This window comes from Mirounga angustirostris, unplaced genomic scaffold, assembly GCF_029215605.1.
Source record: "Mirounga angustirostris isolate CCGP_5_RB_7025 unplaced genomic scaffold, mMirAng1.0.hap1 SCAF_9, whole genome shotgun sequence".
In the NCBI taxonomy this organism is placed as follows: domain Eukaryota; kingdom Metazoa; phylum Chordata; class Mammalia; order Carnivora; family Phocidae; genus Mirounga; species Mirounga angustirostris.
The window spans coordinates 51,516,217-51,588,305 of NW_026991717.1; positions in this window are offsets into that span (position 1 = coordinate 51,516,217).

Sequence of the window (72,089 nt, forward strand, 5' to 3'; positions counted from 1 at the left end):
TTGTTTGTCTTGAAGAGAATGAATATTTGTGACTCGATCCTGTCACTCTTGTCATGCACTGAAGCATGAGTCTTGAGCCCTCTAGCACATGGGCACATTTAGATTCTCTACCCTGACATTCTAATTTCATATTTGGGTATATAGACTTTCCTTTAGTCTTTGCCAATCTTACTATGATTATATTTCTTTTTCGGTAGATTTTTTAAGAAGAAGATGAGAATAGAAAACATGTTCAGGAAATAATGCACCAGACATAAATATCCTCTTCACTAACTTGACCACTAACTCTAACGGTCAGGACCCTCTCTTTTATACCACCTCTCAGGTTGCTTGTTGCTGCCTACACTGTTGAATTTCCAATACATATTGCCAACTTACTAAATGCTTAATCAAGTTTTCCAACTTGAGTTCAATTTAATTTGACCACTATTGTTATGCCCCTACTATGTGCTAAATACTATTGAAAATATATCGATGAATAAAATAGCCCTTTGTTCATGGGCTCACAACACTTGGGGGTGGGGGGTCCTAGACTAGGACTTATCCTGAATGGTCCTAGATTGGCATTTGTCTTGAATAGATACAAAGCTATGGAGAAGCTTATTTGTAAAATGTGAGGGAAAAGGGACCTTCTGAGTCATCACAGTCTCCCCATTCAAGGCATTTCCTTAATCATGGAATTCTCCAATCCACTCCAGAGAATATAAGCATTAACACACAGGAAAAGACACATCGCTCAGTAACTCCGATCTTCTAGTTCTTATCACCTTTAATGAAAAAAGCGATTTTAAAATAAATGCCATGTATATAATTATAAGGTTAGACAAAGTCTTGGAAGTGCCTTAGCTCAATTTTCCTATTTTGCAGATGAGGGGACTAAGGCTCAGAGAGGAAAGTGGCTTGTATTAGGCCACCCACTTAGTGACAAAACTTGGCTCAATGAGTCTTATTCCCACTCAGACTCCCTGTCTCTCTAATTGAATATAAAGAGGCCAAACGTGATCCATATGTAAATTCCATGGGAAAAAATAAGATAAGAAAACCTGGTAAAAGTTACCATCATATTAGAATTCAACTCCATCAGGTGAGAGATGTGGGGGTCTGTGCTGAGTCCCATTCACTGACCTTCCTTCTCTTATTCTGGAAGGCTGCTGACTTGCTCCTCTGCATCTCAGAGACCCAGGTCAGTGTGAATGTGGGAGAGAGGAAAACCTGTGTGAAAACTTCCTTTATCTGAGGAAAAGGTCAAGACCACCAGCACCAGTTTTTCAGCTGCATGACCACCAGCTGACTGTTTTTCAGCTGCATGGAGTCAAAAACCAGCTTTATCATCTACTATCTTCACCTGGGCAAGTTATCTAATCTCTCCATGTTTTAATCCCTCATCTCAAAATGGGATAGGATCATATCTACCTCAGTGTTGTTCAAAGGACCAAGTAATTGATATTTATATAGTGATTAGATTTGCCTACCACATGTCTGTGCATTTTTAAAATTAATACAGCTCAATGATGTAAGTGCTCAATCTATTAGAAACAAGAATACTTGGAGTACCTGGGTGGCTCAGTCAGTTAAGTGTCTGCCTTCAGTTCAGGTCATGATCTCAGGGTCCTGGAATCAAGCCCTGCATTGGGCTCTCTGCTCAATGTCGAGTCTGCTTCTCCCTCTCCCTCTACCTCTGTGATCTCTCTTGCTCTCTCTCTCAAATATATAAATAAAATCTTAAAAAAAAAGAAACAAGAACTCTTAGAGATATGTCTTGTCTAAAAATAGTTTCTTTTGTGTTTTTTATAGAAGGCAAATTTCAGAGAGTTGGAGGATTCTGTTGAGGATTTGTAGTGCAGTTATACTGTTCATTAAGATGTCAACTTCAGCTATAAGTGGTATCATACCATTCACATGGACAGCATCAAACACATCCTTTTTTTTTTTTAAATTAATAATCACTTTAGATTGGTATTTCCCACATTGTGTTTAACAGAACATCCATGTCCTTGGAATATACATACGAGTCAAATGAACCAAAATTTTTCCATAGTCAAAAACTTTGGGAAACACTGGGATACACAGAATTTAATAGATTTTTTTGCTGTAGGACTTTTAAGAGGCTATACTATGTTAATGTGAATTGTTAATTCTATTTATTAAGGTGAGAAGGAAATCATCATTAGATATAAATTTAAATAGCAGCTAAAATGCAACTATGCTTTATAATACTTTAGATTATTAATTGCCTTTCAAAAGATTTTTCCTGCAGGCATGATTCTGATAAAGTTTTCAAAGTATAAATCTATATGAGCATTGCTAGCTGGGCATCTCTGTTAGAGTTTTTATAACTCAGTCTCTAGTCAATGCCCAATGAAAAGTCCACAAAAGTGACAATCGTGTAGCTTTTCCACAAGACAATAAGGAACAAATAGTAATTTTACTTTATTAAAAGGAGAGTTAGAGTGAAGTTTTTGTTGTTGTTGTTGTTTTAAGATTTATTTATTTGGGGCATCTGGGTGGCTCAGTCAGTTAAGCATCTGCCTTCAGCACAGGTCATGATCCCAGGGTCCCGGGGTCAAGCCCCACATCAGGCTCCCTGCTCACCTGGGAGCCTGCTTCTTCCTCTTCCTCTGCCACTCCCCCCTGCTTGTGATCTCTCTGTCAAATAAATAAATAAATAAAATCTTTTTAAAAATGTCTTTATTTATTTGGGAGAGCAAGCAAGTAGGGGAAGGGGCAGAGGGAGAGTCTTCAAGCAGATTCCTCACTGAGCACAGAGCCTAAAGTAGGGCTCTATCCCATGACCTATGAGATCATGATCTGAGCCAGAACTAAGAGTCAGACACTGAACCAACTGAGCCACCCAGGCACCCCAGAACGAAGTTTTGATAGAACATCAGCATATTAATATGCCTGCTGTTAAGAGTAAGTGAAAGACTTCTTTTTTTCCTTATGTAGGTAAAGCACACTTTCAGATCACCCAGGCTGTTTGGTTCCTGAAGAGTTCACTGCTACAACCATTTTTTAAAAGATCAGAACCCAGAGATCAGAATAGGCTTTACCCTGTTAGGAAGAAGCCCTTCCTCTAAAGTACATTCCACCTTGAAAGGCTCATGGAGTTCTGGCCAAAAAGGTTACCAAGTCTGCACCAAAGAGAAGACTACAGTCTGCAAAATATGAGAGAATTATACCAAAGAGAAGTGGGATGTTGGATGCAGGCCTCCTGCAGGCCGGTGGAGCTTCTATATTACTAATTATTATGCCATAAGCAACTAAGTCTGCTCCCCTACCTGCCTCATTGATCGATTCTAATAGCCCAGAGCATCTCACATCCAGGTGGTTAAAACAACAGGAAAGTTGTAATAGGGCTGAAATGTCATAAATTCTTGAGTGTTGTCTTCTATAGTTCATTTATATACTTTCTAGTTGATCTAGCCAGATGTTTTAATAATTTATTTCCTGGTAAATTTTATCAAACCAATACCTAGAAGAACAAAAGCCACAGTCAAGATGCCAGTGCCTAATTTAAGATATGGTATCCACAGAAGGCCTGTTCTCTTAAGTACAATGCATAAACACGAGCATGAACTATGTGTTTATGCCCATCAGCTTCTTGACAACTGATAGCCACCAGTGGTGTTGATTTGAAAAAGAGAGGATTAGAGTTTGAGGAGTGCAGGCAATTGTTCAGTTCAACATTACAAATCTTTAAAAGAAATGCATTTGTGCCTGGTAGGGATAGAATTTCTAAGAAGTGGGTGAAAAAGGCCGAGAGATCCATGTCAGGAAATATGCTGTGTTTTGGTCTGCTCTGGAATTAAGTTTTCATTGGCAGTTGCAAAAACATCCACTTGGTGTAGGAGGTATTTCTCCCCCTTAACTAGACTGAGCCATGGAGATGAATAAATGTTTGCAAACCTTTCCTTCCATGTTACTATCTTCCCAGGAGTATACAACACTGGAGCCACCAAGCATGAATTGATGTATGATTTGGACGAAGATGTTTGCTGAGTGGGAGGAATGTGGAAGACCATGCTGGCTCCAAACTATTAAGACTTCAGTACATATTAGAGGAATCTCCTCTCTCCAAAAACACCCACCTATGCAAGTTACCAGTTTGCTGTCCCTACCCCAACAACCATGACCTCTTCCCTATGCATAAATGTATTAATCCCAGGAGATGTCTTCCATCCCTGATCTCTGGAATTGTGTTAGAAAGAACTGTATCTAGTTACTATAATAATGGTGTTTTTAAAGAGTTAAACATATAGACATTTTTTCCAGGATATTTCTCTTCCATTTATCAAGGGATGTTTGTCCTTATAAGTTTTCAATATTACTTTGTTTTAAGGCATATGAAATTTTATCACTATATCAACTTGAAATAAAATGTGGAATTGGTAGCAGAATTTCAGGCAGTGATAGAATTCTCAAAGGATCCTGATGTCCTTTTAAAAATTAAATACAATAATGGAAGATAAACTGTGTAAAATGCCAGCACTTCTCTTCCCCATCTCCTCTGTTTGTGTACTAAGTCAAGAGGTCCCACTCCCAATCATATCCTAGGAAAGAAATAGTATAGAAAGTGCTTCTGATATCACTCATGCATTCATTAGATTTTGAGCTTGGTGTTAATTCATGGCACATATATATACCTATATAAAACATACACAACTTCTCTGATTATAATACAGATAGATTGTTGGTAATTTGGGATATCCTGAAAATATTTAGAAATATTTATGGCTGGATTTAAAATGTCTGAACAAAGAGCTTTAAAATGAAATCTTCACCAGGAGAAACATCTACTGATACCACAGCATAAATACCATTATTATGATAATGAGGAAAATATTGGATTGCCAACAAAGACCAATATAGTAACTACCATTTCCCCAAAAAGGAAGGAAAGAGAGAAAAAGATGGGGGTAATTCCAAATCTAAACTTCAATTTCAAATCTAAAATTCTCTGTTAATGTAAACAAAATGATTTGTCTTTTCATAACATTACATCAATCAAAACGTGATTTGTTTTATACATCAATCAACCTGGTTCGTGTGGTCATTCCTCATAATATTCTGAGTATTATTAAAGTGCTTCTGGCTATTTTCTTTTAATTTTTTCCCCTTTACTAATGAAGAGCAAACACAATTGTTTAAATGCAGGAGATATTTTCCTCCAGAAATCTGGAAAAGCACAAAGAAAACCTAGAATTTCGTTAGAACATTTTCAAAAAATACCATGAGGGGCCATTCTTTAGAATACTAAGCCCAAAAATTTACCCCTAACAGTTTCTTTGACAGCGGCCTCATAGAGGATAAGGTTCTTTTTCATAATATTAACTTCAAAAATAGGGGCGCCTGGGTGGCTCAGTTGGTTAAGCGACTGCCTTTGGCTCAGGTCATGATCCTGGAGTCCCGGGATCGAGGCCCACATCGGGCTCCCTGCTCAGCAGGGAGTCTGCTTCTCCCTCTGACCCTCCTCCTTCTCATGCTCTCTGTCTCTCATTCTCTCTCTCGCAAATAAATAAAATCTTAAAAATAATAATAAGAAGAAGATTTCTACTGGACGCATCAAAAATTTCCCTAAGAACTAGTTCCATTTCTGACCTTCATAGTTATGTCTGATCATCTTAAAAAATGCTTATTTTTTTATCTATATACCATCTTTAGGTCCATGGGTTTACTATGACTGGAGAGAGTAAAACACTGTTTTATGTGCCCAACATAACTTCTGTAAGTTTCCACAGGGCTGCCACAGTTTCAGTGACACTTAAACTTAAGCACTCTGTTCAAAGGCTCCTTGACTTTGTAATCTTATATTTCTGTACGCACTGGCAGCGTATTGTTGTTTTTATCTTTAGAGTACCTCCTCCCCCAGTCCTGTATTTTCCAAAATTACCTCTCAGTCAGTTTGCCCTCCAGCACACACACCCCTGACACACACGCACACACACTTATATGTGTGCACTGTGGAAGGTCCACTCCTCCAGTGAAACAGAGGTAAGGCCAAGGGAAACAGCTAATATTTATTGACTCTTTTAGGTGCTAAAGCCTAATTCCAGGTGCTGTCACTTTAGTGTCATGATAGTAAGAGTCAGTATCCTTATTCCTATTTTCGAGCCACAAAACGAAGACCTGAGTACTTTGCCTGCATTCCACAGCTATAGATGGTGTCAAAGCTAGGCTTGTTGGTCACCCGATCCCCTCCATAGAACCACTAATTTTGAAGAGCAGGTAATTTCAAGCCTTACCCCTCACCCCCTTTTCCACTCCACCTTCCCTTGCCTCCCTCTTCAGAGATACTGGTTTAGGCAACCACTTTTTTGAAGAGTCTCAATAAGTTGTTATGTAAACTTGCCTTTGTTTAATATTGTTTCAATTGTGTGATATCAATGCCTCCATTCTTTGTTTGATAGTGGTTCCTTTGATGACATCCTAGCCCAAACCACAATTATTCAGACCCCTTCAGTTACTTAAATATAATGCAAGTCTGCTTAAACCTCCTCCCTCAAATCTAGTTTGAAGCTCCAGTCTATACAGACTAGAAGTGTAGCTCCAGGAGGAGGCAGGAGGGAGAGACATTAGTTCTCAAGTCCCATTCTCCTCCCTGAGGCTCCAGCCTGTGTAGGAGCAGGAAAGGGGCTAGGAGAGACAGAAATCTCCGGTGCACCCAGGCCCACAGGGTCAGCACTAGGGTGAGACAAGGGAGGCACTAAGCCTGCACTTGCTCAACCCTGGAGGGAGGACGTCCTTAAACCTGTACCCTGGGAACTTCCCTTGCATCCCTTGCTCAGCCTACTTCCATCTGGCACTGGGGGCCTCTGCTCTATGCTGGTCTCTATTTAGAGGGTGCACATGATTGCCTACAGGCAGGGGCTGGCTTTCCTGGGGCCCTCTCTTTATTGAGGACCTCTGGAGAAGCAGCATGTCCCCTGGTCCCCCTTTTTTCAATTATACTTCCTGGTTGGGTGCCCCCTCTCTTGGTCTGGAGCCCACCTGGGCAACCCTATAATTCCTGCCTCCAACTCCATCTTCCTGCATGTAGAGCCTCAGAAACTAATGGGTTCTCTTATGTCCTCACCAAGGTAACAGAGAACTAAGATGAGGCAAGGGTTACCCTGCTCTTCTTAACAAGCCCCCTTTTATGACCTGCCAACGTGGATTCCTCAAGCAGGCCTCACACCTTCCCAACACTCTGCACTAGGCTCTGGGTGAAAACCAGCAAACTTCAGGGGACTTACACCAGGCTCTCCTAAAATCTCTCTCCCCCATTGTATTCTAGCAGAAGGTTGCTGATCTCAGGGAATGCTTTTGCCTATGCTTAGTAAGTTTCCAGAAATGGATATAGTTTCAGAAGCCAAGAAATCTGCTTTTTTTTATGGTCAAGGTCTGAGCTTTCACAGCACTGCTGTCACTAAAGCCACGACCGAGCACACAAAACCTTCCTGATTCCACAGGCCTCCAGCCCTGCAGTGAGAAATGCTAGATGCCCACATCCTGACCTTGAGCTATTTGCCTCGCTAGGATTTTTTTTCCCACAAACCTTGGAAGCACTAAGCTATTTCCGAACCCTGGTTTCTTTTCTGATTGCTTACCAGGCAATAATTCTCCTGGTTCTCCCTTTGCCCTAGAAACAGAAAGAATCACAGCTCACTAGAAAGTCAAGAGGCACAAGTGGTACCAATGCCAAATAGCTTCCAAGGCTTTCCAGAGTCATCGACAGCATCACCCGCAGAGGCTCGGATCTCAGCCATGCATTTCTACAACCCCCAACGTGACCTGTGTGTATTGTCTTGAACTCTCAAGTGATGAGGACCAGAACCAGAGGCCCTCAGGGTCTCCTGGTTCAGCCTCCTGCCAGATATGATTGATATCTGACCTCAAGGGCTAGGATGAGTGAGGGTGGCAGAGTGGAAGTCTCCCTGCAGAAGGCAAAGGTTTGCAAACTGTGCTCCTCAGAGTCCCGAAGGGGCGGCGGGGCACAGTGATGACAGGATTAGGAAGAGGCAGGGAAATAGCTTCTTCTTGAAATGTTGTATATGTTGGATTTGGGTAACAATTTAATATAAGAAAGGGGTTTCAAGGCTTTAAAATTGAAAAGAGGATAGAGGTTTGGTCTCAGAAAAAAAGGATTCCAAGTCCTACCTATGTCCTTTACCTGTCATTGATTCTGAGAAAGTTATCTAATGCCTCCAGACTCAGTTCCTCATCTAGGAAGTGGAGGAAACAATACCTGTCCGATTGTCTCCAAAATAATAATTAGCATGACATGTGGGAGATTTTTATATTTCTTAGAGCCCAGAAAGGGCCTCTGGTTTACATTCTCTCCATTGATCTTTAGGACAACCCTGTAACGTAGGTGCCATTGAACTTCATTTATCATGTTTTGAAAACAAAAACAAGTTCAGAGAAGTTTAGTAAGTTGCTTGCAGTCACACAGTGATTGATCAGAGATTTGTTCTCAATTCTGACTCTTGCTCTGGGCCAGAACTTGGCCTTGGTACTGGGATTAATGTTGCCATTGTTCTTCTCCCCTGCTCTCCACACTACTGTCTACAGAAATGCTAAGGACAAGAACAGCTGCTGTGCTCACTGCTTAACATATACTATCTCATTTAATCATCTCAATTCGGTGAATCCTTGCAATACTTATATTGGTAGGCACTTTTATTATTTCTGTTTTACCAATGAAGAAAGTTATGAACAAAGAAACTGGATTAAGTTCCCTAAGATCCAGGGCCAATCACATTATGCATGCCTTTGCTGCTGCAGCTAGTCCCCACCATCTCCCTGCGGCCACAGCCAATTTTGCCACCAACACCGTGGCTCCTGCAGTGCCACCATTCTGTCGCTACAAGGCTGTCAGAATCATAGTTCATCTTCTGGCCTCCAAAAGGCAAAATTGCTCTTGTCACTTTTATGGTACCTTCCTTCAAGAAATATGGACCAAGTCCTAGAGGACACTTGAGGAAGATTTCCCCTGACTCTGAGCAGTGCCTTGAGGTTAAATCAAAGTATCCCTATTCTCTCCTCCCATGAATTGCCTGTCCACGTGGGGAATGCTTCACTAGCTAAGAAACCTTTTGTTCCCCTTATTTTTTTTCCTGAGAATTATCATTATAATGAATATTTACCCAGTACTTTTTTTTTTTGTCTTGGGCACTCTACGAGTGTAAAAACATGCATCATTTCATTAATCTTCACAACAACTCTGTGAGACAGTTACAGTGATTATTCCCAATCTATATATGAGGAAGCTAAGGCAGAGAGAGGTTAATAACATACTCCCATTTATACAGTGAGTTAGCAGAAGAGCCAGTCTTCAAAGCCAGGTTATCAGTCACCAAGGTGAACTCTTTTAGCCATTAAATACGCCACAAAGGCTAGTCCATTGGCCCCAAGAGTCCATTCCCTGCTCCTCTCAGGGACATAGGATGACAAAGTCCTACCCTAAAAGCTCATAGTGATCCTCCCTACATAAACATCAAGATGTAAAGATTAACTCATTCCGTGTGTATATGTAGAGATTTTTGTCATCTAAAAATGCTAACAGGATATGGTTCTTTGATCGATCAATCAACATATTCATTGGGCCTTGCATCACATTAAGATATATACAGTGGAAATTACGAATATGATTTAGGAGCAGGCCTTACTCTTAAAGGTATTGAATTCCATGGGAGAGATCAAACCCAGAGGACATGGTCTCTATTGGTCTAGATAGCCAGTTTTCCCTCCCAAAACATTATGAATACCCTTTGTCACTGTCTACCCGAGACATCTTTGTGCATTAACAAATGCACGCTGTATCAGGTAGGACTGGCTACATCATTTTCAGGATCCAGTGCACAATGATACTGTGGGAAACTGTGTTCAAAACTTCCGAAGAATGTTAAGACCACATCTCATTAAACCAAGCAAGGGGCCCTTCTAAGTACAAGGCCTGTGCAATTGCATGGGTTATATGCACATGAGGCCGGCCCTGGTATCATGTCACTTTTTGTGCTCAGTACCAGTGTTGGTTCTGCTTCTATGTCAAATACCTTGACCACCCCCAGGCCAACTCCATTCCTTGGGCCAGCTGCCTACCCAGCATTTCCTACAAGGCCACACCTGCTCCTGCTGTCTCCTAGTGAACCCTTGTCCCAACTTCTCCAATTAACTATTTTCTATATTCCTTTCTTCTCTTCACAATAAGAGGCAGAGACAAGTTAAATCTTGCTAATACTACTCTTGTAGCCACAACTGATTTTGGTAGTTTCTCACCATAATGAAAGTTACTTTGCATGAAATTTCTTGATAATTAGCCAAACTACTATGGGTCCCACAAAGCAGCCCCCCTCAGTTAAAGGCATTCTCAATTTTGTTTGGAAGTTTATTACCACGCCAATTCAAGGAATATGTTAATCTTCCTGATGAGTATGGTTCCGGTGGGCATGCCCACATTCATGCTTCTCCAGATAAAAGTAATGTATCTTGCTCACCTGAAAAGAGCCTCTGTACCATACAAGACAGCGAGTGCTAGAGGTCAAATGAATGTACAAACAGTAGAGGCTTCAAGAGTTGAGAGGAAGCCCGCACTGTAAGGATAAGAACTCTGGAGGTCTTTATGGAGGAGGTGAGGATTAAAAGTATTAGTTTGACAAATTAAAATAGAATAGTTCTGCCATTCAACTCAATAGCAGAGAGTCTGCAAATCTCAAAGAATATTGTTCTATATGAAAATACATAATTTTCCTTATTGACTTCCAAGATTTTATTATGTGATTTCTATTTCTATAGCCTTTTTCCTGATCATTTAAAATTATTCCTGATCATCGAAAATTGTTCTCATTATGCCCAATATTTATGCTTTTATAGTTTTTTTAACCCACCATTTTTTTTTTGCCAAAGTCTTTTAATTGGCTCCCTGGTTTCTTAACAGTTAATTAATGCATTGCAAAACAGTAGGTAGACACTTTGATCACAGGATGGTTTAGCTAAAATATGATCCCCTAGCAAGAAATCTTCTGTCCGGTTTCCAAAACCCTTTGCCACTTTCTCTGTAGTTTTGCTTGACAATTAGTACTTCTCCCCCACCCCCATGTTATGGGGCTATAATATATATCTCCATGTCTTCTTTCCCTTGGTAGTCTGCACATTCTCAAATGACAAGATCCTGATCTGGTTCATAAATGTGCCTGCAAGTAGAGGGTAGTTAATAAGGTAGATGGTTTGGTTAGCTGATTGAAAAAAGAAAGAAAGGAAGGGAGGGAAAAAGCAGGGGAGGAAGAATAGGAGGAAGAAAAATTTTCTCTTTTATCTGCGTCTCCATTCCCCACTCATCTTTGATCCTGTTAGCAGTTCTAAGGTAGAGCTAAGCTCCCTTTAATCAACTTTATGCCTGCTATTTTTCAAGAAAGTCTTTTACTACTAAGGAACTATAGAACCAGCAAAAATAGCTGAAGGAGATAAAGCAATGATGAGTTAAAGAACTGTTAATGGTGCCTAACTCCGTAACTATAGACAAAGTGCAGCACAACTAAGATGTAAGACTTTGTAGTGACTTCCTCCCCAGTAACCCGAGCTTCCGACATCTCTTCCACCTATAAACCTGGAGAATCATGCTACAGTCTTAGAGTCAGAAGAGATCTTACATGTTTCCTAGCAACTGCTTGATTTTTAAATGACCTACATAAAGTCTTTGCTTAGTAACTCTCCTTCAGTTTGATTACATCCAACCATGAGAAACTTACTACTTATCCAATAAACCCTATACCATCTTTCTACCTTTTTAAAAAGATTTTTTACATTAAAATAAAAATAGAGAATAATGGAAGAATCCCACCAGATAGAAGTACGTAAAACAAATGCTAAAATTTTGTCATTTTACTTCAAAAATTATAAATATGTATCTGTATGCATATAAATATATAAAAATTAAAACAGCACAGTTAATATAGCTGTGGAACACACCATTTCCATCTGTTTCCCATCATTTGCTAATGACATATAAATTATTTTCTGAACCTATCTGTTCTAAATGTAAAATTCCTACTCGCAGAAATTTATGATTACTCCATTTTAGTTGTATGCTCACCTCTCATTGAGTTCTGCTAGAAAATTGATTATGCCCCCCGAGATCTTCCCCTCTTCTAATTTCTTTTTTTAAAGATTTTATGTATTTGAGAGAGAGAGAGCAAGAGACCACAAGCAGGGGGAGCAGCAGAGGGAAAAGGAGAAGCAGGCTCCCCGCTGAGCAGGGAGCCTGATATAGGACTCAACCCCAGGACCCTGGGATCATGACTTGTGCCAAAAGCAGACACTTAACCGACTGAGCCACCCAGGCGACTCCCACTTCTAATTTCTTGACAGAAAGAGATTCCCAGAAAATAACACCAAGGAAATCCCACAGCCTTCAATATTCAAATATCCCAAATAAGAGCAATAAAATGTGATTGCCTGTTCACAAGAGTAACTACACTAGCAACCAGCAACATCTTCTACCTAAGCATGCTAAAGTTGCTTTAAAGAAAACAAGTTATATTCAACTTAGTAAAGCCAACATTTTCTTGTTCAAATGGGAAATGACAAATTTGTACCTCTCAAACCAACAAAATTTTAATATAGAACTAACTCTAATCTTTAAACTGAGATACAAATAATTTCAGAAAGCAATTACCGTCTTTGGCTAGGACAAGGTAAAATAAATATAGACCCAAACCTATCTGAGATCTCATTCTTTTATTTGTGCTTACACATTCCCCAAGCAAAGTGTGTCTCCTCTCCTAAGGCTGTGCTTTAAATCACTGATTTATGTTCCAGGGCCTGAAGGCAGTGTTTTACATAGTGCACTGCTAGCCAGCAGCGAGTCCCAGAAGGTGAGTGTATCATTTGAAAGGGTTTTAATGCAGCGAGGGGGGGGGGGGGGGGGAAGAAGCACTACCTCCTGGTAATCACATGATCAGCACACCTAAATGGACAGCCCAGCCTGCATATTTAAACCTGCAGCCAGAGATGCAGCTCTGTTTGCACAATGCTGTCCCATGGCAGAATTACACAGCTCACCATGGCTGCAGCCAGATAATTATTATTGATTCGCTCTCAAACTGTCAATCCAGGGACAGCTCTGAGGCAGTCAGTGATGGACAGAAGGAGGATTGGACAGCCACCATCCAACGAGGAAACTTCATCTTGAAAATGAACTTAGATGAGATGGTGCCGGTGGATAAAGGTAATTGATGATTGTTTCAGAGTGGAGGAAGGGGAAGAAGGAAAGATTAAAAAAAAAAAAATCCTCCTTGGCATTCATTTTCATGTCCTTAGTGGAATGTACTAGGGGCAGTCCACGAACTCTGTGAAATTTTTGTGTGGTTCTTGTGCAAGATATCTATCATTTTTAATATGCTACCATAATCAAGATGGACTCACCACTTTCCAAATAAAGACACCTTAGAATCTGGAAATTTCTGAGGATATAGGCATGCTAATTATTTTTTAATGTGCCTAATATATATTTGTATGGTCATTTTAACTTTTCAAAATATTTTCTATAATTTCCTAATATTTGCAAGACAATTGTACCCTCAGCCATGATACGTAAACCATCAAATACCAGTTGACAATTTGACAGATGGGCAAATTGAAGCACAGAGGAGCTAAACGACTTGTCTAAACTCACAAAACTCATCAGAGATTGAACTAGACATAGATCCCACACTTCCTGTCTCTTAGATACTTACTCTTTCTCTAATAATCAGTCCCATTCTTCAACTGGCTATTCAGAGCCAAGCACTATACAAGACACTCTGCATAGATTGTCTCATTTAAAATTCACAACAGGAAGGTGGTTTGCATGAACCATTTTTTACAGATGAGGAAATGAAACTCATAGTAATTTCGGGACTTGTGTGAAATCACTCAGGAGTCCTAGCCAGGACTTGAATCTCAGACTGCCTAGAGTGGTGCTTCACACAGAGGCAATGTGTCCAAGTTTTAGGGCTACTTCAGCAGCTACTAAAACAACAACAACAGTAACAACAACAACATCAGTGGATTTGAACAATAACACATCAAACCACAGTCCTGTGTAAGTAGTGCCTTTCCTACCAGTGAAGAATAATATGGCTTCAGTGACATCCTGCTCCAACACCCAAGACCCAGAAGCCACTGAAAAATTTTTACTGGAGGGTAATGTCCTAGTTGTGTGACGCTGGGCCCTTTTATTTGTTCCTCTAAGTGTAGTGGGTCAGCAGCCCCAGCCTGTGGAAGCCAGTGATCGAGCTGATCTGGACTGGGTTGAAAAATAGCCATCGTGGCTATGTTCCTCATGATTCACCCTTTGTCTCTCTTCATTTGAAGTGTGACCTGGCATTTGCTGATAGTCAGTGACATTGCTTTACTACAGTCATTTCCAGGCCTGAGGTTGTGTCACTCCGGGGCACCTTCAGTTATCTCAAGGAATCATCTCAAAATGTTTTTTTAAAAACCAAGAAGTGTTAGTTTGTCTTAATTCAAAAAAAGAAAAATATATCCCAGAGGTATTTTAAAAGGAGGAAACTGAGTCTAAAAAAATCAAGCCAAAACAAAGACACACAGAGTTAGGAAGTAATTGGCGAATCTAAGTCACACATTATTTGGAAAGGAAAAGCTTAACGTCATCCATATTCTGAGAAGTTTGAATCAAATACCCTGAGTTCTGGCCTAGAGGGAGAGCAAACTGCCATCTGCCCCCTGCAGTTTTAACTTCTCACATAGATTTCTGGTCATTGACAGCATTCATATATTCCAACATTCCCCCTTCTTAGAGTAGGAAGGAAAATTTGAAGGGCTATGGTATGGTAGATACAGAGAGTTCCCTTTCCAGTATATCCTTAAGCCTTAAAAAAGCTTTTCCTTGCCAGGATAATTTCCATTCATGATCACACACTGCACCCATGCCCAGCATTCATGGTTGCTTTAGTTGTCATTTGATGTCCATTCATGTGTCCAACATTCTTAATCATCCTTCATCTCATTTGATCCACATAAAACTTTGAAAGGTAGGGAGGATACTATTACTGATGTTTTACAGATGAGCAGGTTGAAGACCCATGAAATTAAATGACTTATCCAATGCTGCTCAGCTTGTAGGTGACAAAGCTAGGTCCAGAACACAGATTTTTTGGCTGCTAGTCCTAGGCTGTATGCCTCACTGATCTATGGTTGTATTTTGTTTTTAACATACTAGATCCATTTTGCATGCATGTAAGCTAAACACAGGCCACCAAAGATAGTATGGAAACCATAAATTTGTGTAAGTATTATAATAATCTCCTGCTATATGTCAGTGAAGAGTCTCTCTCGTTCCTCCAAAAACAGGTTATTAGGACAGTATTGTAACCAGCAGAAATATAGTTTCTTAAGAAAAAGTTGTTTTTTTTTTAATAATACCCAAAGGCACCATATAACCTTGACCTTTGGCCCTGAATCCACGGTCTTATGTTTGAGTCCTCGGATGAGATGGCTCAGAGAAAGAAGGGAACAAAAAATTCTAAAAAATTATTTGCTTGAACCTCAAATATTGGAAGCACAGTTCCCTTTCTAGTTTTTCTTGGGCACACAGTATCTATAGGTGGGTACCAGGCACCTTTTCTCTAAGACGTCTCTTCACACTCTCTGGAGTTCCAAGAAGACCTAACATCCCAAACATCTGGGGAGATTAGCCCTGTTTAGACTGGAGAAGATGTCATTTTCAGCAGGTATTGGTGGTACTGATGTACTAGGACAGCGATGGATTTGTGGCACCCTTCCAATATGGCCATGTGTCAATCAGAGGCCTGGGAAGAAGACATTACCACTGGAGCACAAGAATGGAAAATGGTAGATTCTAATGGGATTCAAGAAAACTATGTTTGTGATCCTTCTTAAGAATGCCTAGAAATAATTAGGGGAAAATGAGGGGAAGGAAGACTCTCAACAGAGCCTAGGTCAAGGTTTAGAGTAATAACGTTTCTACTGTGGTTATAGTTACAGTGGTATTACCCATCCCAAGGCTGATATGGTCTGGAGAAGAAGTTGGGGAGTGGGGGTGCCCCATTAACATTTTAGGTTGTTAAAAATACCTGTTCCATTTTTGTTTTCAGGAAAGGTAAATAGATTTTAGGGTCTGACAGAATTGACTTTCAATGTTAACCCCACAATTTACTAGTTCTGGATATCTGAGCAAGTAATAAAACCTGCCTAAATCTGTTTTCTTTGTAAACTTGGAATGATGCTTTCCATGTGAGATTGTTGGGATCTATATGATCTTAAAGAGAACAGACTCTACAAAAGAGGTAACACTCATCTGAGAAGGCAAATCCTAAAAGCCCCATGTCAGTCTTGAGAGTTAGTATGTCCTCCATGGGACAGACTAGGCAGTCTGTCTTGTACCCCATGGCACTGTCACTCACCTCGCTGTTACCTGGGGCCAGGTTCCTTCAGTGGGTGCTGTGATGCAGGCCATGATGATAGTTTAAGCCATACCCTGTGCCTCTGTCCCCAATCTGGCATGGTGATCCAAAGACCTGTATGTGTTGCTCCAGGGGAGGAAGGCTGGAGATCTCTGTGAGGAAGCACTGTCAGCACTTCTAGGGGAGCTAAAGGTGCTTCCCCTGCTCCAGCAGCCAAATGACGGGAATTGAGCCCATATCAAAGGCAGCTGTGGCAGAGGAGAAGGTCTGCTTCAGGGAGGGAAGGGAGCCAACCTGTGAAGAATGCTTAAGTAGAATTGGCAGCAGGAATCTTTGATGGCCCTAGCAACAAACACTTGAGTGGCAGGGCTGTAGTGTTGATTTTTCTTTTAATCTTCTCTCACCTTCATGATAACATAGTTCTCTGCTGGAAAAGTTAGTCTTTACCCATTTATGGCACTAAGGCCAAGAATCACAGAAATACTGCTTCAACTGAAATTCTGAAACAAGACCTCATTCCCTATTATTACAAAAAAAAAAAAAAGAAAAAGAAAATGAGTGTGTCTGTATATGATATCTCTTTTTGTGGTCATGATGTTGCTTTCCACGTTATCTTTGTTAAGTGCTGTTAAAGGTGCCAGAGCCAACCCTACAAGCTGATGTATGAACGCTGCATCAGAGATGACAGACAAGAAAAGACAGAGGGCAAGAGAGCAAAAAGAATTTAGAACAAGAGAGAAGTCCTTAAAGTGTGTCAGTTCCTGGGGATTGGAAGAGCTGTTTGAAGAGCCAAAGGAACTTAGGCAAGTCCAACTCAGTCCTTCCTAAGAGAAAGCATTAGAGAACCTAGAATTTGTATTAGGCAAATTAAACATAAATTTACATCTACTTCTGAATAGGCTGTGCGTAAATGGGATGGGGAGAGCAAGTAGAGGCAGGAAGCAGCATGGAACGTGGATGAAACTAAAGGGATCTAAAATGATCTTCCAGGCTTTGTGCAATTAGAGACAGAAATCGCTGAGCAGTAGTAAACACTGACTTTAGAAAGCTAGATAAAAACTTAAACAAAGGAGATTAATAAGACCAAATTGAAATAAGTTAGTGCAACCCAAAAGTCTATCTTAGATTATTTGTCTGATGAAGCTGCCGTAACACAATACCATAGACTGAGTAGCTTAAACAAGACAATTATTTTCTCCCAGTTCTGTAGGCTAGAAGTATATGATCCCAGTAAATCTGGATTCTAGTGTGAGCTTTCTTCCTGGTTTGTAGTTGGCCACCTTCTCTGTATGTCCTTACAGAGCCACTCCTCAGTATGTGTGCATAAAGGAAGAGAGTAAAAGCAAGCTCTGTGGTATCTCTTCTTTTAAGGACACTAATCCTACCAGAGCAGGGTCCCACTGTTATGACTTCCATTAACCTTAATAACTTCTTCAGAGGCCCCATCTGCAAATACAGCCACATCAAGGGTTAAGGCTTCAGCAGGTGAATTGAGGGGCACCAATGGTCAGATCATAACACCCCTCATGGAAAAGCTCAGTTTGTTGTCTTATTAAAAAGAAACACAAATCGATTAGTCACACAATAAACGTTCTAGTTAAAAAAAAAAAAAAAAGAAAAACACAAATCCAACATCATCCCAAAATAGCAAAAAGGATTTTAAGCCTTCAGCAAAATCTCTCAAAGAGGTACATATGCTTGCCACAAACAGAACAAAATGCTGAGATTTTTTTGCTGATCTCCTTGAAGTTTCACTTAATGTGATAGTTGCTCTGTAGAGTCTCTCCTTGAGTGCATCCTCCCTAGATTCCTGCCAATGTGTTTGGTTCTCCTGCTCCTCACACCCTTTCACTCTCCCATTTGGATTAATCTCCTTCTGTGAGTTGTTCTAGGCCAATGGCTCTCAGACTTCAGTTGGTACCAGAATCACCTGGGGAAATGGGGAAAAATACAAAGGCCTAGGCCCTATTCTACCTCAGCAAGCCTAGGCCTCTTTGGTCTTACTAGCTCTTTTAGATGAATCTGATACTCACCCAATGTATTAGTCTGCTCAGACGGCCATACCTTACAAAAGTATAGGGTGGAAGGCTTAAACAACTGAAAGTTATTTTCTCACAGTGTAGAGTCTAAGATCAAGGGGTTTGGTTTCAGATTAGGATTCTCTTCCCAGTTTACAGATGGCCATCCTATCCCTGGATCCTCACATGACCTCTCCTCAGTCGCTTGCAGAGGAGAGAGAGCATTTCCCTCTCTTCCTTTTCTTAAAGGCCCACCAAGCCTATTGGATTAGGGCCCCACCCTTATGAGCTCATTTAACCTTAATTATCTCCTAAAAAAAATTATCTCCAAATATAGGCACATTGGGGTTAGAGCTTCAACACATGAATTTTGGTGGGACAAAATTTAGTCCATAGCACCCAAATTTGAGAGCCAATGTTTTAGACCATTTGTTCTCAACTAGGGGCAATTTTGTCTTCCAGGGAATATTTAGCAATATCTGGAGACATTTTTGGTTGTTACAACTTGAGGGAGGGTTGCTAATGACATCTAGTGGGTAGAGAGGCCAGAGATAGTGATAAGCATCCTACAATGCACAGGATAGGCCCCCCAAACAAAGAATTATCCAGTCTAAAATGTCAATAGTACTGCTCTAGTTCTTTCTTTGATCCTTCTGCTTCCATAACTCTACCCATTAACCTAATGAGCACAATGAATGCCAGGCACAGATCTGCCTGAACATCAAAGGCAAGAAGGGAGGAGCAAGGAGATAAACTTGAGTACCATAAAAATGCTACCATTGTTATCCCTGTCATATTTGTCTAGATTAGAATAGTGATTCTCAAACATGAGCATGCATCAGAATCACTTGGAAGGCAGGTAAAACACACACATTGTTAGCTTCAATCCCGATGATTTTTATTCAGTAGGCCTGGGGTAGGGCCAAAGACTTAGCTTTTTTTTTTTTTTTGAGAGAGAGAGAGAGACCAAGTGAGTGGAGGAGAGGCAGAGGAAGACGGGGAGAATCTTAAGCAGGCTCCACACACAGTGTGGACTTTGCATTTCTAATAAATTCCCTGGTGATTTCCCCATTTCCCAGGTGATTCTAGTACCAACTGAAGAAGAAAAGAAAAATTAGGAATTGACAGTCGATCCACACAGTGTGGAGCCTGACATAGGGTTCCATATCACAACCCTGAGATCATGACCTGAGCTGAAATCAAGAGTCAGATGCTTAACAGACTGAGCCACCAAGGCGCCCAAGACTTTGCATTTCTAATAAATTCCCTGGTGATGATGATGATCCAGGGACCTTACTTTGAGAACACTAGGCCAAAGAACACTAGGCCTGATATGTATTTGATTAACTTCTCAAGTTTTTAACCTATGGGGAGTTCTTGGACAAAAGCAACAGCAAGATTCAAGATTTTCATAAAAGAGGCATTTCAGGCAGTAAGTCTTAAACCCAGGAGCAGTTTACTAAGGGAAGTTTTGGGACCTCTTTCCCTGGTAACCATGAAGAAAATAAGACTCTTTTGGTTTGATGGTCAGCAGCACTCTGCTTAGCATCGCAAAGGAAAACAGACTGCTCTCAAGAGAGCTATACCAAACACAGCCTGAGTCTGGAAGATAGACTTGTCTAAGTTACCTGCACAATGGAGTTCAGAAATAGAATAGGTCTGCTTCTTTTCCTTCCTGGAAAATATAACACATTAGATGTCCCAGTATTTTTATGTGAAATAGTTTGTTTTGTGCTTTCCTCCTAGGTAAGAGACACACCTTCCAGAGGAACCAGATGAAATTCCATGCTGAGCAGTGTCCTACAGCCCAGAGACTCTCAAACCCGCTGTTGTTGCTGTTGTTATTCCCAAGTTCTACAAATGTGTGGAGTTGCACAGCCAGAGTTGAGACCAGGGTAGGCACTTCCAGCACATCATTTTACATAATGCACAAAATAGCCTGGTGATTTATTCCCAGTTGTAATAATGAGAAAACAGGCCCAGAGGGCTCCAGTCTGTCACTGTGTCAACAGATAGCAAGTGGTAGAACTGAGATTGTTACCCAAGTTACCCACCTATGCTAAAGGATGATGTGGGTTAGGGGGCATGCATATGCATGATCTGTGTTTGTGTGTTAGTGTTGAAAGGAGACAACACTAAGTTAAGATTCCTCCACTTCATTTTTCCTGGCTTTGGAATCCAGCTCTGAGGGTATTTTTTTCTCCCTTTGTCAATTAAATAGCAGAGAGAAAAACAAGGTAAATTTCTCCCTTGCAACCCAATCCAGGTTGAATGAGAATAGGAACAAGACTGATTTTATGAGTCATAGGACCCAGCATATGAGTGTGCTTTTAAATATTTAGGAATAATACTTTTTCCTCTTTTCCATTGACATTTAGGTAAGAATCCATTGGAGGAAGTTGAGAAGAAAAGAAAAATTAGGAATTGACAGTCGATTGGAAGTTCACAACTCAGATTATGTATGAAGTTGACTAACTTAAGATCAACAAATTCAGTTTTATTATCATTCTTTACTACATTAATCCTAGTTAGCTTAATCACTAAAGCAGATAAGTCTTATAAATGGATTCAGAAAATTTTTTTTAATTTCATTAGTGGGTGAAATCATTAATTTATATCAGATAGTATAAGCCTCTTTTAATTTATCTGCAAAGAAATAAATTAAACAAGTAAATTGAGTGTCCGCAAGGACCCATGAGGATCAGAGATGTAAACACCTGATAAACTATAAGTTGCTACATGAAATGCATCACTGTGATCACTATTAATTTTAAATTATAAAATGTATGAAGCATCTGAAGAGCACCATATGCCCCAGTGTTCCACTTATTCTCCCGGTCTCTCTGCTCTTCCCACCTGCTCCTCCAACTTCTGATTCCTCTCACCACACCCTCTGTGTACCCATTACTAGATGGCCTAACCCCAGGAGACATGGTCCCATCTTCTCCATTTAAAAAATCAGGTTAGCAACAAAGAAATAAACATCGATGATGTACAGCTAGCTGAGAAAGCTGAATTCCAAATGATTACAATGCTCCTGGTAGAGTGAATATTATATACACACTAAAAAGAACAGAAAAATGAACATAGTAATGCTTTGTCATCACAGGTATATAGATTCTCCTTTTCTTTCTTAGCTATTGCAATGTTCTTGGAGAAATAAATAAAATACTTTAAATATTATATCTAATTTTTGATGTACTATTTTCCCAGGGTTCTCACAATGTCCCTACAGCACCTCCCTTATCATCAAATACACTTTAAGATCAAATTCAGGTGGTCAGAGTCTAGCTCTTTTGTCACACAAATGAATACCTGAGGCTCTTCCTCTTTAGTCAAGTCAGAAAGTTTGGCTGCTTTCTATCTTGCTTGTTTCTTTTGTTTGTTCCTGCTCCTGGGTGCCCTCTTCTTTCTTTTTAAAGATTTTATTTATTTATTTATTTATTTATTTATTTATTTATTTATTTATTTATTTAAGAGAGAGCGCGCACGAGAGCAGGGTGAGGGGCAGAGTGACAAGTAGATTCCCACTGAGCAGGGAGCCTGATGCAGGACTCGATCCCAGGACCCTGGGATCATGACCTGAGCCGAAGGCAGACTCTTTAAAGACTGAGCCACCCAGGCGCCCTGGGTGCCCACTTCTATCTACACTGGCAAATTCGTCATAAGAGCTATAGACCAAGTAGCTGGTCTTCCAGAAGATTATGACTACCAGCAACTTGCCAGGTGGACCATGGCTTGGCCAGACCCCATGACAGTGTGTCAGGGACTGCTCCTGTCAACTTTCCTCATCTCCAGGGGTCTGCAGAGATCTCCAGAGGAATCTGCCCCTCCCCACCAATAAAGTACCTATGCTGTCAGCAATGACCCCACTGTGCACTATTGATGAAATGCTTATATTTTTTAAACATATATGTACATTTTACGTAGGCACATAAAATCTACATAAAAATAAGTAAAAGAAGAAAGAAAGAAAGAAAAAGAAAGAAAGAAAGAAAGAAAGAAAGAAAGAAAGAAAGAAAGAAAGAAAGAAAGAAAGAGAGAAAGAAAGATCACTAGAGGTTCATGGGGATGTGCTGAGGGTCCTACTGAGGCAGTAAATAAACATTTTTCTGGAGCACTAATTTTACTCAAAAGTAAAACAAATACATCATGGAGTAGAATGAAAATTTTACAAGCCTTTTTAAGATAAAAGTGAAAACTTGAAAGACATTTCCTGGGAAGAATTGGTCAGATGCTAGGGTTCAAATTTACTCTCTTTTGGCTGTGTATCAGTGGGAAATCAGACAAACAGGGCACCTAGAGGCACAGGGAGTTATGATTACATTTGGCCAGGCTTTTATAAAACCCTCTGGTGTGTTATAAATTACTTTCTAGAGAGTGAATGTCCCAATTCACTAATGCTAGTGCAGAACCTTGAGAACTGGTCTTCATTTAGTCCCTGTGGGAAGAGCAAACAGGAGTGGGATTTGCCATCTACTTCTTGGCTATGCCCAGCCCCTATGGAGCTGCTTCTCACAAAGAACTGGGAAGACCACCAGTGCAGAACAAGAAATGTGGTACTGTTCTGTTCTAGTAAATCTGACACATGCAGTCACTTTTCTTTTAACAGCAACCTTGCTTTGCTCTGTTTATGAACCAAAAGCCTGAATTAAGCATGATCAGATAGTGTTTCTTTTTCTGATCTATTAATTTTACTATACGAGGCCTGAGTTTCTCCAGACCTCACAAGCCCATGAATTCAGATAACAGAATCGGGATATGAGTAAAAGCCCAAGTTTCTCCAGCTCCTGTTTCTAGAACTTGCTTGTGTGAGACTTCAGCCACCTGTAAGACCTCACTCTGGTTTGCCTGAAAGTCCCCAGATGTGCTTCAAAGGCACTCAAGAGTTCATCAGAATATCTACCAACATCTCTTTCTGTCCCGATCCATCACCAGTGTCCATGGCGAGAAACACCTTGACTGTGTCTCATTGCTGTGGCTGCCACCTGGGCCAAGGTGTCCCATGTTGAGGATGATGTCTCCTATGCTTTCAGAGGAGGCAACCCTGGAGGTGCCAGGGGTATTCTGTGCAGCAGTGAGGAGGTTAACCCTCTTTCCACTCCGAGTCCCACATTATCATCTGGTATCAAAGCAACACTCCTGATGCTCCAACATCTGACCATGCTCCCTATGAAAACAGCTTCTCAATTTCTGCATGTAGTTTCGTTCATCACTAGATTCAGAGACCTAATACCAGACGGTAGATCAATATTTAAGACAGACCCCATGCAGTCCTGTCCCTCCTTGTTTTCTTCTTCACCATACACCCCCACTCCTCCATTGCGTATCAGTTTGCTCTGACTGAATACCTGAATTCCACCTTCTGACAGATTATCCTATATTCACGGACATGCCTGAATTCTCAAAGCAGGCATCTATTAAGGTCAAGACAAAACCCCAGCCATATAGATGTGAAGACTTAGGAGGTATGAAAATTAACCTCCTTGTACTGGTATGTTTGTGGGTTATTTTTACTAGGTAATACCAAGACTGATGCAGAAAGTACAAGATAATATGTCTTGCTGAGACCAAGTGAATTTGGCCTGTGGTGGTAATCTATGCCCAACCCACCAGCCCTAATGGCCCTGATGCGACTGGCCATCATGTGAGCATAATGAACCAACCCTCCTTTTCTACAGGAACCAAAGTAAAAAGCCCTTGCATTTGTTAAAATCCCTTCTAGGTCTTTAATTGAAATGTGATACAAAAGGACAAAGTGCTATTACATTAACCTAATTATGAAGTTACTTGCTAAGAGCAAGTTTTAGAGTATTTACATTTGTTTAAAAGCCAAAAAGATTATCAGCTGTACTGCCACAGACTTCGAGGCTCCTATGTTTTTTTTATTTACCAATTTCTAAATTTAGGTGGAGGATTCTGTTATGCACTTGAACTGCTGGTCAATTCTGCATGGGCAGACAATGCAATATAGAAAAGATACTAGAATTATGGTTGAAAAATACTAATACACAAAAGACATTTTTATATAATAAAAATATATGAAATGGCAAGAATAGCATTTTGAAAAATAAATGGCTTCATTTAGCAAATTGGAACTGGTATGAGGTTTCATTTCTAGAAACCTCTGCGAAGAGCATATGGTAATTCCTTATTCCAAATGGAAAAAGAGGGGACTTGAGGTGCTTTAAATGTGTTTATATTTATTTCCATTTTGCACAAAACTCCACAATCTTTGTAATTGTTAAATTGCTTTTGCTGGGGGATCATGATCTAGATACAAATATACTTACTTTGAAGAAGTGAATTAATAGAAGGTTGGAGATGAAAATTCAGATACGGGGGCACCTGGGTGGCTCAGTCGTTAAGCGTCTGCCTTCCATTCAGATTATGATCCCAGGGTCCTGGGATCGAGCCCCACATTGGGCTCCCTGCTCGGCGGGAAGTCTGCTTCTCCCTCTCCCACTCCCCCTGCTTGTGCTCCCTCTCTCACTGTGTCTCTCTCTGTCAAATAAATAAATAAAAATAATAAAATAAAATAAAATTCAGATACAGTGATTCAGGGGGATAGGGCCAGGCCTTAGGAAATTCAGTGCCTCTCAGATACCATCTTCTCTTGTCAAAGAAAATCCTTTATCCAGACAACACTAAACAGTTCAGTCACACACCTCACTTGACAGGAGCCTACTCACTGGGGACTAAAACCATCCAGAATCCAAAAAAAAAGTGGGCAGGAGGGGTGGTGGAGTGGAGAGAATCTTTGAGAAACAAAAACAGCTATCATCTCATCATCAGTCTGTGAGTTTCTCACGTCCTAGCCCTGTCCCGCAGTCGGGCTGCCTGGGTTCTGAACCCACCTACGCATTTGAAACATGGGACACATTAGGGAACCCTTCTGATCCTTAGTGTTCTTATCTGTAAAATGGAGAGAGTAATTTTTTGTCCTTCATCAGTTATAGACAAGATTAAATGAGATCATCTATGCCTATTATATATTGTGCTCATAAATGATGTTGTTTTTATTATTGTTGTTACGTATTACTCTAACTACAATTCTGCAAGCATGATCATCAGGCTGTCCACGCCTGGCAGATCAGAGGCCAAATATTAGTCAAGTAGAAGAATGTTCTCCCAGAAGCCTGCATGGACAGCGGGACAAAGTCATGGCCAACAAGTTGAAAGTGAGAGAAAAGACAAAAAGACAATGAGAGTAAGATATAAGAATTCAAAAATCTATCACTCTGGAATTTTTTTCATTTCAGGGAAAACAATAGACAACATTTCAATAGTTCCTCAAAATATTCTATTAATAAACAGTTGGCATTCAAAACAAACCTAGTACACAGGACTAAATTATGTCCAACATACCCCCATGAAAAATTTCTTATAGAGTAAGCACTAGGAAATGTTTTCCTTTCCTTAAAGATATGGCATAATATTTTTTTCTGGCCCAACTGTTTTTTGATATATGTACAATATGGTTTTGAAAGATTTCATTCCAAATGTTTTATTAAGTTAAATCCAGGAAATAAAAGGGATAAGCTATTTTTTTAAAAAAATCTTCTGCAATGAAGAATATTCCTTCTGTGGAAAGGCTTATTCCATAAGTGTCCCAGAACGATAAAGCACCACTGAATGCTTCTCTTCCTAAATGAAGTAGCAGGTTCATCTCAACTCCAATTGCCCCAAAGTAATGGAGTCTCCATCTTTCTCTAATGGAGACAAAATGAGCAGCATTGAGCAGCTGGATAGTTTAGGTACCAATCAAGCAATGGAAAGCCCAGTTTCTAGACCCACGTATCTCAGATCTCAGTGCCATAAGCCCTGGTAAGGATGCTCTCGGCCTGTTGACTAATAGAAGATAAGGGACTATAGGAGTCCCAACTCTAATTTCATTCAGGTGTCTGATAAATATCACCCAAGCAGAGTCCACTCCTGAACCTATGTAAACTAGTCCCTCTCCTCCCAACCCACCTATTCCTCCTACACCACATTATATTGTACTATAGGGTCTTTATGCCCTTTTGGCATATACTTACTCTTTTATTCTTCTGTCTGTTAATTGTCTGCCTCCTCCCATTAGTGTAAGTTCCATGAAGTCAGTGACTTTATCTGTTTTGTTTGTTGTTTTATCTCTAGTTCCTAGAACAATGTCTGGCAAACAGTGAACACATGGTAAATATTTGTTGTTTGAATGGATGAGAGACTAAATATGCAAGTGATTAACCATGAGGGATTTTTCCTTTCTGCCACTTTAAAAGGATATATTGAGATATTTTTAAACTTTAAATCTTTTTAGGTCTTTGAATAAAAATCAATTTTTAAAGATTAAGTGCATTTTATCAATCAAACTGTGGGACCAAATAGGGAAGCAAGACCATTACCCGTCCTGCTAAAGATCTCATGGTTTACCAAATACTACTCTCTTCTACCATTTGGGGCCACACAGTCTACTTTCTCTTCTGTTAAATCATTTCAAAATTTATATCCCCTGCCCTGCCCTCTTTCCTGACCATCAGTCTATATAACTGAGGGGCAGATCTGTATGGGTATTCCACATATCCCAACCTGTCAAAAACCAAATTCTGATGTTTTTCCCAGACCACTTCTCTGAACATTCCATAACCTAGGATGATGGCCCATTAACTCTTTTCTACACGGACATGGGTTGAGTTTTCAAGGTCTGGAGCATCATGCAGTCCATGAGGGAATGAAATATCAGCCAGTCCACATTTAAATAGGATGGGAATGACCAATGAAAAAAAAAAGAGAGAGAGACAAGATGGATGTCAAAACAACCTTTAACTGGTGAGCTGAGGAAGCCCAAACAGTGCTACAGAGGCCCCAGATATATAAGATATGGGTACCTTGAGGGAAATTACAACCAGGAAGGAAAAATGAAGGACACTCACTTCCCAGTCTTGCCTGGAGCAGTGCGGCATTGAATGAACCAGGTCCCAGCTACTAAGAGCAAAGATATCTTCGAGAGGGCAATTTGCTATAGCATATGTTCGTGGTGTCTTATGCAACTACTGTTGGTTCTCATTTGCCCCTCGCTTTGTCTGACCTCTGGAAGTTGTGCCTCAGAAGTGCAGAGTCACTTTCAGTATTTTGATTAGAAAAGGTTTCTATTAATATACACCACAGCTTACCTAAAGAGAACCTCCATGCTTGCCAACATCTCTCCACCCCTTCCCTAATAAAAGAGTAGTAAAACCTGAGCCAGAGCAGGGCAGAAACTGCTAGCAAGGTATTTTGGCCTGGCTCATTCCCCTTCTCCCTATCAGGCAAGTATTAAGTCCTAATGCCTGGCATTTTTGACTCAGTTTCTCTGCCATGTGGTTGAGATACAAAACAATTCTGTCCTGATATCTACTTATTTCCTTTTTTAATTCTCAGTATCCATTCTTCTAAACTTTTTCACTATGCTTAAGGTAACTTGCAACACAGAAACAGAAGGTCAAGGTACTTGATAGAAAACTAGCCCTCAAATGCTGAGAGTTCCTTCTAAATAGTCCTCGAAATTAATAAGTAACACTTGTCCCAGATTTTAGTATTTGCAAAGCACTTTCTCATCACTATCTCATTTAACGGTGGTAACAGCCCAGGAGACAGGTATTCACACTCCTACAGGAGAGGGAAGGGGTCTAAGGCTTAGAGAAGGTAAGAGACTTACCCAGAGTCATACCTGGGACGTGGAACACTTTCCACCATATCAGACCCCCACTGATGTGTGTTCCACCTTTGCAGCTCATCTAATTGTATAAAGGGAATTGCAGCCAAAGGCATCGGCATTCATTCCACAGTATCTCACCCAGCCTTGCCTTTCCCAGAGCCAAGAATAGAAGATCATATTTCTTTCCACTCACTCAACCATGCTGCAACTCACTTGTGCTGAGCTCTTTTGTTTATAAATCCCAAGCTAGCCTTATGCATTTGTTCATTTTACCTATATTTATTGAGTGCCTACTATGTGCAAGACATCAATAGTGTGTTGATTAGGTGATAGGATCTATTAAATAATTACAGAAGAGAGCATTATTCATTTTTTTAAAATCCACTTAAATCATACAGGATCCAATGATCTATATTGTATTCAAAGCAAAGTAAATCACAGGGCAGCTGGCTCCAATTCTTTTTTAAAGTAGGCAGGGTATAAATAATAAATAAAATAAAAGCGTCACTGTGAAAATTTTATCAGAGGCCATAAGTGTGGAGGAGTTAAGAGGCTGGGCTTCAGTCCAGACTGCCACCAGCCATGTGTGACCTTGGGTGAGTCACCTCGCCTCAACGGGCCTCTGTTTCCTCCTCTGTAAAATACGTGAATTGAGTGGGGTGATTTTTAAAGTGCCTTTTCTTATTAGCAGTCTTCTTGATCTGAAGCTGAAGCATCACTCAGTGCTTCTGACCTTGATCCCCGAAGATCTCAGGGGCTAAGAAAAACATGTAGGGACTTGGTTACACTTGGGATCCTTAAAGGTAAAGTACCGTCAAGCAAGAGCAAACAAGCAATCCATTTGGAGGGCAATAAGCTGGAGTGTAGAATATATTTGATTTTAAAAAATTAATATAATAAAAAATAAATAAATAAAAATAAAAAATAAAAAAATAATATAATAAGTGAACATTGCAGAAATTCCTATCATTGGAGCAGTCTCCTATACATAATAAATATCCAGGGAATATTAAAAATCAATAGGTAATAATATATCAATATTGGTTCCTTAGTTGTGACAAATGTTCCACAGAAATATAAGATATTGACAGTAAGGGACCAAGGTGCAGAGTAAATGGGGACTCTCTGCATTATCTTTACAACTTTTCTGTACATTGAAAACTGTTCTAAAATAAAAGGTTAATTTTTAAAAATCAGTAGGAATACTAATCTACCCGAGAATCATCTACCAAGTTGGAGATTGTTGTCTCTCCCCACCTGCACAAAAGGGTTAGTAGCAGATTCAGGATTATCATTCTGCCTGTAATGGCATCTTATTCATTTCTAAAAGTAATATTTGAGTCCTAACTGTGTGTGAGCAGACTTATACATTAATCAGAAACTTTAAATGGACTGGTTGAATTATTTTATAGGAATATTAGGAGAGAGAGAGAGGTGTGAGCTCTTCTTAGCACTTGGAAACCCTATAAACTCTGTATTCCCATAGAATTGGAAGTAAACTCCCCAAACCAACTTAACTGATGGCAACGTTTCCACACTCACCCAACCCCTTTACCTGCCTCTTAAAAATCAAAGTTAAGTCCAACTACAAGGCAATAACAATCACAGCAAGTTTATAAATTCATCCTTAAAGGCTCACTGTGGAAGACAAAGGGTCTGAGGAAGCTGGGCTCTAACTTCCCTGGTATTTGGCTACCATTTGGAAGCAAAGCAAACACACACACACACACACACACACACACTAGACTCAGGAAGGAAAAGTCAATAGTATTAATAAATCCACCTTGTGTGTTAAAAGCCATGTGGATTAAAGGAAAATGCCCTACCAGTTCTCTTCATTAACATTAGCAAATTCTTGTGTAACTTACATAGCATTAAAGTCTGCAAAATCTGGCCTAATTTCATCTTTGAGGCATAGGCTTCTGAAATGTGCTCTCTTTGGTCTACACATTGCCTTTTGATATATTCTATTAGCTGGAAGCGCCAGCATCCTTTATTATGATTCCAGCAGCCTTTGCTCTCTGCTCACAAATAATTGATGCTCCCTTTGCACCAGGCATAGTTTTCAACTGATAAGCAGCAGGGTAATTGGCACCTTCACAGGATATTAGGAAGAAGGAGGGGGAGAAGATCACACTTTGCAGACAGGAAGCAGACAGCAGAAGGTAACCAAATAATCATGCTCCTGCGAAGAAGGCTAAATTCTTCTGGAGACATATATTTTGCATTTCCCATAGTAAATATTAAGTTTTATATTTATCAATATACATTCTAAGAAAAAATTGTCAGGTTAGGGTACTCCCTGGATTTATTAAAGATGAGGTGTTGATGTTACTATTTATTTTCAGTAATGTGTACAGTTTGATACAACTTCTAGTAATACTTAGCATTAACAGTTTATATGTTTTCCATACTCATTGTGACATAATTAATGATGCTGTCATATTGAATGCATGGACATGAATTATTACTAAATTAGAATAGAATTCCTATAGCATTACATGTAATGCACTGTCACCATAAATACAATATTAATAAAGAATCTGTGTTACCTGTGCTTAATCTTTTTAAACCTAACTTTTATTTTAACAAAGCACATTAAAAAGTTCTGATTTTGCCAAATTTGGAGGAAAGTTTATTGCATTTTTAGGACAAAAATGTGTCAGTGCTATTTTGACAGTGGCACTGGCCGTTATTGTTTAAATTCTCTGTCTCCTAGGATAATAACTGAACAATAAGCATGTATGTGAGAGCAAGTCAGGAGGCTGGGACAGATTGGCTCATTTATGCTGAGACACTCCATCCAGTCCTGTTCCACCTCCTGCCCCAACCAAGCCTAACTCCTGGCCTCTGATGAAGATCCAAGACTAAATAAAACTCAGTCTCTAAAGTTGGGCCAAAGGTACAGAGAGAGGGGAAATGTGAGGAGAAAAAAAAAAAAAACTGATCTACACTGCCTGCTCTCTCCTCCCATATCACCACCACCAATCGCAATTTGCTACCTTCCTGCTCCCAGTGGGATCCCCTAGGATTCTGCCATTGTAGGACCTAATCTAAGACTATGTCAGCCTCAGAAGAAGCTGCCATTTGACCCAAATCAAACCCAGATCTGCTGGTCCTAGTACCAGTTGGCAAAATTGCTCTGGTCCTCCCACCACTCAAACTTCTTCCAGTCTTCCCAGTTGACTCCCTAAACCTGGCCACTTCTGCCACAGACCCTGTGCTTTGCTCTTCTGTTATCATTTGACATTTTGTTGTATCTGAAGTGTTTGCTTATACTCTCAACCCAACCATCAGAAGCAACCCTGCTCACCCCCTCTCTCTTCTAGATCAACTATGTTAGTAGCTGGACAAACCTCAATACCCCTCTGAGCCAGAATGATAGGCCCTTGAAAAAAATAATCTATTCATTTCAGAGATTTCATTCTCCTAAATTGATTAGCCTGATTACATTGGCTTATCACCTGACTGTAGTTTATTTCACAACTATATATGGATATCACACTATGAGCCAAGGAATCAGAGATGCAATTTGCTCCCTAGCTTCTTCCCTCTCCAGCTTTTCTCATTCTCCAGAGGCACCTGCCACCGAGGTCAGTGGCTATCAAACTTTTTGGTGTCTTAACCATTTACTCTCTTAAAAATTATCATGGACCCAAGGAGCAATTGTTTATGGGGGTTATACCTTTTGATATTTACTATATTAGAAAAGAAAGAGAAAATATAAAAATATTTATTTAACAGTTTATTTAAAATAATAGTAATGAACCCATTATATACTCATATAAGTGACATGTCTATAAAATATATATTTTCTAAAACAAAAAAAAATAGCATGAGAGGTGGCATTTTTTTTTTTGCAATTTTGCAAACCTCCTTAATGTCTGGCCTAATAGAAGGCAGTTGGATTCTCACATCGGTTTCTGTATTCAGTCTGGTCCAACATGGTATTCTAGCCGAAGTATATGAAGAATACCTGGCCTCACACAGATATGTGTATAGTTGAAGAGAGGAATATTTGAATAGCATTTTTAGATAATTATGAATATTATTTGCTGACACTAAACTCACACTCAACAAATAATAGTGCATTGTGGGAACTAAAACCTTATCAATGAATTTTTCATACTGAATACATGAAAATCCATTGGCTTATCTTGTACTCTGAGTGGATCTTTCACCAGTACATGATTGGCCATTTGGAAAATATTGGTTCACTGAGCTATGCAGATCAAATATTGACACATTTTATTATATAATATAAAAAAATCACATTCATCTCAAAAACATTATGATAAATGAAAGAAGTGTGATATTCTGAAAAAGGCAAAACTATAGGAGAGACATCAGATTAGTGTTTGCCAGGGCCCAGGGTGAGAGGACAGAACTGACTACAAAGGAACATCTGAGAACTTTTTGCATTGATGAAAATATTCCATGCCCTATTTGTGGTAGTGAATACATGACTGTGTATATTTGCCAAAACTCATAGAACTATATACCTAAAAGGATAAATTTTACTATACATAAGTTATTCCTGAATAAGTAGACTTTTAAATAAATTACATTCCTTACTATCACCATCTGTCTCATCAGAGAAGTCTGCAAGTACTGGGAGGTTCTCAAGCTCATGGTGGTGGATCTAAACTTTCCAAAATTCTAATCTTTCCTTGAAACTTTGAATTTTATCTCATTGGTGACAAATATTGTCAGTTTAGCACATCTACATTTAAAATAACCAAGTCTCATTTCTTTAAATTCTGAAAGATTGGTCTCAAAATGATGCCGGACCTGGAGCCACTGTGTTAACATTTATACTAGTGATGTAAAGCAATGGTGGGCAAAATTACAGATGGCCTAGCACACATGAAAGCAGTGCCACCAAAGTGTCCCGGTAGTCACTGTAATCCACACCATGCATTTCCAATTTTTAAAAAGCCAGAGTCACTTAAAAATGTCCTTGGCAAAGATGTGATATTATTAACTGTATAAAGTCTTAACCCTTGAGTACATATCTTTATACTCTTCTGTATGATAAAATTGGAAGAATGCATAAAGCCCTTCTGCTTCATCTTGAAGTACTCTATTTGTCTCAAGGAAAAGAACCATAATACTATTCAAAAAATGTTCTGTTGCAGATGAAACAATAAGGAAAATTATTAACCTCACTAAAGCCAAGTGAAGGATAGCTTTCATCACACTTCCTCTTGAGGTGACAGACTTCATTCATTTTGGAGAAAATGTCTGTCAAATGCTGAAGCCTGAAAACCCATAGTTTGTCTACCCAGTCATTCTTTCAAGTAAAAATGATGGGGTTCCATAGAAAAGGTGCCTACGTGAGATTCCAAATAATTATACGAGTGCCTTTCTTTTCATGTGTGTCGAGACACCCATAGTTTTACCCACCATCGCTTTGCACCATTAGTGTAAATGTCAACACAGTTGTTCCAAGATAAGCCATGAGATTTTTAAAAAGTTACTCAATACTTTTGAATATTTCAGCACCACTTTTGTTTGTTGCCAAGGTTTCACAGAAAAGATCTTCTTTGATGATTTGTTGTTGCTGATTCTGGATGGACACAAACAAACATAGATTCACCCATTGTTAAGGCAAAAGTTTAAATCTTCAGATGAGACAGTCCTTCAATCTTCAAATACACACAGCTTGATTAGTCTCTAGTTATTGTGTGTGCTTTGCTAGCCAATGCAATAAAATAATTTACCAACTGGATGTTTCTGTGGCTATCTCATTCCTAGTTTGAAGGCTATAACAAAAAGTGTTTAGCTTTTAAATATCATATCTACATTAAGATACTCAATTCCTTTTTCTTTAAACTCTGAGTGATTGGTCTCAAAATGATGCCATACCTGACGCCTACTATTCAAATGTTCTATTGCACTATTCAAATACTATTCTTAATATTCTTATGCAACATTCAAAATGTTCTAATGCACGTAACACAATAAAGTTAGTTATTAACATCCCCGAAGCTAAAAGAAACATAACGTTTGGGGCGCCTGGCTGGCTCAGTCAGTTAAGTGTCTGCCTTTGGCTCAGGTCGTGATCCTGGGGTCCTGGGATTGAGCCCTGCATCAGGCTCCTTGCTCAGTGGGGAGCCTGTTTCCTCCCTCTCCCTGGCCCTGCTTGTGCTCTCTCTCACTATCTTTCTCTCAAATAAATAAATAAATAAAATCCTAAAAAAAAAAAAGAAAGATAACTTTCATCACTTTTGTTTTATATTTATTGTTGTGCCCAGCTTCTTCCCTTCCATGAGTCAGAGAACTCTCTCTATAGTCAGTCTCGTCTTTTTCATCATCTTTAGATGTAGGTGTTCGCTATGGACTAAAACAGTTGTTCTTCTAAACCTCCCCATTTTTTAGGCCAACAATTCATCCTTAAATACAGATAGAATATATTATAATTTTTTTATTTTAGAATAAAATATTAAATTCTAAAATAATTTTTAGGTACAATTTTTAAGTTTTAAAAGTATTTTTCTAGATTTAAAATATTTTTATATATTTTTTTAAATATAAAACAAGACAATAAAGTATACTTTTTATTGTGTTTCTACATAGGCCAAAAAAAAGTCAAAATAATGATTTAATAGATATTTTTTAATTTTTATTTGACAGAGAGAGCACACACAAGCAGGGGGAGCAGCAGGCAGAGGGAGAGGGAGAAGCAGGCTCCCCGCTGAATAGGGAGCCCAATGCAGGGCTCGATCCCAGAACCCTGGGATCATGACCTGAGCCGAAGGCAGACACTTAACTGACTGAGCCACCCAGGCGTCCTGATTTAATAGGTGTTAATGAGGTTACAGATATATAACAAGTGTAACCTGATATTAATGGTACAGTAGAAGTATTGAAAATACACTGATTTAATGTGTAAAAATGCTCGTATTTTTACCCTAAATCTACTACCTTAGAAAATCCTACAAAATACAAAAATAAGCAAGCACATATCCCATCAAAGAAATGATACTATCACATGTCTGAACACCTTTGAGAGAATGAGATTGAAAACAACAAATAGTATCTTACTGCTATTATGAAAAAAGTTTTGAGCTGATGGATCCCCCTGAAAGGGTCTTGGGAACTCACAGGGGTCCATGGACCACACAGAGAAATACTAGCCTAAGTAACCATGGAGCCCTCCCTGAGCATGATCCATGTCATTCTACTGTAATTCCTTCCCTCTGATGACACTGAAGGAGCCCAGGCTGCTGAAAGACCTTGGACTGCTGAGTTGTTTGGGAAACAGGAAAGGTATTCAAGAAGGTAGCAAAACCTATATCCTCAAAACCAAGGAAATAGGCAGCTAGTCAGCCAAGGTTAATGAGTGACAACATTGCCATCACATAGTTCAAGCTAGGAATCTCACGTTCATCTTTGAATTCTCTCTCTCCTTTACCACGTACAGCAAACACCACTGGCCTCTGTCCTGGTCTGAGCCCTCATTGTCACTTGTGTGACTCCTCCCTGAAGCCTCATGAGCAAGTGTCCTGCCTCCTCCACCACCAGTACCACTGCCACAAAGCCTTCCCATACATCATCTACTAGCTAAAGGACAAAGGGAGTCCTTTATAATTGGGATCCATATCAACTATGCTTCAACCATTCTAAAAATGCCGTCCCAAAAAATAAACATAAAATTAAGAAAGTTTCCCATAATGCTGTCCTACATCTCCTGGCTTATGTACACGTCCTTTTCCTTGAATTCCACTCATTCTTCAGGCCCAATTCAAATGTCCATTCCTTCATGAAGCCTACCCCAATGCCAAGACACAGCTGTGCTCCCAACATGTAACAAACAGTTAATGACTACTTTTATCACACCAGATTATCTTCGCTTGTTCACATAACTGTCTCCCCAATCTTCCTGTTGAGAGGACAGAGCATGTCAAACTACATCTAGAGTCCCCACTCCAACCGAGCTCCTGTCTGGTGCACTGGTGCATAGCAGGTGCCTAATCCACATTTGTTGAAGGAATTCGATGCCCCAGAAAAGCGTTTAATGCCCTTCAGTCACCTGTTACTTTAGGTGCATTCCCCCCATTCATCTATCTTTCTACTGGCTCATGTGATGCTTTGCTGCAATGCTGATGCACACAATTCACAACTGCCTGATCACAATGGTAGCAAGAACAAAGCCATTTCCTTCAACTGCATCAGATCCTGGCATCCTGTCTGAGTAGTTCTCAAACAACTATGTTTTGGTGATGATATATGGCCAGGTGCTTGTCATGGGATATCTCAATTGACCATCCCAATAAGCCTGTAAAGGAAGCCTTATTAGCCCCATTTCATGTATGAGGAAACTGCAATGCAGAAGTAACTGGGCCAAGACAGAGCTGACACTCAGGCCAAGTACTTTCCAATATCAAAGCCCAACAATTCCACCCTGCTGTTAACAGAGAAGGCTGATTCACTCTAAAGTCCTGCTCAAATGAGGCTTCTCTGATTCTGAAGGATTTTCTCCTTTCAGTAATTTCTCACTGCAGATTAATGAGGGTTTTGGATTTTTTGTTTGTTTGTTTTTGTTTAATGAACACTAAGGAGAATAGTGTGGAGAAAATCTCCTGCCAAAAGTCAGTTCTATTATAGGAAGAAGAGCTCAGAATTCAGATCTCAAATGCTCTGCTTTTGTTGTTGCATCTGGTTAGTTCATGAATGAAACAGATTAGCCCACAATTATAGTAATGAGCAGGCCCTGGTATCATATTTGCACTTAATTGCTGTTAAAATGTTCCTTAGAATCTTATGGGAAGGCAAGTATGTACCTTAATTATTGTGGTACGGTTCCAAAAGGTGTAGCATTATATTTTATTAGATAAGAATGAGGAGTGTCAGTGGAAATAAAGTCTACAACATTATACAACACCACATTCCCAAGACAAACACTCATGTCTGTCTTGATGATGGTGCTGCTGTATTTGTTTTCCAATTACATCTTGAATAAACTCAATAGACCAGGAGGCATGATGAGGGAAATCTACTTTCCGGCAATTACAGTTTATGTTCTGTTTAGAGGTAGTGAACATTTTCATTGTCCATGTTTATCCAGTCTTTAAAAGTACATATAGAAATCCAAAGGCTTGGGGCGCCTGGGTGGCTTAGTTGGTTAAGTGGCTGCCTTTGGCTCAGGTCATGATCAAATGTGGTCCTGGGATCCAGCCCCATGTCAGGCTCCCTACTCAATGGGGAGTCTGCTTCTCCCTCCCAACCCCCCGCCCAGCTCATGCTCTCTCTCTCTCTGTCACTCTCTCTCCCAAATAAATAAATAAAATCTTTTTTTTAAAAAAGTCTGAAGCTCAAAAAATGCTTTTCATGACTTAAGAAGAGAAACTTTAAGACAGTTGTAGTTTCAGGCTATTCTTGCAAGAGGAAACGGACTGCTCTGGAACCCAAGCAAGAAGCAGAAACAGAATGCCCAGACCTTTTTGAGGTCAACATAATTTGCATGAGGTAAGGGATTCAGCACAAATCATCAGTAGACTGAGAAAATATTTTCTAGGAATAGGCAATATGCACTTCGAAGTGTCAAAGGAAAAGACTTCTAGATATTTGTGTTTACTTCTTTTTGTTTGTATTTTCATGTTTTTCATGAACTACAAGATTTACTATTATGTAACTTAACACATAATAATATGTTTGGTTTTATATTCGAGTTATTTTTTTTAAGTGCTTTTAAGTCTGATTTTCCACAACGGAATTCTTCTGTGAGTAATCACTGATGTCTGTGAATGACAAACACTATGAATGGTGTCACAGAATCCAACAAGTATGCTGAATGTTTGGACCATAAATCATATGTCAAGTTTTTATGCTAATTCTGAAAGATTTTTTTTAATTAAATATTAGCAATGACACAAATTTATTATGTCTATTTAAGTCATCCATTGAGGAGGGGGAACATTATTTCTAATTGCAATTTGATTCATTATGACAGGGCTTTTGTTTCACAGGAAACAATGGGACGTTTTAAAAAAGCATTCTTGAAAATTCAGTCAAAACAATATTTGTCCTAATATTTTATATAAGCTATTTTCAAAGAGTTTTCACTTAAATAGAAGTATCAATAAAATATAGAAATTAGCCTTATGTTATTTGGATCATAAAAGTGTAAAAGTATATGTTTTAGAAATATTTCAAATGGCAAGCTAATATAACTGGTTTTGACTCAGTTTTGTCATGTAACATAAATAAAAATCAATTTACGCAATTAAGCATTTCAAGTTTCATTTGAAACTTTTTTGGACAGGCTAGCCACATTGTTTTTGGAATATATTCCTTATTTTATGGCTCTAACAAATGCTTAACTATTTATATTCCATTTTATGCAAATCGTTCTTACAATAGCTAGGTGCTACACATTTCTAAATATTTTATATGTAGTTTTTGGTTTTCTTTTAAAATATCTTTCAGGTTTAGGGGCACCTGGGTGGCTCAGTCATTAAGTGTCTGCTTTCAGCTCAGGTCATGGTCCCAGGGTCCTGGGATCAAGCCCCACATCTGGCTCCCTGCTCAGCAGGGAGCCTGCTTCTCCCTCTCCCACTCCCCCTGCTTGTGTTCCCTCTCTCACTGTGTCTCTCTCTGTCAAATAAATAAAATCTTAAAAATATATTTTTTTTTCAGGTTTTATGTAATAGCCCATAGGTTTTTTCTTACTCAGACTATTGTTCTTTTTGAAAATTTAGGATGAATTTTTAATAAGATATTTGAAAAGCAGCTTAAGAAATTTAAAAAAATCAAAAGCTATCCATGCTCATTTGTCTACGTCTACCTTCATGTTCCAATTATTTAAGATAAATATATGCAAGCACTTGAATTATCCACCAAAGCTGCCTTAGCTCTCCACTTAATTTTTTTGTAGGCAAATACAATACATATACTTCATTGAGAATCAGTATAATTCCAGTCTCATTTAGCCAGTGTCTTTTTATAAAACTAGAGGATTGAATTAAAAGTATATGCTCTGAAGCAAAACTACAGTCACTTTCTAATTTTGCTAATTTTCCTGTTTCAGTTACTTTGCCTATAATATGAGCTAAATAGTAACACCAACCTGTTATGAGGATTAAATGAGATGGTGTATGTTAAAAAGTTTACAATTCTACCTGGCACATTTTAAACCTGCAATATTATTATTTATTAGGGAAATCATGCTGGAATATTTTATTCATTTGAAAACTGTTTACATTTACATATAGATATATGTATGTATGTATACATATGACTGCATTAAATTTTCTGAATTATCTAAAAAATTATGTTTGTTTTCCACTTTACTTTTTAATAGGAAACATAGTCCACACCTCCCATTGGGAGTAAGTCTAATCTTGTTGCCATTTAGCCAAGTGTCTTTGATAAAATTAGATCATAGAAGTTCCAAGCTCTATACAAATACACACACACACACACATACAGGCGTACACACACATAAACACTTGGGGGGGTGTGTGTGCATATATATATATATATATACACACATATACACACATATACACAAATACATAAATATTTACACTATAAAACATATTTAAAATGTATATACACACAAACACTTATATACATTTGCAATTATCCTCTTTGTCCACCATTATTAAATGTCTATTTCCTTGTTGGACTGAAAAGGAGAACATTGCTCTCCGCTGAGGTGGAGAAGCAGACAGAGGAAAAATGTGCAATCCGGATCTGAGCAGGGAAAATCTGCATTTTAAAAATGCTTTGAAAGAAGTCTGTGTTCCCCTAGGACAAGAGACTCTCACTATTCACTCTGTTCAGTAATATAGTACATCAGTACATGATTTTCCTAGATTAATTACATAGGTATTCAATAATAATGACTCATTATTCTACCAACTACATCCTTATACCAGCAAGCCTGGAACATACCAACTTCATCAAATGTTACTTAAGGAAATAGCCTACATAGTGATAGATAAACACCAGAGAGAGAGAGAGTGCTAGCAGCGGTGATTGGGCCCACACAAAGGTATGATACGATAATTCAACGCCCAAGGGGAGAGAACCTGGCTCTCAGGTTAAAGACAACGGGGTTCCATTCACTGGTTGTATCCAACCTTACACACTAGCAGTGAGGACGTTTTCAAGAAATTGCCCATGAAACAGACCAAGATGGCCTCTTCCTCACTCACTTAGCCTTCATTCGTGCTGTTTCACCATATCCCTCCCAGGGGCTCATTTGAAGCCCACCCAGTCCTAGAGCCCACCACAAACCTGACCTCCTTCAGGAGGCTTCCCTGGTCCCCCTCTAGCCCACAGTCAAATTTCCCTCTCGATACTCTTATCAGGGGCGCCTGGGTGGCTCAGTCGTTGGGCGTCTGCCTTCGGCTCAGGTCATGATCCCGGGTCCTGGGATCAAGTCCCGCATCGGGCTCCCTGCTCGGCGGGGAGCCTGCTTCTCCCTCTCCCCCTCCCCCTGCTTGTGTTCCCCTCTCTCGCTGTGTCTCTCTCTCTGTCAAATAAATAAAAATCTTAAAAAATAAATAATGCATGTAGTGGGGGGGCCTCTTTTGGGGTAGAATTTACATACAGTGAAATAAATGGATTTTTGGGGGGGGAGAGAGAGAGAGAATCTTTTTTTTAAGATTTATTTTATTTATTTTTTAGAGAGAGAAAGAGGGTGCGAGGGGCGCCTGGGTGGCTCAGTCGTTGGGCATCTGCCTTTGGCTCAGGTCGTGATCCCAGGGTCCTGGGATCAAACCCCGCATCAGGCTCCCTGCTCCGCGGGAGGCCTGCTTCTCCCTCTCCCACTCCCCCTGCGTGTGTTCCCTCTCTCGCTGGGTCTCTCTCTGTCAAATAAATAAATAAAATCTTAAAAAAAAAAAATACTCTTATCAGTTATGACTAGGATGTCCTCTCAACTGACTCTTGACCCTCTAGCCCTTGTACAGAACAGTCTACTTCAGCAAACAGTTGTGGAGAACTACTGTGTGATTAATACTGTGCTTGACATTGTGGAGGGCACCAAGGAAGACAGTATTTGAACACAAGCACTTTATATAGCTCTCATTAATGCTTTGAGAGGGATCCTATTAGCCCCTCAAGATATCAGTGAAAAAACAGAGAATCAAAAGAGTTAAACAGCCTGCCAAAATTTGCATATCTAATACATAAAATAGCCAGAACTTAAATCCGTATCAATCTGATTCCATATCCCTTATTCCAGAAGTTACAGATACATGGTCTAAGAACTAAGTAAATGAATTTTGTTTAACTGGCATGGTGTTTTCCCAAAACAAAACAAAACAAAAGGATGTAAGTGACTTCAGAGAGGGGTGTACTTTCCAGTTCTGCACAGGCCCCACCCCACTTTATTGTCCTGTGTTCATACACTAGGACACTTCTTTATGCTATCTGCGTGGCTCCTAATTGCAATTCAGCTTACTTTCCTGCTACTCCCTCTGATGGTCTGTTTTGTCTCATGCTTATAATCTAGTAGGGAAGAAACCATAATACAAGATGGAAAGGAGATGTTCAGAGATTCTCAAAAGAATAAGGAAGTTTTCCTAGATACAGGATGACATGAGTCTTGAAGGCTAAGATTTTGGAAGGAGGAGCTTGGAGAAGAATGTTACAAAGCAAAGAAATGGGAAGAAACGTCCACTAGGTAAGAGAAGAAAGTACAGTCAGACTTGTAAAGCTAGTTTGCTTTCACCCAAGAGTGGGGTCTATTAAAGGCAACAGCAAGAGAGAAAGCTGAAAAGGTTAGTATAGCTTGATCCTGGAAGATTTTGAATGCCATACTCAGCAGTCTGGATGTGATTCTGTCAAAATTAAGGTCTCATAAAGGTTTGTGAGAAGGCTTATATTTGGAAGCAGATTTCAGAAAGAACAATCTGGCAGGAATGAACAGCAATTATGTGTAAGGAGAAAAGGGTGCATGGAAGAGCAGGGAAACAAAGGATGAAACCAGCTGTTCTTGTCTGGGAATGAGATGCCAGAGCCAGAACCAGGGAGTAACAAGGAGAATGGCAGGGCAGTGGGGGTTGACTGTGAAGAATCTTAGATGAGAGTCCCATGGCCTGGCTTGCTCCTGCTTTGTGTGTGAAGCACTCCACATTTTTGCTCAAAAGCTGTCTTATTTAAGATGCCTTCCCTGACCACCTGATATAAACTAGCTCTCCCATCCTACCCCAGCCTCCTATCCCCCTAGTTTTGCCTTATCTTTCTCTGTAAGCTTTATCATCATTTGACATACTATATACTTCCTTGTTTACTTGTTTACTGCCTTGCTCCCCTGATAAGTTAAGCTTCAGACAGGGATACTTGTCTGTTTTATTCCCTGTAGTATCTCCAAAAGTGCTTGGCACATAAAAGGCATTAATAAATATTTGTTAAATGAATAAATGAAGTCTTCCTGAGGGCATGGTGTCTTCTTTCCCTATGTAGACGACAAGCCCAATAGTCGTGTTTCATAGTCTTGCACACATCACAGAGCTTCACGTATCTAGGTCCTGTCACCTCAAATGCTACAGTCACACCTCTACCTAGTCCTCCAAACAAATGTCACACTCTTTGCTCACCTGTACTCTTTGCAAAGGTAAGGAGCTCCTTTTGATATTGTGCTAGTCATGTGGCATGGTGGCTAACACAAGTACTAACTGAAATAGCTATTTCAGGGAGCATGTCATGAATCCCAAATTGGACTTAAGCTCAGGCCACTCCGTGCCTTTCCCATATAAGATCTACCACAGTGTAACCGATTAATTAGATAACTTTTTGTTTATCAGACCTGTGGTTCCCAATCCTACCAGGTCCAAATCTCTGTTTTATGACAAATATTGTCTAGCACCATCTTTTACTAGCCTGAAAAGAAATTAATGGTTAATATAACCTATCTACATATATATTTTTTAAAAATCAATAAAGTGCCCTAACTTTAATATAAAGAGAAGTAAAAGGAAAGTAACTTGTAATAAAATACTACATATTTCAATATATGGATAGTGTAGGACGACTACCCTAGGACACCTAATAAAGTCGTCAGGTGCTCACACCTATAGGTAGAGTCACTATGAATGCAATGCTACTGGTGCAGACTGATACACACAGGTTGTATGAAACATCTGAATATGATGAGTAGCCTTCATGATGTGATTTTCCAAAATAGGGAACACTTTTCCTTAAAGTTCAGCAGTGATTCACCCATCAAGAGAGGAACCAAGAAAAATTAATGCTGACAGATGGTTGAAAGCATAAAACCAAGGGAAATTCATCATTTTCAGCCACTTGGATGAGCCATAGAACCCCAAGATGCTTGGAAAAAGAATTTACTTGATGCAGGCATATACATGCCTTGTTGTCTTAAATTTATTATCTTTTTACTGAAATGTATTTGACATGTAACATTGTATAAGTTTAAAGTGAACAACATGTTGATTTGATACATGTGTATGTTGCAATATGATTGCCATTGTACCATTAGCTAGGACTTCTATTGCTAAATTCACAAAAACAGAGAATAAAATGGTGGTTACCCAGAGCTGGGGGTGGAGGTATAGAAAAGGTCTTTAAGAGTACAAACTTGCTGGGGCGCCTGGGTGGCTCAGTTGGCTAAGTGACTGCCTTCGGCTCAGGTCGTGATCCTGGAGTCCCTGGATCAAGTCCCGCATCGGGCTCCCTGCACAGCAGGGAGTCTGCTTCTCCCTCTGACCCTCCCCCCTCTCATGTGCGCTCTCTCTCTCTCATTCTCTCTGTCTCAAATGAATAAATAAAATCTTTAATAAAAAAAAAAAAGAGTACAAACTTGCAACTAGCAGATAAACAAGTTCTGGAACTCTAATGCACAGACAACAATATTATTGCAATGTCTAATGCACAGACAACAAAATTATAAACATCAAACCTGCTGAAAGACTAGATCTTAATTATTCCCACCATGCTCAGTGTTTTACATGTATATAGAAATACCTGACAGCCTCCAGCCAACCTGACCTACAAAACTAGAGCAGTTTTAAGCTTTTGTTGTTGATTTATGTTATAAGTGCTTTCTCAATAAAATATAGTTTCTTTAAAAAGCTTAGAACATTTAAGCCAATCAGAACCAATGACTCCTATCTAAAATAATATTTTGTAGCCTCACTTCACTATCTTAAAAACAAAATTCATAGATTATATAACCTACCACACATGTATTTCCAAAAATCAACATAATGCTGTAGTCATAGTACATCATAAAGGAGAAATAAAAGGAAAATAATTTGTAACAAAATAATGCATATGTTTATTATTGCATAAATGCTTGGGCACAGCTGTTCTAGAAGGCACAACCAAATAGTCTGAAGTTTGTGCTATATGTAGAATTGCTGTGAATATGGTAGTATAAATACAAACTTATCCAAGTGTGTTGAACTGGAGCAACATTCCCATTGGCAACATGATTTTCCCTACATGGTGAACAACTCTTGGTAAAATTGCAAACAAAATGAAATGTAGCCTTTCCTAGATTTACAGTTGTATTCTTGGAAGAAAAAATATCAGTACCAAATTCAAAATAGAATTACCATATGATCCAGCAATTCCACGTCTGGGCATCATATCCAAAATAATTAAAAGCAGATTTCAAAGAGGTATTTGCACACCCATGTTCAGAGCAGCACTGAATATTCACAATAGCCAAGGGATGGAAGCACCAAATGAATGGATAAACTGTAGTGCATGCATACAATGGAATATTACTCAGCCTTAAAGAAGAAGGAAATTATGATGTGCTCTAACATGTATGAACATTGAGGATATTATGCTAAGTGAAATAAAGTATTACAAAAAGACAAATACACATGGTTCCACATATACATACTACCTAGATTAGTCAAATTTATAGAAAAAGAAAGTAGAATAGTGGTTGCCAGAGGCTGGGGGAGGAGAAAATGAAGAGTTTTGTTTAAAGGCTAGAGTTTCAGTTTTGCAAGATAAAAAAGTTCTAGAGATCTGTTGCACAACAATGTGATTATACTTAACACCACCAAACCGTAGTTAGAAATTATTAAAATGGCAAATTTTATGTTGTGCCTTTTTATAATAAAAATGATATATAATAAAATCTTACCAAAAACCACTTAGTTTTAGATATTAAAGAGTTGGGTTCTAGACTCATTGAAAAGAGCTTTTTTCATCTACGTATATGTCCTTCAAGATGCTTGAAAGTCATGTAAGATAAAAAACAATTCTGCATTGTGTAGTTCTGTCCTGCATATGTAAGACATCTAGTTTCTCTCACTGCTGCCTACCCAATGCCTAAAGCTTCTACCAAAATTTTAACAACCCAAAAACATCTCCACAAATTTTCAAATGCTGCCTTATGGGATGGAACTGTGGTAAGTTGAGAACCATAATGTTAAATGAGACCAGGGATCTCATGTCCTTGTGTCTTGCTTATAATTGTATGCCCAGAACCTAGCAGAGGTTTAATGCATGCTACTTTAAATATGTGTAATGAATAATAATTGCATAAGTAAATAAAGATGTCCCTGAGAATGAAAACTGTTTTGTTCATCTTTGGGCACCACCCTCCCACCCAATATTACCTAAGACAGTGTTTGGCATGTTTTAGATGCTCAAAAATATTTGGTTTTTCACTTAACAAATACATAATGCTGTATTGTTGGAAAAATACATAGTCCTTACCCTTGTGGAACTGACTGGAGCAACAGACAACTGACAACGAACGGTCTAACATAGCCAACCCTTTATTTTGGTCCCAAGTTAACAGTAATACTAGTAAGAGAGTAATAACAGTAGAGATTGTAGTAATAACAATACTCCTAAAAATTACTATTTCTACCATGAAGTATTACTTCTAACATTAGTTGCTACTTGCAGAGTATCTGTAAGACAGCAAGCATACAGCTTGCAATAACTCTTCTAATTCTGACCCATTTCCTATAAACTCTGTATTACCAGAGACCTGCTTGCTGCCACAGCATCATTGCTCAACACCTCCTCTTTCCCACCCTCCACCACTGCACATTTCAGTGGAGACTGAATTTCTTTCAACCCTCAAATACGCCATAGTCTCTTGTCTCTGAACTATACATATGCAGTCCTGCTTCCTGGAAGACCTGTCATACCAACCCTGCCTAGGTAGGTCCTACTCATCTAGTAGAAATTATTTCCTTTGGGGAGACTTCCCTGATCCTTTCCCAGTGCCCCTCTTTTGTGCTCCCATAGCACCTTGACCTTCTTCTATAATAGCACTCATAGCACTGCACTGCCTGTTTACTTATCTGTATCTCCATTAAGAGAATAAAATCTGTTAGATCAAAGACCACATTTATTTTTCTCACCACTGTATCCCCTGTAGGGACAATGGAATCCCCTTTCAGTCTCTGGGTTTATCTTCTCTGCCTTCTGTATGCTTCTGTTTCTAATAGTCTGTGTTTGCAACCCTCTTTGGAAAACTAACTTTAAGTGAATGGAGCCACTAAGTCTTCACAAACAAAGATCAGGAAGCATCTGGAGTATATATTCACCCTTCATCTATAGGACAGCTTTAACCCACTGACCTATTGGTCCTGGAGTATGGAAGCCCAGCTCCCTTTGCCATAAGTTGGAAAAAAATACCGGGGTATGACTTATACTCCAGGTTCCCCTATGGAATCAGGCTGAAACTACCTTCTGCAAGACTTGGCCTAAAACTGCACCTTGATTGGCCCCTTCCCCTTTGGCATTTCCACCACTCTGTTACAGGTTTCTTCTGGAAGCATTTCTTTGTAAATCACTTCCATGCAAATCCTTGCCTCAGGATCTGCTTTTGGCAAGCCCAACTAAGACAACCCCTGAAAAACTAGTAAAATTATATGGAATAAAATTATATGGAGTAGAATTCAGTGAATATTAGTAAAATTACTCAATCACTAGTGACAGAATCCAACAATATATGTGTGTTTCTCCCCATTCTACAGATTAGGAAACTGAGGTTAAGAGTAATTAAATATTTATTCTAACTCACACAGCTAGTACTCTGAAGAGCCAAGGGCCAACCCCAGGCCCATCTATGACTCCAAACTGTATTTTTCAGTAATACTATGTTCCTCCTGGCCCTAATTCAATGCTTTGGGAAACAGAAGGGATGCCATACCCCTTGGGTCTCTTCAGGGACTGAATTCCCTTCTAGTGGTAGCTTCTCCTAGAATCAACATTCACTCAACAAAGAACCTTCACAGCCCTGGGAAGATATACTGCTCCAACCTGATTTATCAGATGACATTTCTGGAGTTCAGGCCTGTTATCAACTATCAGGAAATATTCAAAGTGTCAAAGCCAAATAGAGATCTATTCCCCAACACAGCACAAGGGGAGGAAAATTTGCAGAAGTGTTCCATGGTATCAGGCTTTGCCAAGGAGAGGGAGATAAAAAGTAATAGCCTAATTTTCGTTAAGTGATTGCTCTCATAAAGTAAAAGAGAACTTGTCCTTACCAGGACATTAACCCTGCATTGCTCAGACAATTAAGGAAAGTCATAAATTAATCCATAATCATAATCTGTAAAGAAATCTTATCTTAGCACAGAGAGTAAGAAAAGGAGAAAGTTATCTTGGAGAGATGCTTCATCAGTTCTATTTTGTAAGACAACCATACCCTCATGTCTTTATCCTCACAATTCTCTTCCTTATTTATCCCTATCACCTCATCTCATCTTTTTCCCCTTCTCCCTCTGCTCACTTCAACTTAATATCCCCCACCCCAAATCCTCAGATCTCAAAACTTAAAAATGGAAAAAGAGAATATTCTTTCATCCACTCTGAAAGAATATTGAATTGTTTTAATATGAAATCTTGTCCAAAGAGTGTACCTTTTCCACTAAAGACTATAGAGATCCTTCAAGGCTAGACAGAAATGAAACCTGAAAGTGAAAATAATAAAATGATTATGAGATTGTGGGGTATTATCTTTGATTCTATTTTTATTTCCCTTGTTATTGTTAATTATAATATTTAAATAACAGATACATATTTGGAAAGAGAATAAGGGAGTCAAGAAAGCAGAAGTGAGAAGGTATTGATTGCCTACACTGTGCGAAGCACTATAAAGATAATTTATTGAATCCTAATCATAAATCTGCCAAATAAGTATGGTTATCCCCATTTTACAGATGTTAAAAGTAAAGATGAAATCTTATTTCTGTTTCAAAGCCAGGATTTAGTGCCAGCATTATTTGTCTCCAAAGACCAAGCTTTGAGCTTTGAGGTGAGGAATGAACAGGGAGAAGAGACAGATGATACACACAAAAGGCTTAGTAAACACTTAAATAAAGCTCCTGCTGTTCCATAGTCCTCTAGTAAATAATAATGTTGAAAGTAAGATCATTTATGAATCTCTTTTGGCAGATGATGTTTTTCTTACTAGAGTCTAGAAGGGAAGCAAGTGAAGAGAATGGGACAAGAAACTCAGGGCCTTGGGGCATGAAGAAATGCCTAATATTAACAGAAATATTAACAGATATGATTCCCCTGTATCTTTTTGCCCATCAGACAGTTGGAGTGCATTGCCTCAAGTAAGGGATGACACAGCAAAGTGGATTTTTGGTATGTGATATTCAAAAGCCTAGGTCTTAGAAAACAATAAACATTCAGGCACATAGATAAGAAGTTTGGGAGAATATGGGGTAAGAGTGAAGCTTTTGTTCCCTAGACAGGATCCCATGGACTAGCAGGAGGGGAAAGGACTGAGGACAGGATGAGTTAGAGAAGTATCTGTGACCATGTAGACAGGAGTGGGGTCGGTGTCCAGAGACTCTGATACATATGGCAGGCACTGGCTTCCAACTTGCTGCCAGAGCCTCCAGCATCTCCACTCCAGGGTCCTTCACTGGCAACTGCAGCCCCTCCTACTCCACAGCGACACTATCCTCAAGACTGAACAATGCAGAAGACTTGGGAGTCTGAGAAAGGACGAAATGAAAAACAGCGTTAGAGGCAGGGCAGGCCAATGACCGGCATTGCTTCTCACCAACACTGAATCTGGTCCCTCACACACCCTTAGAAAAGAGACAGATGAGGAATACCAGCAACATGCCCCCAAACCAAGTCCTTGATACAAACAAATTTTGTGTGTGTGCTGGGGGTGGGGAATGGAAGTCATGTTGAATTTGTTGCTTCTGGTGGTTTTGAACCAACCTGAATCAACTACTTAAAACAGATAAAGTAGGATGACTTTATAAAGAGGACAAAGTGACTTCCAAGTATTTCTAGTTTCTTGGCTCCCCATAAAACTGAAGAAAATATAAAGAATCTCTGCAGATTTTTAGGGAAATTTTTAGTGGAAGATTTAATATAACAATTTCTACACGGAGTCAGCCATTGGATTTCTCTTTGATAGGATTCTAATGTTTGAGTTTGCATGGGATGTATGTTACTTCTAAATAGTGGCAATCACTCATTTTTAAGCATATTATTTATAGGATCCTGTATCATGTAAATCTCTATGTATCTATATAAATCATATTATATGTCTATACAGCTTATCTATCTATCAAACATACATAGAACAATGTGAACAATTGGTAAACATAATAATTGTAGCATGGCAAAACTACTAACTCATTATACTGTTAATTTGTAATTCCCTTTTACAGTTTTAATTTGCAATTTTCTCTTTAAGAACAAGGTTGAACATGTTAGGAGCAATTTGTATTTCCTTTCCTGTGAATTATCTGTTCATAATTTGCTCATTTTTATTTTGGGTTATTGTTCTTTGTCTTACTGATCATATGACTTTCAAATGATAAGAAAATAAGCTCTTCATAGATATTTTCCCCAGATTTTCTTCTAACATTTTTTATGGTGTTTTATTTCCAGGTAGATATTTCTTTTTAATTTACTGTACTCAATAGTTATCAATCTGTTATGGTGTTTAGATTATGCTTACAAAGGCATCCTCACTCAAGATGGTACCCATGTTTTGTTCTAGTATACTATGGTCTCATATATATAATATTAATATGTAAAAATAAGATAATATAATTAATATAATAATAATATATACATATATAATTACATATCTTTGAAATTTATGTAAGTTTAAGTGAGATAGGAATAAAATTTAACTAAATTTTTCTCCAAATGACTAACCAATTATCTCAAAGCCATTGCTAAATTCCTATATGTATTTGGGTTAATTTCCTATCTATCATCTTCTTTAACTCTTAAAACAGTCTTGTAAGATAGATATTGTTACAGAGAAAGCTACTTGGGGCAGGGAACTCTTGTATCTTAGAGTTAGGAAAACACAACAGTAATAGAATTATGAATATGAAGATGAAATAAATTTGATACCATGGCAAATGCATTTGTATTAAATAAAAACTTCATAAATTAATATATTTCACTGTATTTATAACAGCTCTAGCCAAAAGAAATAATAAATGTAGTAAATGCCTTGTTAAAAAATACCACGTTATTGGCTAAATTATTAGTGAGCCGTGACCCTAATTAACAAGGTAATAAGCTTGCTGACTTGCTGATGGGGCAGTTTTTCAGACATCATCTGTGCCAGGTAAGCCTTCCCAAGCAGAATTTAAAAATGTATTATACTTAAAAGGGTAGAAAAAAAATTAGGCTCTGGTAATTGATCAGGGCTCAGAAAGGTGTGTGTTCTATTCCCTAGGCCTTGCCACCTCCCATCCCCCATTTGAGAAGGTAGAAGAAAGAGACCTGACCTCATTGGCCATGATGATGTATGTTCTGTCTGTAAGGGAGAACTGATCTTGGGACCCTTACTGCTTATTCTCTCCAACCTCTTCTTTGCTTCAGGCTGTAGCTCTCAGGCACCAAGGAGATTGCTGATTATCAAAATTTCTTTGTTTTTCCCTAAAAAATCACTGTTTATGATAATTTGGCCTGCAGCATGTTGGAGTCTAATTTCCTCAAGCAGTGAGTGAGCTGCAGGCTTTAGTTTTGCGTGATTACTGAAAGCCTGAAATGCCTTCCCAGTATTCTTCCAATTTTCATTTTCCAAGTTTTATGTTAAGGAAAAGAGGTCAGGGAAGGTCAATTCCATCCACACCACTGATCCCATGTTGAACATTGATCTGAACAGGTGAGGCTGTTCAGAAGAGACTTAGCCTAAAGAAGACTTAGCCTTGATGTAAACGTGAATAAAAAGGCAACTGATACGGTCTTTGGGGTTAGTGATAAAAAGCAAATACACTGGGACCCTTTTACTTATATTTTCAGTAGAGAAGTGGTATACAGAAAGTAACACATAAATTCATGCTGGAATCCCCCCAAAAAAGTCTTGCCTCCGAGAGTCTTTTTTGCTAATTAATTATTAATATTAATTCAAAAAAAATCGCCTTTACTCCCTCAAAATTTAATTAAGAAGTATGTCTTAACAAGTCTGGTATAGGCTCAAATTCAGATCAGTCCATCAGTCCATGAATCAATACTTACCGTAGACTCCAACAAAATAAAACATCAACTCAGATGAGATTCCCTTCAGAGAATAATTTATGTTCTCATTTTCTCCTGGTTCAATAATTTAGGAAAATGTGAGGTGTGACTATAAAGTAATGATACTGATTCCACTTGTCACCCATAAAAATCAACTTTGTCATGTATATATTTCCAGTCACTTATATAATTTGGGACCTCATCACTTATGTAAATTGGGACACTTTGAGGGAAAATAAGAAAAATTTTGGTATGGGTATCTTAAAATAATATGAGGCTGATTGAATGTGCCATTCCTTAAAATCAGCAGACTGGGTTTGATTTTAATTGTAGAGTTGTATTGGTTCAAGTGCTTGAAATGTATCAAGGATCTCCCATGGGTAAGGTGGTGTGGTGTGATGTGTGCATGTTCATGAACATGCATTCATTCGTGTGTGTGTGTGTGCGTGTGTATGTTGGTGTGAAGAAGGAAGGTATTTTTTTAAAAAAAAGGAAATAACTCTCAAAAGATCTTGCAATCTAATTGTACATGCAGTAACTAATGGTCCCACCACTCACAGCTGTGTGACCTTGGGCAAGTTCCTTAGCTTCTCTCTGCCTGTCTCCTCATCTATGAAGTAGAAATAATAATAGCACCTACCTCACATGCTTAGTGTAGGGATTAAATGACACCATGTATATAAAGTACTAAACACAGTCAATGTTGCATTTGATGATAACAATGGTGGTATTACAGTAACATTGCAGAGGGATGTTGTTGCTTCTCTGAAATAATACTGCTATCAGCTCCCAGGGTTTTATCTGAGGACTAGGAGAAATCTTGACTTTCAAAGTTTCTTGGCTAGAATACATGTTTTCACAGGGAAAAAACTGTGGTCCATTAAAGTGATAGGACTTGGCCAATGTCAGTAAAAGGGAAGCCTGGAAGTAACTTAGTCTCCTGATTCTGCCTCATTTGCCTAATTATGGGGGAGGGTGAGAGATTTTGCACTTTACAGTAGGTTGCTCAAAAAAAAAAAAAAAACTGAATGAATACTGTCAAAGCAGTTTGAGGCACATAAAGGGTAGACATTAAGTAAAGTCAGTCACCAGTCAACAGCATTTATTGATTTATTTCTGTGTGAAGAGCATTGTATTATGTGCTGAATGGGAATGCTGTATTCTTATTCTTCAAGGCATAGAAGTTGACCTGGTATAGGTTGACCTGAATTTTTCTGTAAAAGCTTTCTCCAGATGGCTGCTTAAGCAGTTGTTAATCGAAAGAGAGAACTCCATCCACAGCACCCTTCATCTTGCAACTTCACCGGCTCTCACAGGGGTGTCCCAGGATGCTGCACACCCCTTTCACTGCACTCACCAGGTAGGTTGCCACCAGACTTGAGACTCTTGATCCTTAAGTATAAGCTAAGAAACTATGCTTTACAGTATAAAGAAAATGTATTTACTGTACAACAAAAATAAAGGTATCATTACCTTCTTATGTAAGGTGTTTTCAAATTTATTGACCCTAAAACGTGAGTATTTTATTGTATCCAGGTTCTTAGATCGTATACTTATTTATCTGTAAGTTGTAGCAAAATCTCTAATATACATCCTGGTACACAATATGAGAGCTGCAATGATTTTTGCCTGTGCCTCTGTCTCTGCAATAGGTCTCCTGTGTTATCAGAGAGAGAGAAAGAATGGATTTGGCATTCTAGCTGAGCTCCAGGCACCCACGCATCAATGCAGCGTATACACTTCAAAGAGTACTAGTCAGCAAGCCAGAAAGGTCCCCAAGCACTCCCTGGCCTGCTTCTCTGTGGGTGTTTTAGTTTGGTTGTTCTTCACTCCCTACCCCCACCTCTCTCCTACTTAACATTCACCTTTATTGCAAATCACGTTCTTTACAATGAATCATCAGTCTTCCTCTGAATTTCTTTTGGAAGTTAAGGGGAGAAATAAGAAGTCATTTCCAGCAGGTAGATTCCTTATTCTTAATTTTTAATTTATTCCATAAATAAAGGCATTTTTTTAAGTCCACGAGTGTGTGTTTATTTGCGTTGTGCCTATATTGGGAGGGCAGGTCACCACAGGAAGTGCAAGATGTCTTAAGCTGTAGGAGAAGTAATAATTAAAAGAAATTTTAAGTGATTTCCTATCAACTGACTAAATTCTATGAATGGTCAGCATATCAAAACATCAAGAAAAGCAAACAGCTTCCTCTCAGTTCTGTTTTTCAGGCCAAGCAAAGCTATCTGATAGAAATATAGACCTTGAATGTTTAATTTCATCCAATGTTCTTAGATTTTTATCTAAGGCTGGATGTTGGGAAAAGCAAGAGCTTAGGATTTTGTTTATAAGATGGCTGGCAGAGAAGTCTCCAATGCTGATCTTCCTAGGCTGGGAGCGGCACAAGTAAATGGAATCAGAGATAGATAGATAGATACATAAATACATACATACATACATGCATATATACATGGATAGATACCTGTGTGTATATACTTAGATACACACACAGATACATATATAGACACATACATGCATGTATATGCATGGATAGATACATACATAGATATATACACACAGATACATACCTACATACATATAGAAATAGATACATGCCTGCTTACCTACTTATATACATACATAATACATAGACAAATAAAAAATAGTGAAATCAAGTGGATTACTAGAAAGGGCAAAACATTTTAATTTTTAAAAGGAAAGAGCAAAGGGGCGCCTGGGTGGCTCAGTCGTTAAGCGTCTGCCTTTGGCTCAGGTCATGATCCCAAGGTCCTGGGATCAAGCCCTGCATCGGGCTCCCTGCTAGGCCTGCTTCTCCCTCTCCCACTCCCCCTGCTTGTGTTCCCTCTCTCGCTGTGTCTCTCTCTGTTAAATAAATAAATAAAATCTTTAAAAAAAAAAAAAAAGGAAAGAGCAAGATAAAACTCTCATTATTACCAAATACATTTCCTTTAACAATATGTTTTATAGTTTTGTTCCTATAATATCCCCCTACCTCCAAAAAATATTACTCAGGAGTTAATAAACAGGAGAGTGACACATGTACCTCTAGAAGCAACCTATAAACATGCAAGTTTTGTATAATTTTTCTTTGGAATGTTACATTTTTATTGTGTATTAGTCAGTTTTTCTGTGAGATTATTCCTGGTTGCCTGAGGGCCATTAGTATTTAGTTAGTATTTTGGAAGATAGGGAAATCCTTCTCTTATCTCCACTGGATCTCAGAAGTCTTCCTGGAAGAGGAGGGCTTTCTCCCACAATTCATGCCTCAAAGCAAAGAGCTCCAAGGCAAGGAAAAAAAAAAAAAAAAAAGGAGGATTTGTTTAAACCAATCTGGAAAAAACTGACTTTTCATTAATTTTTTTTAATCTAGTCAAAGGGTCTTTTTTTCTCCCCCATCATAAGAATAACATTTGTCCTATGACACATATACTATTAATACAATTATCTAAGGCAACGATAATAAAATATAAGTGCACTAATATTATTCATTGCACTCAAATTTGGGCCTGAAATTAAGCAAGCAGCTTCAGATTCTCCATTTTATTGAGTTAGAAGTTTATTTAAGAAATCTGCCACAGTGCACATTAATAAAATGGGGCATGCCTTAGGCTCTCCAACTCCATTTTATTCACTTAATCATCTATAACAAACGCATCTCAGAAGTCCCAAGATGGTGAAAAATATCCCACATTCCTTACTTTCAGCATTTATAAAGCTTCCCACATATGTCCTCTCCCTCTGCCCCTGCCCCCTATGATTCAGTCACTTCATATTGTAATACTTTGGTGATTATTGATTTTGGGTTAAGGTTGGAGCTCAGTACAACCGTGTGAGCATTCACTGCCTTCAATTGATGGTATGCTGCCGCCTGCCCACTCCATATTGACAGGCATCCTCTTACTTTCAGATTGGTGTTCGTTTGCTGATGAACACGCAGGAGGGGGATCATGACCTTTTCTCTTAGCTGGACAGCTCTTAGCTTCACAAACATTTTTTTGCTGCAGGGTGTTATTAACAACAGGGTGATAGAACAAAGAAATGAAAAGATGGGAAGCACATCAATGTATGAAATTTTCTTTATTAGGACACCCTCGAGGCCGAAGGTGGGGGAGGTCTAATTATAAGGTATTACCTTTCTTCTTAGAATAACGAATTTTATACATACATGCACACACATCTACACACATGCTCTAATGAGTTCATGATTTGAAAATTAAGGGTTACTCATTTTCCTTGTTCACAGGAGTTTGCCACTCTGCCATCATTGGAAACCAGTTTATATAAATAGAAAGGAAAACCAAAGTAATTGAATTTATTATACATCAGTCATGAGTTAAGACAAGATTCATTATAATTAGTTGCAGCATGTTGATGATTAAAATTTAATGAGTTCATTTCTCCTATACTTGAAGAGTGTGTAAGTTTAGCTCTGTGGGATTACTTAGGTCAAAGGTATTAGAAACATAGGCAAATTATAGTTAGTCTGGGTTTGCAACCCTCTTTGCCTTAAAAGCCCTGTATCTGAATTCAAGGGCCCTCAAAGTAAGGGGAATCCAGACATTTTTAGGTGAAACCCTGTCTTTAGATTTTGACAGACATTTTTTTTTTATTTTCTATGCAGTCTAAAGGAAAATTTTGAAACTAAATAGGGTAGGTTAAATTGAAACTAAAATTTCCCAGATAACTGGATTTATGCTGGGGTTATTTAGCTTAGGCCAATATTCTCAATGATAAGAAGCTAAAATGAAGAGATATGAAATAGCCATAAGGAAAGCTACAGAGCAAGAACTTAACTAAATGATGCTGATACTAGTAGTCAACATTGAGATATCTGTACATAATATCTCTGTGACATTAATTATTCTAAACTAGTCATTTCTATTGACTTTGTTTCCTCCTGTGAATAACAAATCCCTCCCCTGCTTTTATGTTCCAGATCCTAATAAAAATGTGTCATAATGTAAAAATCAACAAAATCCTGTTTTTAGAAATCTCATTTTTAAGTTGTAGAGGTACAAAATCCTATCTGAAAACATGAATTTCTTTTATTTTATTTGGTTCCCTTAAATAAAAGTTGTGCCATTAAATTGTTTTTCCCTCACATTTTGTTTAAGATAAAATCCCCTTTGGCTTGAAAACATACACCATATGTCAAAAGCACTTGAAAATAGAGATTTAAAATGGAAACACGATACAACCTTAACCCTAATGGTCCCAGAAGGGCTTGGCCAATAAATATAAAGTAGTAAAAAAAATTTGAAATTCCAATGAGTATTGTTTTGCATTTCTAATCACATTTCATCTAAGCATCCCAAACACTACATAAGCATGAAAGCATTAAGTCTTACATTTCTGTAGAAGACAGTGTTGTTATTTTTTTAACTCTGGAATGAGTGTATCATCCTTGGAGATCACATGCAGAGAGAGAAAGAATTCCCAGAGCAGTGCTGGCCCTGAAGTCATGCCACTAAGAGAACCTTCCCCTGGTCTCCAATATAGCATCCTCAACCCCTGCCTAAAAATCATGGCATGAACAGAAATATAGAAGTATAAAGCAAAAACGGTGAGACTACTTACCAATTCATTTATTTACTAACTTGGAAGTAAGTGAAGAGAAGAACAGCTATTCCCTTCTAGTCTAGCATTTGTTTAATGGGAATTTTCTATTCACCATCATTCACATATTTCTACTGCAGTTATGACCATTGCTTAAAATTATGACCCTAAAGCAAAACCCTGACACCATTCTGAATCACTGAAGCAGGACCATATTACATTCATCAGTATGCCCATGTATCATGAATTTCACTGTACTTACAATTCTTCCTTAATTGGTCACAAGTGAGATCCATGGAAACGGCCCATTAACCAGAGACTCTGATTAGCCAAAAATTTCCATTTCTCTGATGATGCTGAATAAAGAGATGGCACAAGTCAACTGAGATGACTAAAGAGAAGACTAAATCATAACCTGGGTGAATCAGGAAAACACCATTTTCTCATGAATCATCCATTTTTCTAGGGCCCTGTAGACCAATCCAAAGATGGAAAATATGAGGACTGAATTTGTCAATAAAATAAAATCCACGGAAAGTCCTAATAGCTGCTCCAATTGGCCAGGGTCCATCTCTTTGGAGCTGTTTACCAGCCAGGTATGTTTAGAATTTTGTTTTTATGACATATATCCTCACTTATTTTTATGATTATGTAGTGGGCTGAATACTGTCTCCCAAAATCCTGTCTAGAGCTCAGAATGTAACTTTATTTAGAAATAGAATCTTTGAAAATGTAATTAAGATGAGGCCAGACTGGATTAGAGTGGGCCCTAAATTCAAAGACTGATGACCTTATAAGATGAGGAGAAGACACAGACACACAGAGAAGAGAATATCATGTGAAGACAGAGGCAGAGATTGGAGGGATGCATCTCAAGCCAGGAACACCAAGGATTGCAGGCAGCCCCCAAAAGCTAAGATAGAGGCAATGGCAGGTTTCTCTCCCAAAGCCTCCAAAAGGAACCAACCCTAAAGATGCCTTGATTTCATATTACTGACCTCCTGAACCATGAAAATATAAATTTTTGTTCTGAGCCACCTACTGTGTGGCAATTTGTTACAGCAGCCCCAGGAAACTAATACAGACTACATCCTTATTATCACCATCATTAATCATAGCTAATATTTATTGGGCCCTCTGTGCCAGGCTATGCTATATGCTTTTTGCATAGTATCTTATCTAATCCATGTAACAATTGATGGAGAAAATGCAATTATTATTATTCCCACTTTCAGATGAACAAACTGACTCTTAGAAACTTCCAAGGTTTCACAGAAGGAAAGGGCTAAGACCCAGCTCTCTCCAAGACCAAGTATTCCTCTAGCAAGTCACACTCGCAGAAAATAAGATGATAGTAAGGATTTTCATGTTTTAAAAAAACCTGAAAATATTTAGCCTGCGGTCAGTATAACCTCCCCTACCTTTTATATCTATGCCCATGCTCCAGCACAATCATAACTAAAAATTCCAAGATAAGCCAAATATACTACAAGAATGCAGCTTTCAGCATTGCCCCTCTAATATATTTCAAAAGCCAAAGAAGTGGACATTTTGGCAAGCTTTCCTACATAAAATGAAATAAAAAGGGATTTTTTTTCTTAATTGTTTACCAGAAGACTATATCCTTCTGTTTAATAAATTGGAATTTGGCTGTGCTTATGGACCCAGTTCTTTTCTCTAGGGGGAGATGGGCAAGTCATTTTACATACTGAAGGAGAAAAGTCTCATCTCTTTGCCTTCCTCTTTTTAGGAGTCATGATCCAGCATACCACTGTTATTTTTATGCATAGGATTGGCAGCACAGCCCCAGAGGGGAATGACGCTGTCATTTTCAAGATTTTCATTTCACTAACCTTGGAATAACCTAATGTGTCTTTTTCTGGCAGCCATTCAACCTCACTTCAGCTGAAAGCAGCTTTTAGAGAAATGGTAGAAACATTTGTTCAACATTCAACAAACATTTATTGAGCACCTATTATATATAAACCTGATTATAGTTTAGGACTATTGACATATACATAAATAACTATATGACACATGTAGAAATAAAAGCTAGGCAAATAAACTATTATATGTGTTCAGAGGAGGGCATGGTGGGGAAGGAGGGGGGTGGACCATGAACAGCTTCATGGAAGAAGGGACAGTAAGAGCTTAGTCTCGGTGACTGTATATGACCTGGCCCTGTGAGATAGAAGGGAACTGGCAGTGAGGGATAAAGACCTACAAAGAGGGAAAGAGATTTTTTGATATTCTTCCTCCCTGCAGGGAAGGGCATAGTGAGTCCTATAACACTAGACAATGAGTTCCTTGAAACAAGGATTTAGCCTCAGTAAACTCTATGCTATCAGAGCCTAGCATAAAGTAGCTGCCCTTTCCTTCACTCTCGGTCTCTCTCAGAGAGAGAGAGAGAAAAAGAGCTATAGATTTGAATATTCAGTGTATGGGCTAATGACTAAATAAATGAACATTTTATGTGACAAAGGGAAGATAAATGAAAGTTCCATCTCTCTTTCAAAAGCCAAAGAAGGCAATAGTGGCTTTTGGAACTAAGGTAGAACCAGCTCCCAGCATCGTTTTAGAATCCATGAAGGCCAGTAGAGAGTTCTATACCCCCTTCTTCATCAATTCATTCTCGAAGGCTTGCCAACCAAATGAGAGCTTCTCCCTGAAATAATTCAGAGGACAGAGGCCATAGGGAAGTGTAGAAAAGAAGCAGTTATCTGGATAACAAGGCCACAGAAAATACAGGGTGAGGATGAGGGTAAAGTCTGCCTTGTCTGGAAAATTGCCTGGCTGTGGAAATCTGACCTGTGCAAAAAGGAAACAGGACGGAACTTTTAAGTCAGTTTCCAAGAACAAGTCTATTTTTAGGTAACCCTTTCTTTTAGAAACCTCCAAGTGCAAGGAAGTACTTAGAACTCCTCATAACAAAATAAATATAGGTTTCTAAAGTTTATACTGTTACATGATGTTTTCTCTTTTGCAGATAAAATTCTCAATGTGGGCAGAAGAACACTTAATCCTGTATCCAGGTATTCATGGCGGTAAAAGAATAACTAATGAGAATAATTAAGAGCCTTCTCTGCTGGGGGAAACCTTAATGTCTTGTTCTACACAGCTAAGTCAGAGTGATCCAGCTCATTTATTCTCTTGAGTTAACCTCCAGCTCATGTCAGACTGTATGATTACCCATTACAGCACTCATATTAAAAGTACTTCCAGGGAGTTTCTGAGCTGTAAATTCCAGAACCACCTGGCAATTGGATGAGAAATCTCATGTACATCTGATGCCATTTCAAACTCAGAAAAAGCATAGGCAATAGATCAGGTCACAATAAAGACAACAGTGCTTTAGCTAGGACCAGGGACCCTGTTTTCCACAGGCAACTTGGGCCAGGGTAAGCAAAGGGCCTGAGGAGGGTTTGAACCTCCCAGATTACCAGAAGGGACCTATGTCTCAATGATCTATCATTCAAAAAAGTGTTCTCTCGATCCAAAGTTAAGACATCTGGAAAGGCAGTTGTGAGATGAGCAGAACATAAACCAAGAGCCAAGGGTCTTGTTAGTCCTTGAGCTATAGCTCCTTGGAAAATGTCTCTGCCATTTCTCAGTATAATGATGACAAAGGAAATCAGCATCTGCTATGTGCTAGGCAACCTGCTAGGGGCTTTCCCATGCTTTATTCTCCCTAAGCATCAGTTTTCCCATACATAAAATGAAGAGTGTGATGCCTCCTCTGCCTATTTCTCAGAGAGCTTTTTTCATTTTAAAGGAGCTTTGTAAACCTGGGGGAAAATATATATATATGTTGTCTTTGTGGGATGTATACCTGGCCTGACAATGAAGTCAGGAGTATCCTCCCAGTACATTCAAACCCATGTCCAAGTCAAACAGAACCAAAGAATCATTCCCACCATCATCTTTCTTAATAGTGATTATAAATGCTTAAAACATCAGCTGGTATAAAAACTTAAAACATTGAGTCTTTCCTTAAAAGAGGAAATTGGACTCACCTTTACACGCACATATAGATATTGAATCAGCATTGGAGAATAGCCTATGGCTTGCTCCTTCCTTCCTTCCTTCCTTCCTTCCTTCCTTCCTTCCTTCCTCCCTCCCTCCCTCCCTCCCTCCCTCCCTTCCTCTCTCCCTTCCTTCCTTCCTTCCTTCCTTCCTTCCTTCCTTCCTTCCTTCCTTCCTTCCTGTCTTTTTCCCTGTAATCACCATCACCATAACCAGAGGTGGCTTAAAGCTAGCCTACTAGCCTCTAGGCTCAATTCCAATCCCACAGGAAACCTAAACTCTTATGGTAATGATGAGTATGTAACACGTCAAGCACAATGCCAAGTACACTACATACATTCTCATTTGCCCCTCCCAAAAACTCTGTGAGGCAGTCACCATTATCCCCAGTTTACAGACAATGAAAATGAGACAAAGAGAGGTTAATAAACTTGCCTAAGACCACAGAGCTACTTTTTGACAGAGCAGGAATTTGAATCCAGGCCAACATGAAAGAAAAATCTGTGCTGTCCTTCCCCATGCCACACTGCTTCCAAGATTCTTGTTTCACCATCATGTAGCTAAGCTTATGTTTCTATGTTGATAAAACTGCAACCCAAAATGCCAAGTAACCTACCAGGAAGGGCTGTGGCCATATTTAACTTCATTAGTTCTGTGCAATGAGACAAAGGTCTTCCTTCAGAGCTGCGAGAGCTGGTATCTGAGTGGTGACTTCTGAAGTTGCACTTGTGTCCTCTTTGACACAAAGAGTGTGTGCAAAGGGAAGACAAGGAAGGAGCAGACAGCCACCTCTGCACGCATTCTAGCAGCATCCCAATCTCAACCCTGCACTCTAACTATACCGAGTTTCTTCCCTGTGTCTTCTACACCTTACAGGGATTACACATGAACTGTTCCTTTCTCCTCTAGAATCTCCTTTGTGGAAAGACTGAAGAAGTGGCTCAAGCCCAAAGGAAAATGGAGAAGTACATGAGCAACAAAGATAAGACATTCCCTGGAGGCTACAGAGCCTGTTTACAAAAGGGTATGATTCACTTCATCACATGGATGCTGGGCCAATCATCGTTCTGGGCACTGCTCAGTCCATGATTCAAATAAGTTTTAGGACTTGTATCCCCAGTATTGCCATCTTCCCAAGCCTGTGCCTGGAATAGGTATGCAATAGTTTGCATGGATCTTATATTGGACCCAACTTGTCACCTCCTTCCTGTGAAGTCAACATGATCCCCAGATTCCATATAATGGGTCCCCAGATTCCATTTTAATGACCATACACCAGAGAAAGAATAAGAAGGCCAAGTTTGGTCCCAACCTAACTTTACTACTCTCTTTAGCTCTGTATCATTATCCAAAATCATTTTACCTACCTGAGTCTGGATTCCTTTGTCTGAGGAATGGGTATAATATTACCTGCCATGATTATTTCTCAGGATTAATGTGAAAGTTCTTTGTAATATTAAAGGAGTTCTTATATAAGGTATAATTATTATTTGAAGTAAAGGCAGCTTTCAGTAATTTTACAGTTGTCCCAAATTGATCACTTTCATTTCCAGATATTGTCATTTCAAAAAAAAAAGAAAATTCTAAGAACATGATACAACCACACGTGCTTCCCCAACTGATTATATCCATGCTCATATTATGAATCAACTTGAACAAAACAAAAGCCACATGCAACCAAGAGGATTGTCTACTGGACTGACACAGAGTCCCATAAAGAATTCTCTTGCTTCTATGATATATTGAGCTTACACAATCTTACATAAACATGTGACTTTCTAGAAGTGGCCAAGAAATTGCAGCTTGTAAATCAAGATTCATGATCAAATACTGGGATTGAGATATAATATTCAAGTGACATCTTTTTTTTTTTAAAGATTTTATTTATTTATTTGAGACAGAGAGAATGAGAGACAGAGAGCATGAGAAGGAGGAGGGTCAGAGGGAGAAGCAGACTCCCTGCCGAGCAGGGAGCCCGATGCGGGACTCGATCCTGGGACTCCAGGATCATGACCTGAGCCGAAGGCAGTCGCTCAACCAACTGAGCCACCCAGGCGCCCCTCAAGTGACATCTTTAAAAACTGAGGTTATTTAAAGGATTTACAATAAGTTGGGTAAAGATTTATAAAGAAAAAACATAAAACACAGAATCACATGACAATTTTGCAAGTATGAACTACATGCATCTAGAATTTATCCCCAAAGGAGTAGCTGACCAAAAGTCATGCCATAAGGATGAAGCTCAAATCTGTAAGGCCAAATAGTCACAAATGAACTATAGATTCAAGCCGAATTACTTATTTCTTGAAGTAATACAAGTGTTATGGGTATGAACTTGCCATATTGATAAAGGAAGTATCATCTTGCTTTATTTTTCTAAACCAGACCTCAAATCTGGCTCTAATTCCCTACTCTCTAGAGTAGAGAGAAATATAGCCTCAATCATTATTGGTGTACTTTCTTCAATCCCTCTATGAGATTAAGGGAGAATACGGGGCTTTTGTGGCACCAAAAAACAGGTGCAGAGCTTCTAATCCTGGCCTATGATCATCATTACTGAGGTTTCATTGTCCAAGACCATATACGACATTTAAAGGCAGTAAGCTTACCTTCCTCTGTGCCAGTGAGGACATCCAGACTACCGACCACAAAATGCCATATCTCTTAGAGTTCAATAATCACCCACATTCTGCCTACCTCCCAACATCAAGGTAGTATGCATGGGAAAGCCTGCCTCACTCGCAATGCTGCATGGAAGTAGGGCATTACTCCTTGCTGCACATGCATGCATGCACACACATATGAACATGAACACACAAACCTGTGCTTGGTTAAACCACTTCTTTCCCTCTATCTCTTAGAGCTCATCCTCTTCTAGAATACTCTAACTTAACTGGCAAAAAAAAAGCCTTGACATCTGCAACACAAGACTTGGTTATTTGGCAGTTGGTGGTATCATTCCTTGAGTCTTCTCTAACAATGAGAATGAAATAGAAATTAATACTACTATCACCTTCTTGTCATGTATGCAAATCACCTAATCCAGAGTGTGGTACCTAAAAGAATACTCAAAAAACCCATTCCATTAACCACTATAGTTCCAAATGCTACATGTTTTTGGCACTAGGAATAAGGCTCCCAGTCTAATGATAGAAACAAATAAAAGAATAAATACAATTGAGGTGTTATTAAAAATAACAGTCTATAAGATTCAGGTACCAACCACTTAGGAGAGGCAGTCCATGGCTATGAGGCCAGACATTCCCACCTCTGCTAGACAAGTCAACTGCTGAGTTGCTAGAACTTGGGGAGGCTTGGGAAAGGTAGTATAGGGCAATGGGGGCATTTTGGGGGCTTGGGCTATGGCTATTTATCAACCAGAATATAAATAGTTGAATATTTTAACAACTGTAGAGCCATATCAATGCCTATCAGCTATCAGTCCTGATTAAATAACAAAAATATCATTGCTATGTCAGAGGATGTTAGGAGTGCTCAGAAACTGTTTGGCATGAAGCTTTGAGTCTGAGACCTTATCAGCCAGACAAATTCAGAGAGGGTTTTCAGATAAAAGGAACAGCTTGGGCAAAGCCACAGAGACTTAAGGGAGCAAGGTAGAGTTTTAACTAAGAAAGTGAGAGTGATAAGTCTTATAATCATTATCATTGATAGAAAGACAGACAAATTACCCCCCCCCCCGAATAGGTAAGTGGTAAGTATTTGTGTGGCTTTTCTGAAAGTCCAAACTGGTCATATTGCTGAAGCACTGGGCCTTCTCCATCTCTGCTCTTACTCTGGCCTGCATCCTCAGTCTCACCACAAACAACCCCTGCATGAGTTCCCTGTTATCCCCACTCAGGCAGGAACACAGGCCCCTCTCCTTCAATTGCTTGCATCAGAGCAGCTTCCACAAACAAAAAAGTCTTTCCCAGGCAGCTTTAAGAACAAGCACCTCTAGATGAGCTGGCCTCAAGGAAAAGTGACTTCAGGGGCTGCCAAGTCAGAGAAACTGCCCACAAGTGACCCTATGAATGGAGGACCACTTACCCATCAGCGATCAGGCAACTAGCCAGCAGAGATGAAAGAGGGGACAAGAGCACCACCATTTGGATTAATGTGGCTGCTGATCAATGTGACCAAAAAGTGACAGCCAGAATGGGGGGAAAGTTGCTCAGTTTGGACAACTGACTTGCCTTCGAGGAGTGACTAACATCAAATGGGAATTCAGATTGGTTATGGAGATGCCACACAATTGGTCAAATTGGCTTTTTGCTGGTTGTGCCAATAGACATGGCCCTCAAAACAAATATACTCTGTTCTTTTGACCAGTTTGAATCTCAAGAGTTCTGTAAAGTGTTATGTTAATTTAGTTGGCAAACTTTAAGACAAAAGTCTTTAATACTGAGGTCAAAGACAGACTTTATAACTAGACATAAACATGGAGATTATCTGATCAAATCTTTTCCTTTTATAGAGGAACCAACCTGAAGCTCAGAGAGGTAGAGTGATTTGCACAAAGTCACACAGCTCCTAAGCAACAGAGCCAGGATTAACTTTGGAGCCTTTGGTTTCTAAATCCAGTGCCATTTTCCGTACTTCCAGGTGGAGCTGTGGGCCATGATTTTTGCAGGGCAGAAAACTTTGCTCCCATAAAGTATCCTGAGTGGGGTCATCCCACCTAGATAAAAGCAGGGCCAGTAAAATCCCAGAGCACCAAGAAGCACAGGATGACCCACTAAACATGTGCCCAAAGCCTTAGTAGGGACACCAACCTGGACCACTGGAAGCCATTCATTTTAATTTCAACATCATTCTCCACAGCATTTTAGTCCTAAGTACACAAAGAAAGGCACCCAGAGTTCCCTCGATCTGAAACTTCTAAAGCAGGAGGAGATGCCTGCGAATCCACCCTTAGGGGGCACAGAGAGCAGGCATTCTGTGATTACTGCCCCAGCTTTGTGTGTGGATTTGTGCACAGACACACTCAGCCGGTTATCCATCTGCCGCGCTTCCTCCCGCCGTGTCACGTGGCAACGCCTAGGGGGCGCTCTCGACGTGCTCGGCCGCCCAGGAGCATCGCAGCTCCAGCAGAACAACCCAACGACAGAGCAGAGGTTTTTCCGCTTTTTAATTTACTTCAACGTTTTAGAGTAAAGGAGAGTCACAGTCCCAAAGGGGGCATAAAAAACCGCCTTGCTTACTGAGGCGGAGAAATATTTAAAATATATATATTATTGGATTACTTCCTTTCTGCCTTCCTGCAAAATCAGTTTGTTTGTTTTTTTTTAATCTGCCCTAAAACTCCAGAGTATGTTTCTATCCCTTTCTACGGCATATGGCAAGCCTTAACAATAGCAGAGTAACGTTGTCTCCTGATTAAAATGGCTGGTTGAAACGACCTGCTTTTATTCCTGCTGCAACTTGCCCTGTAACATAATGACCAGCTTTAAATCCATCAAAGTGGAGTACAGAGTGCGACTGCAAAGGTTCAGACATGGAAATCCAGTAAATTTTATCTGCTGTTCAGCCAAGGGACGTTCGGAGTAGAGCTCAGGCCTGCCGAGTTTAAATGATCAATTCCTCAATTCCTAATCATTCATTCCGGGGACATGCATCTACCTTCATCTCCAGTTCGTTCCCAAAATGCTTTCCTGAGGCATGGGCAAGGTATGTGGGGACTTCAAGAAGCTTAAAGTGAAGAAGAACTTAGTAGTATTTAAAATTGCCATTGCCATGTCTAAGAGGAAAAAAAAATCACAATTTAAAAATAAGGCAAGGAGAAACCCAAATAATTGAATTTAATAGATATTATCTAGTGACTTGACAATATCTAGGCAGAACTGATAAGTGATTATTATGACTAACATTAAAATGTGTATGTGTGTATATGTGTATACCCATACATAGATACATATACCCTTCCACATCCAAGCAATCAGGGTTTTTTTGTTTTGTTTTGTTTTGTTTATGTGTATGTTTGCATATGTGAACAATTCTAGGGAAGATTATCTTGCACACAAAGCAAACAGCCCTGCCCCCACTGTGAAAGAAGCAGATCCCCTGAGATTAGGGAAGAAGGAATTGCTTATGGTCAGCAGAGGCCGGGAGAACAATGGAGACCCCATCTAAAGGCACAGCAGCAGCCTGCTAGGATGGGTGGGGGACTGACCACATGGCCATTGCAAACTAGATGGCATTGTCAGTGTCACCAGAAGTGACTAAAAAGAGCTCAAATTAGCAATTGTTATGATTAGCAGGTGGTTTAAGAGATATGAGGCCCGTGAAGTGACTCAGGCTGTGGGGGAGGTGGGATGGACACGAGAATTCATTTCAATTTTTCCTATAGCAAAAAAATAAAGAGGCTTAGAAGCAGTTTCTTACTTGAATATAAGAATAATTGCAGATTTATTTAAGGAAAAATGGAGATGTCTAAGATACAAAGTAGTCTCCAAAAGAAGAAAATGAAAACGTCCAGTTTTTAAAAATAATTTTGTTATACACTTACACAATCATTGTAGATAAATTTTAATAAATGTAGAAATTTAAATGCCATCAAATTTCAATAGACAGAAAAAAAATTGATACCTCTTGATTTTGTTAAAAGCCACCTTAATTCAATTTGTCCTATATAGTGCCTATCTAAAAGATATTTTGGACAATTCAATGAAATTTAATGAATGCCCTCTTTTTAACTTAGCACTTATTTACTTCCTAACTTCTCATAGAGTTTTTCACAAAATTGATTAATTCTTACATAGATACAAGTTGGGAATTTTATGTCTTGCCTCCCTAGCTCATGAATCAGAATATAAGCAAACATTTAACAGCCTGCTTTTTAATTCTTTCTTCTTAAAAATATTTGGTAATAAATCTAGATAGTGAGTGACTTCCCCAGAAAGGTGCCTCTAGGAATCTTCAGAGCAGAATTGTCAGGTATGGGTGGTCTGTCTGTCTTTTTTTCTTGTTGCTGCCCTCAGATGTAGTCTCTAAACTAGATTTATGTTCAGGTAAATTTTTGGCCAAATGGCCAGGATTTCTCTTGCCAAAAGCAAATAAGGCATGTGTAACAGAGACTGAAGACTGGCTAGGGGACATAAAGTTATTTACCCTAGGTCATCTTTCTATAGGTTCTGCAGCTTAAAGATGGCACTCGCTTAGTGGATTTGGACAGAGAGACTAATTGCATCAAAACTCATTCCAATATATGCCTGGGAAAAAACCTGAAGGATTGATTTGCGAGAGGGTATTTTGCTGTGCAAGTCCATACAACTTCATGGAACAAAAAAAGACCATTCCAACTAGGGTACCTAGAACTTAGAATCAATTCATATCAGAATCTGTCAGCTTGGTGGATTTTACTGCACTGAAAACATGAGCTCTCAAGGCAGGTAAAGTGAGGAAAGAGGCCATTACCTAGCAAAATCAAGGTATGAAAATATTCTACTAGTGAGGCTGTTCCTAAATTGTATTTGACTTTTTGCAAAACTTAAATATACTCACAAAATTATCATGACTCTCTCTCATTTTGTTCTAAGAAAACTTGGCCTGTGTAAGCCTATCTTTGGATTCAGATGATTCAGATATAGGTCTTACCAAGTGAAATCCCAGTAATTCAGTGCCTATGATTTGGGGCTCTTTCTTAGGTATATGAAGAAAGGTTTTTATTCTTTGTGTGCTGTAAGTTCATGCACATGCCTCTAAAACTAAAATAACTCATTATAAATTTACAAATATGTAAGCAAGAAGCTATTTTCACAAACCACAATGGGAAACCTGCCTCGTTCCTTTACAGCTTCACCTCACCTACCACACAACCAAAGGATCCTGCACATTTCGTACTAATTTGAGCAGATTTTTTTAAGAATCTAGATCACTTACATAAACACATGTCTCAGCTTGCCTTTTCCAGACAGCTATTCTGGTTAGCCCAAATTCACTGAGGAATGACTTGGTAACCTCCCAATTGATTCATTTCAATCAGGGCTTAAGAAGAGTTAGATAGCCAAAGGTCAGCCAGCTCTCGTTCCCACCCTGAATCATCTTATCAGTAATGAAATGAGGCCTGCAGGAGTGAGCTGGACCATCTAGATCCTGGTGCTGCCAGACCAAAATGGGTTTTATCTCCTGGAGAAATCGTGGGCACATGGACCTGGCCTCAGTGGCACACCTGGTGTGATCTCTAATGTTCATCCCATTCTCTGTTGTATTGATTACCATCCAAATGGTCAAACCTGAACAAGCCTTTTAAAAAGTGAAATAATAGGCTGCTTGCATCCCGCAGGAAACGAGACCATTCGGCCACAATTGGAATCATTTTCCAGCAAAGTTGATGCATTTGTACCTCACCTGACTGAACAGAAATTAACCCCCATTCACGACATTGACCCCACACAACCCACTCAAACTGCTGCACTTGAACATATTTATTTTGATATGTTATTCACCTATCGTTGCTATGCACTTATGTATTTAGACTGTTGCATGCAGTCAACCAAGAGACCTGGTTATTTGTCCTTTTCATTAGTACTGTGTTGGTGAGAAAAAATGTAATGCAGTTTTCAGAGAGGTAGAGTCTCTCGTTACTAAAATAAAGAGAAACACTGTCTTAGATCTAATTACCCAAACTGTCCAGGTAAATAAGAAAGGGAAAGCTTAATAGGTGATGGGGATTGAGGAGTGTACTTGTCAAGTGATGAGCACCAGGTGATGTATGGAAGTGTTGAATTACTATATTGTATACCTGAAACTAATATAACACTGTATATTAACTAACTGGAATTAAAATTAAAACTTTTTAAAAATTTAAAAATAAAAAATAGAAATACCAAAAAAAAAAGGAAAGCCCAAATTCCTAGTGTTTTTGTTGCCGATTTAAATGCACAGAGATTCAAAACAGATGCAAACATGAGTGCTTCTTTTCAAAGATGCACCTACAGATGTTTGCACAATATAGTTACAGATTTTAAACATAATCTATGTCCAAGAATTCTCTGTCCGTTTTGCTTTTAGCATCAATTAGCTTAAACAAATGACAAACTTTCTTGATTATATATTCCTATAATATTTTATATGCTTATATTACTTCTATAATTATAGTTTTTAAATAAAATGAGTATGCAGTCCAAAATTCAACAAATAAACACGTTGAAAAGAATGATATTGCTGTTACACTGCCATTCTCCCAAGCCTAACACTCAGGGATGTAAGCGTAAATATCCCTATAGCTTGGCTTCATTGCAATATTTGATCAGTGCCACAAGAACCATTCAGTACCATAGATAGAAAAGGCACAAAATAAATATCTAAGGAATGAATATGATACTTACTTCAATTGTACACAAATGAAAAGAGAAAGCTGAAGTTCATGGCTAAGGAACACAATGAAAAAGAAAAATTCTCTAACTCCCAGGGTTAATTGATTGTGTACTACACTAAGGACTTCTGTTTACGTTATGATTTTAAGTCTACGGAAGCTTTGTTTTATTGTCTTTAAATTGAAAAATGAAAAGCACAGCAAATTTAAAATACATCTTATTTTAATTATAGTAAAAACTCTAGTTCCTACACGTAGCCTTGAAAAGAGTTCTAAAAGCAATAAACAAAAAAATAATAAATTAAAATAAATTAAACAAATAAAAGCAAACAATTCATGAACTTGCTAAGGAGTCTTTCCCACTGCTCATGTTACTTGGTAATTGGTCTTCATACATATATAATACATACATAATACAGCTATATACATGTTAATAATATTCTTAAGACTAAATTTGTATTTAAGAAAAACCTTATGCCTGACTGCTGATATTTATATATAAAAACATTGACCTAGGTTTTATTCTTTCGATGAAATTAGTAACAAAATAATTTAATAGATTTGTGGAAATTCAAAACTGTTATGATTTATTTCGGATATAAACCAAAAGACAACTTTAGTTCATACTGTAATTGCACAAATATTATTAGATCCCACATATAAGATAATTTCATAAATGCTGGGAGGGGGGATATACACATGAATTAAATATGGCCACTGCTTACAAGGAACTCCGAATCTGATGAAGAAGAGATATGGAAGGGAAAGGGATAGAAACAAGCACATATTGAATGCATGGCATTGCCAAACACTGAGCAATGAACTTTACATATATTATACTGGCAGATATTATTATGGTTGTTTTTAAGTACAAGGAAAGTGAGTTTCACCAAGGTTAAGTACTTTTCCCAGACTACTCAGCTACTAAGTTACAGAATCAGAGTTCAGGCTCTAATTCCAAAGCCCATGCTCTCGTGTCACTACTCAAGCTTGCCCTAGAAGGAGAGGTGAACGATTCTGAAAGGCAAAATGCAGGAAGGTTCCACGAAGCAGTTGGCATTTGAGTCTGAACTACTTTACTAATCATTTACAGGGAGTGCAAGACTACGCTTATTTCTCAAGATACTTTATATTTACAGCATGTCAGTGAGCCCATGTTTGTAATGGGTCTCTTGATTTTTCTTCCTAAAGAAAGGAATTTGTGACGAGGATAATCCAAAATAAAACATAATCCACAAGTCTTTTATGTTTACATTTTGGGCAACAACTCCAACAGTACAATCCTACTAGTCATGTAGCCAAGGCTACCAAAATGAGTTTGCATTCCAGCAGCACAGAATATTGATGATAGAAATTGGCCTAAGGCTACTCAGTCATCTAATGACAGCAGCTTTAATTTAAAATATGTTGTGGGTAATAGACCAAGTGGATAATCCACTTGTGGATAATTGAGAGTATATCTGTGCCCACAGTTTAAGATCTAGGTATTTCATAGAGGTCCTATAACATACCATGTCATAAAATAACATGTTCCCAATGCACTAGTATCCATAAAATCAATAGGGTTTTGCAAGCCATGCATATGATAGATAGTATGAAATGTAATTAGTATTGGAAAATTGCTGTAAAATCTCAAGCTCTTCCTACTTAAATGACCAAGATGT